Source organism: Mustela lutreola, chromosome 18, assembly GCF_030435805.1.
Source record: "Mustela lutreola isolate mMusLut2 chromosome 18, mMusLut2.pri, whole genome shotgun sequence".
NCBI classification, from domain to species: Eukaryota; Metazoa; Chordata; class Mammalia; order Carnivora; family Mustelidae; genus Mustela; species Mustela lutreola.
Genome location: NC_081307.1, coordinates 8,815,847 through 8,887,346, shown reverse-complemented (window position 1 = coordinate 8,887,346; position 71,500 = coordinate 8,815,847). Strand labels below are relative to the sequence as shown.

The following is a 71,500-nucleotide window of genomic DNA, read 5'->3' as shown; positions in this document are numbered from 1 at the left end:
TTTTTTTATAGATATAACAATGATAAAGTCTGTCGGTTTTTATCTTCTCAAAAATATGAATTTGGGGTATAAGAACCATCGTCATAAAGTTTAACAAACTTGGGTGCCTGGGTAGCTCAGTGGGTTAAAGCCTCTGCTTTCAGCTCAGGTCATGATCCCAGGGTCCTGGGATCGAGCCCCGTATCAGGCTCTCTGCTCAGTGGGGAGCCTGCTCGCCCCCCCCACCCTGCCTGCCTCTCTGTCTACTTGTGAGCTTTCTCTCTCAAATAAATAAATAAAATCTTTAAAAAAAAAAAAAAAGGTTTAACAAACTTTATTCATGCAAAAGTAGACAAATAAAAGACCCAGTAATAAATGATGAATAAGTCAAGCCAATGGGAACCCCCGAGTCTTACAGACAATGACTGGTGGCTTTAGCAGAAGTCCTTCTTAGTTCTGACTTGAGCTTTGCATCATTCATGATGGTTTGGGCTCCAGAATTCTCAGAGAGACTGGGCTGCAGAGTTGTGGTCTGCAATATTTCTTGGAAACAGCAGGTAGAATGTAGTAAATAAGAATAAAAGATGTGGAGTTAGACAGCCTTAGGTTCAAGACTCGCATCCACAGACTAGGTCACCCAAGGCAAGTTACTTAACTTTTTCTGAGTCTCAGTTTCCTCTTCTGGGAACAATCAAACTTCTTTATAGGATTATTTGAAGGACCGCATCAAACAGTACATATACAGTCATAGGGAAGTACCCAGGGCAAACAGATGCACAATATCTAGTATTTGTTAATTTGACTATAACAGTCAGGAAATCATAGAACCAGAAATTTCAAGACCGTCTGTCTTCTTGGTCAACATGAACTGGCTTTCCTCTCTCTCAATTCTTCTCAAACCCAAGTCCAAATGATACAGATGCTTGATAATTCAGATACATCCTGAAGACATATCTCCATAAGGCATGACTCAAGCTCATCCAAATGACCAATCCCTCTGGAAATTGAGACCGTATTTCCACTTTCCAAACGACTGCAGTCGCTCAGTACCTGGAGTAAATGTGGAACATGAAGCATCTCAGCCATGGCACATGGATATGATGTGTTTTGCCAACCATCCAATGACACAGACAAGGGCAAAAACTTTACCATTTGAGTCTCCAGCTTCAAAACACAGTTTTGTGAGCTGGGCTTGTGGATACCGCAGAATTACTGATGGTTCTGTGGACATGCTGACTTCTAAGCTCCAAGACCAGAAATTCTGATTTTCTCTAAAATGAGGCCCAGGAATCAGCATTTTTTTTAAAAAGCAAGAGATTCGGATATACATCCAGGTTGCGAATCACTGATCTAATACAATCGTTCTTTTACTGTGTGTACTTTATTACACTTTCTTACATATGTTCTGTCTCTTTGAACTTCATAGTCGCAGGGAGACTGGGAAAAAGGACTGAATACTTTTATCCTCATCTCCTGAACTCATTAGCTATTTCCTTTTGTATTTTGAGACTCTCACTGCACTAGATGTTTTAAAAATGTCTCCCTGCTTTCAGACCGTCTTTGGGTTTCATAAAACTGCACTTAGTATTTAAGACAGCAGTGAAGTATTCCTACTTTAAAACAGGAAATGGCAAGTAGGGTTGCCTGGGTGGCTCAGTCGGTTAAGCGTCTGTCTTCAGCTCGGGTCATGATCCCAGAGTGCTGGAATCAAGTCCCACATTGGGCTCCTTACTCAGCAGGGTGCCTGCTTCTGCTTCTGCCTGCTGTTCTCCATGTTTGTGGGATCACTCTCTCTCACTCTCTCTCTCTGACAAATAAATAAATAAAATCTTTAAAAAAAAAAAAAAAAAGAAAGAAAGAAAAGAAAATAGCAAATAGGATTCGTCTAGTATAATACCCCCAGCTGATTGGCAGGGGCTGTCTGGAGCACCAGGGCACTCTGAGAGCAAGCCCAGCTCAGGGAGAAGGCGAGCTGGTTCAGCGAGTGATGCCTGGCCTGAGTCCAGTCTAAGAACAGTCAGAAAGATGTCATCCCTTTCCAGCTCCACTTCAATGTATATTACCTCCAAGGGAGAAAGAATATTCAGAATGGATTGACAAGTGGTAATTACGTTTAAGGTTTTCATTCATACTTCAAGTGAGAGCTTGTTTTCCATTTTTGTTCTTTTCTTCACTAAACTGAAGGGGCGTTCAAGAATCTGTGTGCTCCTGGTCAAGATAAAATAGAAAACGATCTGAAATAAGATCAGAAAATGCTGAGGCTCTGGACCCTACAGAAGGGTGGGCACCAAGCAGCACTTCCCTTCTCCCACCCTGGAATGGAAGAAGCTGGTTTGTATGGTTTCTTCCTGTTCAGGCATCCTCAAGGACAGACTGCACATTGAATAAAGGAATCACTCTTGGCATTCCCTTTCTCAGCCTGCCTGCCTTCCCTGGAACTATCCCTTCTATCCTAAATGACCTTCCCCACCCTCCGCTGTGTTTTTACTGCAACCCATCCAATTATTTAAGATCCAAATCAAGAACTACCTCCTAACAGAAGCCTTGACAAAGAACTTGACATTCCCAGTTGGAATTATTCTTCCACAATATTTAGTGACTTTATAAAAGGACTCCTGACTGTCTGCCTTGTTATCTTAGTTAATTGTGTGTTTGTCTACCTCTCCCCCTAGTTGTGAGCCCTTGGAGAATAGAGAAGAATCATATTCCCCATCAGAGTCTCACAACCCAGCATACGGAGTTGCCCTCGTAAGGACTCAATTGAATTAAACTAGAAATGTGGCTAGCCTTTGTTCTATAAAAGAAAGAAAATAAGGTATGGGGTGAATCCTGCAAAGGAAAGTCTTCTCTGTGTTTTATGCTCTTCTTGATGCATTTGCATGCCGGGAAGCCTATGTGAGAAAATGCCCTCACCATTCATCCTCCAAGACTCTCCCCCTGCTTCTTCAAATGATGCAGCAGGAGCACTAGAGTCAGGGGGCCCCAAACTGAGGCATGCTCAAGGAGATTTGGTTTCTGGGAAGACTCTTACCACCCTGTGGAGCATGCGGGCTCTGCTGAGAAGCCTAACCAGCACTTGCAAAGATAGCGCCTGCTAGGAGATGCCAGGGACGCAGGACCCAGATGCAAGGGACCCAGCATCCAGCCCTTCACCTGCCTTCCATAGCCCCAAGAGATCAGAGCAGCTGGGCTCCTGTGCCAGATACCCATGCTGCCATCGGGCTAGACCCAGGACTCTTGGAGCAGGTGAGGGAGGCAGGAGGGAGGAGGCAGGCTGGGATTGAACAATGAATAGATGCCAAGTCTGAGACATCAGCAGCCACTGTAGACTGGGTTTGCTGCCTGGCCTTCATTTACTCCTGGGCAATGGGCCCACAACATGGTACTGCCCCCAAATCAGTGGGGGGTTCCTTGATAATGATCCCAAGACCAACTAGTGGGGTTTCTTCCCTATGGCACAGATAACCGAGGAAATGGAAGGAATGAAGGTCACACACATCATTTGGCTTTCTCCCTAAAAACCAGTTCTTATAAAATTATAGAATCGTAAAGCTCATGTGTAACTATATGATCATATATTCCAAGCTCTTCACTTTACAGATCAGGAAACTGAGACCCAAATGTGCCAAGTGATTTGCTCAAGGGCTTCCATCTGGTTTGTGGTGGAGAGGGGGGATGTAGCACAGGCTGTCTACTCTCTAGTCCAGCATTATTTCTAACACAAGCTAAAATATACTAATTATTGATTACTAGCTTTTTACTCCACATAGGAAAGAAAATACATGAATTTTGATAAGGCACTGATTAAAATGATAAACCTACCCAAATGTTGTTCTCTAGGTTCCCTTTTAGCTCTCAAAATCATACTGGACAGACAGTTTAAGTTTTTGAGGTTAAAGGAGGTTAAAGGAAGAATGGAACCAACGTTTACTGCATGCTATGTCCCATTCACCATTCTAGGCACGTCTAGATAGTTTACCATATTAAATCCTCACACAAATCCAGAAAGAAGGCATTAATACCTCTTCTTTTATAAATGAGGAAATGAAGGCTCAAAAGGTTAAGGGGTGTCCTCCTGGGTGGCTCAGTTGGTTGGACCTCTGTCTTCGGCTGAGGTCATGATCCCAGGATCCAGGGATCGAGTCCAGCACTGGGCTCCCTGCTCAGCAGGGAGCCTGCTTTTCCCTCTACTCTTGTTCTTTCTCATTCTCACTCTCTCCCTCAAATAAATAAGAAAAATCTTTTTTTAAAAAAATGTTAAGGGATTGGTCCAAGAAATAAAGCTACTCAACGGCAGAATCAGGATTCAAACTCAGATCTGGCTCCTAGACCAGTGACTTCCCACTGTTCCATGGCACTGTGCTCTGGGGCTTTGGGGACCCTATGATAGACACTACCCCACATATCAAATGAGGGTCAAGGCTAGGCAAGAGGGCAAGTCAAGGCCAGATGGTCACTGTGATTCCCAATGGTTTTGCCCCCATTCCACAGCCCATCAAGGTAAGTACCCGCCATCCCACACTGAGCCAAGTCTTCTAAGGTACCCAGCCTCTGGAAGGCTGTAAATTATCCTAGAGCATTCTCCCTTTGCTTGAGATTGGGGTTAAGAACTATACCTGCAAAGGGTTTCTCCTTGCCACACTCCAAAGGGGGGTTTCCTCACAGAAACACAGAGAGGAGAGGTCTGTACTCAGTGCTTAGTTCTAATGGGTCCCCTCCCTTCCTTACAAATATGCTATGAGGACAAATGAAGCAATATACCTGAAGTGTTTGAGAGCTTTCTAAGTGCGACATAAATATAACAATGGAGCTGCTGATGCTGATAACAATAATAACAATGGTGATGACGGGACTATATCCATGGCCATAATTTAAGGGAATATTTAAAATGAGAAAACCCAACCAAAATCAATCCACTGAACTTTATTTAGAAGAGAGGCTGCTAATAAAAATATTATGGGAATGTGGACTCCTGGGAAATAATGATGATTTCCTTCTATTAAAAGGCTCATCAGATCCATTTCCAATGTACACCTCAGTTATTTGTGGGCTCTTTGCCACTCAGTACAACAAATTTGAGAGAGAAAAAGAAAGAGAGAAGAAGAAAGAGGGTGGAGGTAGAGGAGGGGAAGAAGAAGAGGAATAAGAAGGGGAAGAAGAAGCCCACCATCCCTGCTGTGCCTTGAAACCCTGGGTTCCGGAGATACAAATGGCCTCCATTCCAGACCTATTGCCAGTTATTTCCATTTACTGAAGGGTCTGGCACTGGTGAAGCATCTGTCGGATGTTATTCCTTATCTCATCCCCCACCCCCATCAGCAGCTGCTGTACAGCTTGAATTTAGAGTCAATAATGGTCAATAATAATATAAATAGTCAATAATAATGGACTAATGCTGTCTTTCTCTGAGTGGGTAAGGTCACATTCTAAAGATGAATCTACCCAAGTGTAAGAACCCAACACGGAATGGACATGGAGTACCCCCTGCAGCAGCTAACAGCTGTTCAGATTACCATGTTTAGGGAGGAGGTGGGGGTAGTGAGATTAAAACCTAGGGGAAAGAGCAGGAAGAGACATAGTAAGTAAAAACCAAACTCCAAAGAGAATGGGACAATGAGGAACTGGGCAAAAAGGTAGGGCAGAATCCTATCCCATACTCAAGCAGTAAATGGACCCCTATCATATCATTCTTCAGTTCTGTCCGAGAAATGGTAGGAGAAAAATGGCTACTCCAATGTTGTTTCTAGGCTGGAATGTTGGAAGCCCCCTAACCAAGTGCATTATCAGAAGACACACAATCATCAACAGCATTTTAGAACTTGCTGAAGCATCTTAATTCTTGGAAACATCTCTAAAAACAGCATGATGAAACAGACTGCAAGGGCAGTCAAGGACTGAGACTGGTTGCAGAATGAAATTGATCACCATGATTTTCCTTAAGAGATGGGGTGTGCCACTGAAAAAGGCTGGACAAGGAGCCCCTGGGGAATAATGCTGGACTCTTCGGATGGGTGCCCATGCTCTCACATTTAAGCAGCTGTGGTCTGGTCACCCTGGTTGGCCCTGCGGTGAACACAGGGCAGTTCCCTGTCACAGAGGAGGCCAAACCATGACAGCCAACCTGAGGATTCCCATCCAGGTAGTGGTACACCATGAAAGTGCCATCTCCAGATATTCTCAGTGAGAAGAGAGTTTTCAGGACATCTCAACTTAGCTACCACTCTGATTAACCTTGAAAATTCATGAGAAACTGCACCATTTTTATCAGCTCTCAGAAAGCAAAAATGATCTGTCCACTGGCAACCATAGGCTACTCCCTGTCCTTCTAATTCAGAGCTCCAAATACTGGATTCAAAAGTGTTTCTACCTTTAACTGAAATAACTAAGAAACATGCATGTTCCTTTGTGTTTTTCCTAAAGGTAATTTAAAGTATTGTTTTTATATTAAACCACAAGTGTATTGTGACTGAACACACATGTTAATGATTTCTTTAACATTAAACACTACCATTCAAACATGTAACATTTGTTGGGAGATGTTTCAGGCCATGACATCCCTGGGGGCCTTGTCCAGTTCCCTCCACCTTTACTTGGGCTAAAAGTTTGAAGAAACTCCATTCTGAGCTGGGTCCCTTCCTGGATGGTCCACTCTCTAGCCAGGGGATTCCATTTAGCCATCTGCAGTGTGAAGTTTAAAAAGCTTTTGATCTGGACACAGTCTATAGACATGTGGTTCAAGAAATTTTTCCCCAGAAGTCTTAAGGACAGAAGAGTCTTTCAACATTTAGGGTGATGGAACCCAAATCTCCATGTTGCAGAAGAATAAAACCCATGACTTCTGAAGGCTGATGCAATTCCTAGGATTTCTCTGGTCTTATGCCATACTTCCTCTACCTAACAGTACACAATGATTAGTAGCTCCTTTCTCATCCCTTTTTACTGTTCCCTTCACCTAAGTAATGCTTCACTTTCATTCTTGCCTCATCCCAACAAGATATTGGAACTTCCATACAAAGAAAATGAGGCCATTCCCTCTCCAGCTTCTCCTCACAGGAACCAAACTCTTTTCATAGGCATCCATTATGCAGACTCCACCACCCTTCTTCTTGCCAGTGGGGATCCTGCCACCTTATTCTAAACCCCACCTCTGCCTACTGGTAAATCCAGTGTGTCTGGGCATGTCATGGTGCAAGAGAGACAGGGAATCACTGGCCATACCAGCTTCTCATTTCCACCAAAATAATAGCTTTTGGACGTAATCACCCCAGAGATCTCTTCTACCCTTCAATTAGGCAGAGTGAAAGATGCTACATTTTGCAAATGCTGCTCACACTCACAATAATTTGGCATGATAGTGGGTGATGCCCTGTGTTTCCTTAGCACTTGGCACTGTCCTCAATGCCGTCTCTGGTCTAAAAACATGTCAACAAAATCCAAGGCCACTTCATCTCCATTTAGTCGGGCCTCTACCAGAGTGACACTTCATTCCTTGGCTAAACAACAGACTCCCAGGCAGCGTGAGTCTGCAGATTAGAACATGACCCAAGAACCATCCTTGGCTGATATTCAGGCCTTTCTGAGCTTCACTGGGATTCAGACCTCATTCTGAGCTGTCCAGCCCATCCTTGAGATAAACGGGGACTGTTGAGTCAAATAGTCTTGCAGTCAGAAACATTTTTTAATAAGAGAAGGAAGCGTTTAAAATAGTGGTCAATAATGTTTAGATTTACCACAAATTGCCGTGTAGATGGCTTGTGCAAAGACAATCTGATCTCATTTCCAATCCTCAGATAAACATGGCTGTAATTTCTTCCTAAGAAGTGCCAGATGCTAAAGCATTCCTGTTGGGTGTCACATCTTGTCTCCAGAGAGCTTTAATTATTTTCAATATAGTTCTTGAACCACAGGTACCACCATTCAGTCACATCCACAAACTATTTAACTATATAATTCCATCATCCATGATATGGAGTGACAGCATGACTACAAGAATTTTTAAAGTACTTCTAACCATTCATTTATACAAAAAAAAAAAAAAAAATTCTCAATGAGCTTGTATTACCTGTATACACTTTGGTCTAAGACGCTCCAGCCTAGCTTGACTGGGAAAACAGAGTGAGTAGTAAAATACACGTTTGGTAATGTCAGCAAGATATATACCCTATTTACTCTATTCAAACTAGACCTTCTACCCAGTTCCAGGAGAAAGATGACCAGTAGGAAGGAGGAGGAAGAAAGATATCAAAGGGAAGAGGAAGAGGAAGGAGAAGAGGAGGAAGAGGAAGAAGGAGGAAGAGGGGGAGGAGGAGGGGGAGGAGGAGGGGGAGGAGGAGGGGGAGGAGGAGGGGGAGGAGGAGGGGAAGTGGAAGAGGAAGAGGAAGGAGAAGAAGGAGGAAAGAGGAAGAGGAAGGAGAAGTAGGAGGAAAGAGGAAGAGGAAGGAGAAGGAGGAGGAAGAGGAAGAAGGAGGAAGAGGGGGAGGAGGAGGGGAAGTGGAAGAGGAAGAGGAAGGAGAAGAAGGAGGAAAGAGGAAGAGGAAGGAGAAGGAGGAGGAAGAGGAAGAAGGAGGAAGAGGGGGAGGAGGAGGGGGAGGAGGAGGGGGAGGAGGAGGGGGAGGAGGAGGGGGAGGAGGAGGGGGAGGAGGAAGGAGAAGAAGGAGGAAAGAGGAAGAGGAAGGAGAAGGAGGAGGAAGAGGAAGAAGGAGGAGGAGGGGGAGGAGGAGGGGAAGTGGAAGAGGAAGAGGAAGGAGAAGAAGGAGGAAAGAGGAAGAGGAAGGAGAAGGAGGAGGAAGAGGAAGAAGGAGGAAGAGGGGGAGGAGGAGGGGGAGGAGGAGGGGAAGTGGAAGAGGAAGAGGAAGGAGAAGGAGGAGGAGAGAAAGGAGGGGAAGAAGAAAAAGAAGATGAGGAGGAGGAGGGGGAAGAGAAAGGAAGGGGAGGAAGGAGGGGGAGGGGAGGAGGAGGAACGAGAAGGAGGAGGAGAGGAAGAGGAGGAGGAAAGGAAAAGGAGAAGAAGTGTCCACTTTTGAGTTCTCAGGAGAAATCCCCATAATGTAAGGACTTTCAGAAATCATTTGTCTTTACTGGACTCACCATCCCCCGCCCACTTGCAGAATGCCACGCCCGCCCAAGCTGCGCCCCCTCTATCTCTAGAATTCATCACTCACCATAGACCACCTCAGACCGAACACCTAAGTCCAGCACTCCCACTGCAGACCCTGGCTCAGTGCTCTTCCCCTCCCAGATGTAGCTAGGAAGATCACGTGGGAGCCTCTCAAGTCAGCTCCCTACACATAAAGAGAAGAAATCATCTTAAAAATTTAGTACCTAATACTAGGCCAATCTGTAGTCAGGATACTTACTGCCTTTAGATACAGGTAAGTCTCTATGCAAAGCAGCTTTCTACCATTTCTGTTTGGCCCCTTTCTGGTAGAAAGAATCTTTCACCCTTTCTTCCTGAAGTGGCCCAAATCCATGCCTTTTAACCCCCTTCCCAAACGCCATTATCCATAAATCTAAGAAATACTTTAGTGCCCAAGAAGCTCCTATTTCTAGATGGCAGATGTATCAGTTTTCAGCGGAAAGTCACGTGATTCCCATATCCTCCAGTACCTTCTGTTAGGATATCCTATACCTCGGTCTTCCCCGCTACCAAATGGGTCACACAGCACGAACAGCATCTATAAGGAGACCCAGGGACAAGAATCATAGCACCAGGGAAATGATGAGACATCAAGAGCAAAGATGTACCTTAGTGATCATTAAATACAGCGGAACAGTGAGATCCAGAGATGGGGAAGAACTCACCGATGCCACAGAGCTGTCAGGGCAGAGCTGGGAGTCCCCACCCTGCATCTCCTGTTTCCAGAGCAATGTTCTTTCTGCCACACAGGAGATAAATGCCTCCTAGCGCCGCCCTTACCTGGGGCTGCTTCCGGGGGCAGGCAAAGCCGCATCCCTCCTGGGGAGAGGGGTGGCATTTCTGACCCACGGCCAGGGGATGTCCAGCCACCTGGCATCCTGGCTCTAGCACTCTCCTCTCAGTCCCCATGTCTAGGTAAGGGCTTCCACTCAGCATGTGTGTAACGGAGAGCCACATGACACTGAAATGCTAAGTGAAGAGCAATTAACTTTTGCTTCTGAAAACCCACTTTAGCTTTCCATAACTCTTTGGGGGCCATTTCAACTAAGCCAAACCTCCTGCACATTCTCCCTCAGCAATAAATTACCTTCCTGGCTTTAATTAGCTGCCGGAGTGCAAAACGGGGCTGGGTGCTGACGTGGCTGCTTTCCCCACAGGTCCCATTCTGTCACACAGACTCCAGGAGAATGGCAGCTGCGTGGAGGGACGTGGCGGCAGTGGACTCCTTACCGCCCACGGGGTGGGAGGGGGCCAATGCAGAAGTGGAAGCCAGGATGGAGCCAAATTCTGAAGGAGGTGAAATTGGGGGGGTGCTCAGACACCCCCTTCAGCTCTCCTGGCCCCCAGGTGATGTGTCCCCAGACCCATTTTCCCTCTTGCCAGTCTCTCCCCCTCCAAACAGCCCCCAGACGCGCACACACACTAGCTCCAGGTGGCCAGTACCTCATCTCCCGTATCATTTTCTTCTAAGGGAGAAATTACTGACAGAGCTTAATGTATTAGTCCTACCAAGAGAATTTGCTGTATAATTGTGAGCTTAGCTTGAATCCAAATGAAGAAGTCCCTAAGTATGTGATTTTAGTGACATCCGTGGGCTGAAATGACACTGTCTGGGAAAGAAAGTAAAAAGGCACTCTTAGCATCCCCACCGTCATTCTAAGCCCAAGATTAAGATCTGAGGTCCAGTTAACCCTACCTCTAACTACAGGTATGACCCTCGACAGGTCCCCTCACCCTCCAGCCCAGTTGCCCGGGAGAGAGCTGTGATAGATGAGCCAGAGTCCCCTTAAGACCTAAAGTCCTAAGTGTGTGTGTGTGTGTGTGTGTGTGTGTGTGCGCGCGCGCACGCGCACACACACGCATAGGGGTGAGTGAGGAAGACACATCCAACCCAGTCTCAGCGCACAGTGTCTCCTCTCATCCCGCCTGCTTTCTTCTAGAATCTTCCATCTGGACAGGGGAGCATCCACAGGAGCCTGAATGGCCCCACCTTGCTAGAGGAGGCAGTCCCCACCCCCCTACCCCCAGCGGGGACTGCACCCACATACCCCATTCCAGGAGCTGTCCTCCTGGCCAGGGAGGACCCTGGGGAAGGACCGAAGCCCCCTTCCTCCCCCTGTGCAACACACTTATGCTAATGGATGCTTCTCAAGGTTTACACCTCCTCTGACAAGCGAGAACCTTCCAAAGCCCAATTACAGCCTACTTTCTTCTGCCTTTCCTTTTAGGGGAGGGGGGATTAAAGGAAGAAATGCCACCACGAAGCCCCCAGCGTGGCCCCACTGTCGGAGGCTGGTGACAGGCCCTCCCCCTGGCTGCGTGTGCACCACACACCCCGGAGCTTGAGCCCCAGCCCTGCTACTGCCCTCCACGCCTCCCCAATTAGCAGCAGCAGGGCGGGTGGGCAGGTAGCCAGCCTGTCATAGCCGCCAGACAGGTCCTGCGCCCTGCCGTCCTGCCCCCACTGGCAGCTTCCTCCCTAGCCTGTCACACACCCCACACAGGGAGAACGGAGCGTGCCCGAGGAGAATGCAAGGACTGAGTGGGATCAGCCACTGCCGCCCTCCTCCTGGTCTCTGAGGAGTGCTGGGTAGCAGAAGGACCTCCCTTCCCCAGAGGCCAGGGAGATGCCAAGGGAGAGCAGGTCCCCCAGGAGTCCTAGGAAATGGATGACAGAGGACTGCTCTGATGGAGAAATTTGAGCAGCCTGAGCCAAAACACCATTAAATCCCCTGGCCCAACTAACCACGCCCTTGCTCGCCACCTCCTCGGCCTTGCCACTTTTGCAAGGGCACTAGGCTGAGACCTAGGAGCGCCTCCGTGCCCTGGCATGGTGATCCCCTGTAATGAGTTGTCTGGCTCCAGGTCCCACAGACCTCTCCAGGTCCCCCTTGACCTCTTCCTGCAGGTTTGGCCTCCCTCCGGACACAGGCACCAAGCTGGCTTGGCCAGACTACCTGCTACAGCCCCAGGTCCTGAGGGGACCTTCCTAATGGCTACCTAGTCAGTGCTCTGAATTAGAAGTCCTTACTCTGGCCAGTCTTCCCAGGGAACGCCCCACCCCTCTGAGGCAGACTCCAGGCCTGCCTGAAGCGCTGAGGGGACTGGCTTTGCAGAAAACCCGCCCATTCCTGCTCTTCCTAAAGCGAGGCTGCCCTCTGCACAGACAGCAACAGTGACAGGAATTGTGCCCCTAGAATGGAGTACTGTGGTAGTCTGGGCTCTCCTGCGCCCCTTGAAATCAACCCTCAGACGCAGGCACTATTGACTGGCCCCCCTCAGGATCCATATCTGCCCTTTATCTTCTCCTTACATTTGTGGCTTTGTCCTTTTCAGGCTGCTACAACAGAGCACTGTCCACTGGGTAGTTTTGAACAACAGAAACATATCTCATGATTTTGGAGGCTGGAAAGTCCAAAACCGAGGATCTGGCAGATTCAGTATGTGGTAAGGGCTTGCTTCCTGGTTCATGGACAGACGCCTACTTCTCTCTATGTCCTTACAGGGTAGAAAGGGTCCCTTTTATAAGAGCTCCAATCTCCATCATGAGGGCTCTGATCTCATGTCCCGATCACCTCCTAATCATCTTGGTTGTTAGGATTTCAACATATGAATTTTGAGGGGATATAAACATTCATTCCATAGCAATCTGTCTAGAAAGAAATCTACTCTCCCTGGCACAGATTCACGGCTTGGGCTATAGTCAAAGAAGGCAGGGTGGGAGCCTGTGTGACCATGCTGGAAATGAGCAAATCATTTGGGATGCCTCAAAGTCAGCACAAGGTGGAAAGAAGAAAAGGTGGTTCACACCGGCAAAGGATGGGGTTCGGATAAAGAATACGTGAGGGGCAGAAACTCCCAAAGGACAGGGACTGTATCTTATTGGTCTTCATATTCCCCATGCCAAGAGTATGCCTGGCCTCAGTGAACACTGAGTCAGCATATGTTTGCTGAATGAAGAAGGGATAGAGTCAAGCTAAGGGGCCAATGGTGCTCCTGGCCCCTTCAGCACTGGGAAGATTTCGTGTACATTCACAGTGATGGCTTTTAGCATCAGTTCAATGACCACCACTGCAATGGACGGCCCCACAAGGAAAGGAGACAATAAAGGCACTGAAAGGAGAGATCATGGTAAAAGCACACTTGGACCAAGCCAAGCTGTGTATTCCTCCCCTCCACCCTGTACAAGGACCTCTGTCATTTAGAGCAATTTAAGCAGCTCTAGGAAGTCAGTGTATGGTTCAGAATTTCTAAAATGGTACTAGAAGTGAGGAGGGAGGAAGGAAGGAAGAGAAAGAGAGAGAGAGAGAGAGCTGAACTGCTCCACACTGGTCGCTAAGCTACAGAAGTACTTACAAATATATAACCTTTCATTTGCATGTGGCAACATCCCCCCTTTGTAGAGGGGGAATATAAAGTTATGGAGATACAGATAAATAGAAACTAAACTCTGGCTCCCATCCATGGCAAGGAAGAATATATATCAAAATCATTAATTCTGATCCAATTTGTGCTTGCACTGTGAAGGATAATCATTTGTTATCAAAGAGATGCCCTTCCCTTATTAAAGCCATTGAGACTCTCAGAAAGTGCTCAAGGGTTTGAAATTCTGTATTTGAATTTCACACATGCTTCTTACTACTGGGACCAAAACTCAATCAACACTTGATAGCGCTGACACCAACATTCAAGCCACAGGGGTCTTTACTCCTTCACGACAGAGCGACACATAGAACCCGGGTAGCAAACTTGCTCATTTGTTTTTCTCTGAATTCCTCTGTGTGTGCATGAGTGTGTGTGTAACAAGTGAAATAAGTTTAGATCTTTTTTTGTAATGGAGCTGTTGTGGGAATAAGAGGACCCAGGCCAAGTTGAAGAAGGGAACAATTAACCTCATCTCTCTCAAATGTCCAGGGCCCAGCTGCCATTCCTCACTTTCATGTCAAAGCCAAACCAACATGAACAGGTTGCTTGGAGACCAGGCTTCTCTTTCAACTCTGGACCCATGCCTTTGGCCCATGCCCAGGCAAGGGCTAAGTTAGAAGCCAGAGCTCAGAGGTCATTACCCTTTTCTTCAGAAGCTCTACAGCAGAGCCTTGATTCTGATTTGCCTTTTTTGTCCCCATTTCTGGCTCTGGGATTCAGGCTGAGTGAATGAAAGTCATCAGAATTCCCAACTTAGTTCACTGTGTCTCAGCAAGACTGTATTGAGTGGCATCGATGCCACAGAATGGAATGCAGTGGACTAGAATACAGTTGGGAAGAACCCTACTGCCATCTAAAGAGACTTTCCTTTCCTGAAGCTTCCCCACTGGAAGCAATAAGTCAACAGCATACTATAGCCGACGGCATAGTCTATAGCCTACTTGACTGAAGGCCAAGTATTACCTATCTGCCTGGAAATGGGACTTGTGTATGTGGCCAAAGATAACAATAATATTGAATCTTGTCACAACCAAATGAGGTGCTAATGTCCATTTTATATATGAAGCAACTCCGACCCAGAGAGGCTAAGTAACTTGTTCCAGATCATACAGGTAGTCAGGGCAGAGAAGGAACTTAGACTTAGCCCTCCGTGCCTAAACTAGGCACAGGCAGGTGGGAGACTCCAATCTCTGCATGGAATATTATTAGTCTGGCACATTTCCATCCCGAGGGACTCATGAGACATGAACGCAGCACCACCTTCTTGAATTACTGACAGAGAAATTTCCTCTGTGATTTCTCCTGCTTTGGTATCAGGCATCTGAGCTGTCCTTGGAGCTGGCTCATGATGAGCCAAGGGCAGGTATAACTGCATTTAGCAGAAGGGAAGTCTGGGGCACAGAGAGATGTGATACAGTGAGAAGTCGGCGGTCAAACCCAGATTCTAACCCCCCAGTCACCTGGCGCGTGTCCTGAACTTCCTGCCATGCCCCAGGGCATGGCCCTACTTCCTCCCTGCCCCCCAAGTGTGCCCCTGGCCAGTGCTGAGCTGTGACTGACAGACATAGACCTGGGGATCGAGCCTTTCAGATAGAGTTCTTGACACCAGATGCCTCTGGAGCAGGCAGACGGTGTGGGAGGGTGACTGATGGGGCAAAGAAGGACAAGGCCCTTTCCAAAAATAGAGTGAGAAGAGACCAGAAGAGTAGGTGGAAAGTCCCCGGGAGAGTAAGGCAGCAGGCAGCAGAGCACCAGCCTGGTGGGAAACAAGAGCCTCCAGATAACCCATCCAGAGTGGCCAGGATGCCACTGGGATCAACAAGCCCCCCACTGCGCCCCACCTGTAAATTACCTGCATGGTTTCCCAGACACCATCAAACCCTGCGTCCCAATTCACAACCAAGCTCCAGAGGCAGTTTCTCAAAGGGGATTTGTGGGCCTTGGCTGGTTTGAGGTTTTGTCCCATTCCCCAACTTCCACTGAGGATTCTTTCTGAAATTCTCTAAACAGGAAAAAGTGAGAAGCATATGTTATGTCTCCTAGTGGATGTGGATTCTAAAAGGGACACTCTGCCTCCACTGGGACCCTGATATTCATGGTCCCTGGCTAAAACCTTGGCTCACCTTTCACTCAAGATAGCCAACTGCGCCTGCCATGTCCCAGATACCAGCTCAGGGCTCTGACACTACAAAGTAGAAAATGAAGTCGCTGCCCTACAAGGGCTCACCATCTTCTAAGTTAGGAGTTTTCACTCAGCCGCTACAAATTTAGAGAGACCATTAACAACCAGTGCCCCAGTCACCCCTCCTTTGGCAAACCATGCGATCCTCTCTCCTTAGGGCCAGATGGCAGGAGCTGGCCGCACTGTAGGGAATAAAGATTCGATGTACTGATTGAGCCCCTACTCTGTGTCAGGCCCTGGGGCAAGAGGCTTGACAGATATTCACAAGGTCCCTCACTCTGTTCTTCAAGAGAGGTATTGTTATCTCCATGAAGAAATTGCGGCTCAGAAAAGTCCAGCAAGCTTCCCACAATCCTCCAGCCAGTCAGGGCAGAGATAGGATTTAAATCGCACACCCAGAATGTGATGGAATCGCCCCTGAGTAGAGTGGATAGCTGAATCACAACAGTAATTGAATAAACTGCCAGGACCAATTTTCACAGCATTTACTGAACACATGCAAAAAACAATGTTTAGATTGATGTTGTAAATGGGGACAACCTCTTTGGAGAGCAATGTGGCAATATCGATCAAAATCTTAAATGCACAAATCCTGCATGCCAGAAATTTCATTTATATGAATTTATCCAACTGTGTGAGGATGCTCAGTGAAGCACTGTTTGTAATGGAAGAAAGCTGGAATCAACCTGAGTGTCCATCAATAGATAATAGGTTAAATAAACTGGTTCATCCATAAAATGAAATATTAATACGATGCATGCATTAAAAAGTGTGAGGTGAGAATGTGGTACGAACATGAATACAAGTCCATAGAACATTCTTCAGTGAAAAAGCCAGTTGCCATATTATATGCCAAGTAGGAGCCTGCCTACGCTTAAAAGCATTTTATACAGAACACAGACATGCATATACAGCATATCCATGCTTAAAATATCTGGAGGCCACATATGGAACTACTAACAATAGCTACCACCAAGATGGGACAGGAAATGGGGACCTTCTAAATTATTTGGTCTGCTTTGATAGACCAAAGGTTTTATTAATAGATTAAAGGTTTTATTAGTAGGCAGATCACTGTGTTAATACCTGTTGGAAAGCAATCCTCCAGAGGAAGAAACTGGGAATGGGAAACCAAAAGCTTCAACAGAGACCTGTCCGCCAGGAGGCAAGAGTCTCCGAATTTGAATTGGAGGTCCTCTTTAGGAGCCCATGGCAATCCATGACTGCTTGGGTAACTCGTATTCACTCTTACCCAGTCCTTACTTAAGAGCTGAGGCACCAGAAGGAACGTAGAAAGATCATGGTGGGCTCTGACAACAAAGATCTAGATTCAAACCTGGCTTGATGACGTTGTTGGGGGGGTTGCTCTTAAAACTCAACTTTCATCACTATAAAACAAGGGTAGTGCTGGAACGCACCACCTGGGATCACTGGGAGGGTTCACTGTCATCATAGTTTTTAAAGACCGGGTTAGAAACTAACAAAAGGAAGTAAAATCCCCCTTGACTGGTACCTCCCACTGGGGAGGCTGAGTCACGAGAGAGGATGGTCTCATCCCCACACTGACACCACCCTCTCCCCTCTGCAGGGCCATGACACGCAATGAAAACCATCAAGTGCCCACAAACTCTACAAAGAACATCACCCTTTTCAGTTCTGAACTCTGGAGTTGGTGATCTGGGATTGTGTGGCCATGGAAAATGACCCCAGTGCAAAGTGCCCTCCAACGAGGAGTCTTCTGTGTCGGCCTCTAAATCCCCAAGTAAATATCGGTTCATTGGTTTGTTGATTAAAATCACTGATGGTGTGTCTGATGGCTGCCAAGGGACCTGAGGAGCTGAAACAGCAGAGAAGCGACTCAGGAATCCCTCCACGACCAGCCTCACATGATTCCTAAACTTAGCTCTGCACTCATACCCTCTCCCTTCCTTTCTTCTCACTCATTTTCCTACATCTGCCTCCCAGGCCTGCCATGAGCCAACCCTCCCCACATTAACAGAAATACACTCCCTTAAGAACCTCCCTGGGCTGGAGAAAATAATAATTAACTTAATAGGCTGATAGAATTACATTAAATAATGATGATAATAACAGTAATATAAACTTTGGAAAAAGAAAACCGAGTTAGATCCTAATTCCACCACTTATTAGCTAAGTAATCTGGGACAACCAAACCTCAGTTCCTCACTAAATTGAAGTTGGTCATAAAACCATTCATGCAGTTGTTAAAAGATGGGTAAATGCACGTTACCAATGTAGTTATTACTAAACCACCACATAGTGAAAGTTTCCACGTGTTTGTCACCATGATCATCTCAATAAGCACCAGGAGGTGTCAAATGAGGAGAAATGAAGTTCTACAAGGCTAAACCATTCCCCAAAGTCACTCATCTGGGGAAGAGGACTTCTGAAACCAGGTTTTCAGCCAGTGACCCCAGGGTTCTCCCCACACTCTGGGGCTCTCCAGTGTTGGGCTCAGGGGACAGGAAAGGCCAGGTCTGTGGGTCTTGTCAGACCTTCCACCCTCCCAGTCAGCATCTCTCAGGAAAAAGCAACAGGATATAAGTCCCAGAAGTACCTGAGGCTGGAAAGCAAGGCTGTCAGCAGAGAAATGTGACGAGACAAGGAAAGCCAAGAAAGAAAGAGGGTTCCAAGAGCTTGCTTGGGGAACAATCAAATGCCAGCCCCACCAAGAGGCCTTTTAAAACCAGCAGTGCTGAGTTTATGTTCAGCTTTCCAGAAAATTCCCAAGTGCTTCTGAGATCCTCCACCAATTCTTCAATTTAGAAACTCTTACTGAATGCCTTCTCTGGAAAAGACACAGGGCTGGGCCTCAGAGTGGCTCAGAAATGGGCTCAGTGAGCTCTACTACCTTTTTTATGTGTTATTTTGTACCCTAGGCATGTGTTTTCTCTGCAAGGAATATGTGCTATATTAGGGAGAGAAGATGCAAATGCCAAAAATATCATTAAACCCTTGTTAGGAGGGGTTGAGATCCCAGGGCAGGTCCCAGCAGGATGAACTTTAGGCATCCAAAGAATGAGAGGGTTCCATTAGGCTCACAGAGCTGAAGACATACCCTCCTTCCACAGAGGCTCTGAGTGCAAGAATTCTTCTGGTCTGGTGGCTATGGCAGAGAGGACTTGCAGCAGTTTTCTACATTCAGGGTAGGCCTCAATTTGGAGTGTCACTATCTGACTTTTTAATTATATAATACAGTATAACAAAAAACATCAGACTGCATCAGATGTCCGCTTACTTAACTTTATGGGTAAGTAAACACATAAACACAAGCATGCGCGTGCACGCGCACACACACACACGTGTGTGTGTGTACTGGGCCACTCCAGAAAATACATTTTTTGTTATAGACTATGATCCAGAGAGTTTGAAAAACACTTTCAAACTGGACTAGAATCAGGAAAGAGATGGCTATGGGGAACAGGTATCTTATTTAGGAGGAAAAGAGTGAGCAAAGGTAAACACTAAGGAGGACAAATCATCTGGGAGAGAGCCCCACTTCTCACACCCCCTCCTGAGCAAGCCAGACCCACCCCACTGACTGCAGAGTGCCCCCTTCCAGGCTCCCTCCCCACTCTTCCCACCCCTGCCCCCAAGCCCTTCCTCCTCCATGTCAGCAAGGACCAGTCCATGACCCTGACCTGTGACCCCTGCTTCTCTGATCTCCTGTGGCTCCTAGCACCCCACACAAGGACACCATTCTTTAAGCATTTTGTGGTCAAGTCTATGTACAGAGTACCCAAGTCCTGGAGTAGCTGTGTGACTTTGAGCAAACCATCTGAGCCTCTACTTCTTCACCTGACAGTGATATATGGGCACTGAATGTATCTCTTTGTCTCATTTATAATTTTGTAAATATCTTTCCAGGGAGAACCCTATCCCCTACTGATTTTGTAAAAATCCACACACACACACCCCCAGGGTGTTTTAAATAGTGCTGGACACAGGCTAGACACTTAATATTATTACCTAACTTGAAAGCTGTGCCCAGGGAAAAGAACACGGCGACACCATCACGATCTTTGCCCACATGACAGTAGCAACAGCCAAGACGCACCCAGCAGAGCAGAGCCAGCTTCATAAGCACGAAGTCCCTGCAGAGCCCCAACCTCTGCCCCTGAACCCACTCCCGCACTCGACAACCTTGGTTTGGACTCATGCTCTGCTTGTCACTATCTTGAAGGTCTTCATAATTTTCGAACAAGGGGTCCCCATGTTCAACACGCACTTGTCCTGTCAAATTACACAGCAGGCTGTGACCACATCTCCAAAGACCCACTAACACTTGCCTTTTCAGAATGTGTTGACTTTTAAAATTCCCTCTTCCAGGGGTTACCATAGATGATATAGGCCAGGAAAGCATGTATATAAAGATATCTCATCTGGTCAAGGGCAAGATCCCATGTGAAGCGGCCCACCTCCCCGACCTGGGAGCTTCTCACTAATGGGAGTTTGCAAGGCTTTGGGGTGCTAGCGAATGTTCTTTGTGGGCAGTAAGCACTGAACCCCTTCTATTCACTCATGGTGCTTTCCTAGACCCAGAGTCAAGCCAATCTTGGCGATCAACACTAACCAAACTCCTCACAAAAGGAATCTAGAAAGAAAGGCTAAGGGAATCTAAATCATTCCTCTCTCCTGCAAATAGGGCCTATGCACTCCTATGAGCCAAGTCTGAAGTGCAAAACTTGAGGGCATTAAAAAGGAGGGGGGCCTAAGTCCTAGTGCATCCCTTGTCCTCCAGAAAAGCCAGAAGCAGATGGCCAAGCAACACTATTTCATGGAGATGAAGGTCCTGAGAATTCACAGAAGGAAGAACAGGGATGGGGGAGTGAGGATAAGCCAGTATTTCAGGAAAGGGAACAGCATCAGCAAAGGCTCTCCAACGTGACCACAGCACCTTGTCTGCAGGGAAAGCCAAGGAGAGTGGCCACTGAAGCAGAAAGAGGTGCTCAGTTGAGGGAGCAGGAAATATAACTAAACCATAGTGTGGGACCTACTGGGGAGGGCTTACATGCCAGCAACAGTGGCTGGACTTGGTCTGACAGATGACAAAACAGCAGATCAACCCACACCTGGTTCTACCTGGGGAGAGAAGCAGGATGACACTACCTGCAAGGCTGGGCTCCCACGTGCAAGGCCACCTGCCCCAGTGTGTGTGCTGTGCCTGGTCTGCACCTGCGGCCTGGAGCCAAGCCAAGACATATGCACATCCCACAAGAGAAAGGAGCCTTGGGGCAGAGACACCCCAGCTCTGCCTTCAAGAAATTCTCTCCCCCACCACCTCCCTGTGTCTCGGTCTCTTCTGCCCTCTCTGAGATTCCAGCTGTCCTGTGTGGGCGGCTCAGCCAACTCTGGCCAGATTAATCCCATCTGCCCCAACTCCATACCATAACGTGTATGGTACATCACAGTTTGCAAAGTACTTGTCACAGATTGTCTCATTTAATCCTCAAGAGCCTTGGCTGGCTGGCTGGGGGATCCAGGGCTTGAACTTGCAAGCAAATGATTCCAAATGCTGACCACTTCCACAAGCCCCAAACAAAGGATCCTGGCCATTTAACTCTCTGTGCGCCTATGTCCTCATCTGTAAAATGGGCATGATGATGGTACCTACCACATAGGATTAAATAGGTTAACAAATACACAGCTTTTAGGGTAATGTCTGATACACACTCAGTAGATGCTAGCTCCGCTCACCCTCAGCATCCTCATCAGTATCCTAACAGTATTAGCGTTGTTACTATGGTTACATTATGGGAGGACCCATGGAAGCAAACAAGCTGTGTTTTATAGGAAGCAAACCAGCTTTGGCTTCCAATCCCACAACACGGGGTCCTTTGTAAAGGAAGCACCTTGGCCCTGGGGCATGGAAAATGCAGGAAAGAAAGTATTTTTGATGGTAGGAAATGTCCAAATATCCCAGAGCTTAACTGTGAGAAGGGGATCCACCCGTGGCCCTTCTTCGGCTTAAGTAATACTCAGTCCCCTTACCTACTTCTTCTCTGGGCTGAGAATCCAGGGAAGAATGACGGTGTTTTCCCATGCTGCTACCAAAAATAAAAATTAAAACATAAATGTTACAGATCAGAGCTGGAAAGGACTTTGAGACCACTTGGCTTGATGCTCATGTTCTCAGAATGCAGACTCTGAAGCCTGGACAGGAAAGTGACTCGAGTCAAGAAAGAGGAGCAACGAGGAGCACTTGGGGCCTGACCCAGCCCCCCCACTCCTGGTCCACACCTTTTTGTTTGGATTCGTAGTTGTTATTGGGTTTGTTTTATTTTTGTTCTTCTTCTGCTTAGCTAATATTTCTCTATTTTCCAATTTTAAGAAGATATTTCAATGAATTTTTTAAGATTTTATTTATTTATTTGACAGACATAGATCACAAGTAGGCACAGAGGCAGGTGGGGGGGGTGGGTAGTGGGGGAAGCAGGCTCCACGCTGAGCAGAGAGCCAGATGCAAGGCTCCATCCCAGGACCCTGAGACCAGGACCCACGCTGAAAGCAGAGGCTTAACCCATTGAGCCACCCAGGTGCACCAATGAATTTCCTTTTTTAATCTGGAGATTGGAAAGACAAACTTAGAAGAAGGTTGTAGAGAATGTTAAGAGGAGCAAGGAACGCACAGGTGCCTTTTATTTCCTTTCCTCTTAGAGCTGGTGCCGTTGTTCGGTGGGGCTGCTCCCGGATCAGCTGCTCCTTCACAATCTATTGGCTTAAATCCATAGCAGCAAAGGCTCGAGATGTGGTCCACTGCCTGTGGCGGTGAGGGGAGAGGGCAGGGTGACCATCAGAGCTCAGGGAGCTACTCTGTCAGACACCCCACCAAGGAGGTCTCCCCCAGAGCAGTGGGGTTCCCTGTGAGGGGGTGTGGTGGGTGTTCTGTCTCCAAGCCAAGCTGGCCCATCAGACCTAACACTTCTCTTCTTGAGACTATGAACAGCTCTCAGTGGGGAAGTTCAAAAAAACAGAAGCATTGTAATCAGAAAGACCGTGGATCTGCTGATCCCCACCCATCCCTCCTACACACACACACACACACACACACACACACACACAATACCTAAATTTTAGAGTGGTTTCCCTTTATTTCAAATTCATCCTCCTTGGGGCAGCCCACAAGGCTCTCCTTTGAACTCACTCCCTGTCCCCACTCCTCTCCTCTCCTAATGCTCTAGTGAGGCTGAACTATTGGTAGTTTCCCAAGTACACCACACTGTAGAATCCTCCTGTGCTTCACCCCTACCCGCAACTCCCTCTCCATGACTCTCAGTCATCCCTCAGTCCTTCCCAGCCATCACCTCTACTGACTGGAAAGATTCTCCTCTGCTAGAAAAATTTCCACTGCCCTCAAATATGCGGCTGACATGCCTGTCGTCTGTGAGTATGACCCTCCTCCAGCTAGGGCACTTGTCATGTTCTTCTATTACCCCTCGGGGGATCACGTCCGCCAAACCAAAGCTGGGAATACAATGTTCCATGCACACAGATGTTTTTATGGAAAGAGAATGTTTTAAAGTGGTGTGATCCCTGAAAACCCAAGACCTAACATCACTGTAGTGAGAGTACTGCTCATATCCCATCGAATGACTCCCCCATGTCTACCTTCTCCACTAGTGAGCTTTCCTGGGATATTGAGCTCAGGATGCCCGGCACCTACCATAAAGCCCCATGTGTTTGACTGACAGATGGATCCATGGGTTGGTTCTCTACCTTACCGCCATTGCCAGTGGAGGCAGAGCAGTACTGAGAAGCAAAGGAGAAAGGAACAAAAAGGGCACTCTACCTTCTCCTTCATTCTCCCTTTACCCATCCCAGGAGAAGTGGTCCTTCCGACCATCATGTACGCTCTGAAGGCCACAATACCTGTCCTACATAGGATTATGGGGAGAAAGATGCAAGAAAGACCAGTACCATAAAACCTTGGGCCACATAAAGATGCATGCAAATGAAGACAGTCTGTTAGCACGTGACAGCCTCCATGGCCCACGTTACTTTAGTATTGAGAACTGAAAGGATGAAGGGAGTGTGAAGAGAAGGCAAACCTCCCAGAAAGCCACTGGACCTTCTCCTGGCTTAAGGTGACCCCATAAAACCCAGAGACCTTCCCCAATACCACATCCCCCGTCCCACCACCTCCAATTCCCCCAATACAAGTGCAAAATTAAAAGTACTAGAAAAGCCCCTGCTTAGGTTCCTTTTAATTACACGTGCACACATACACACACACACACACACACACACACACAGAACTACCCCTGGGTTTTGTCTGTTGTACTTTTGTTCCCGGGTCTGTTTGTACTTATTCCGAAATTACATAATTAAAAAAAGTAATATTAGGTAAATGCGCACATCAGCCTGTCAAGCCTGCCTGGGCCAACCTTCACTTGGGAGCCCCAGTGACAGCCCCTTTATTTCTCTTACTTGTTTTTAAGCGCAAAATATGTCACACCTGGAAGTAATTAGCATAATTTTTACTAATTTATAGCTAATTACACAATTACTTTTCTATGAAAGGTTCTGGAAAGACACTTGAAGTAAGTTTCACCAAATCTAGTGGCAAGAAATTGCTTGAAAACATTTTGTTAGCTTCAAACATTGAGGAGGAGGTGGGGGGGAACACCCAATGAAGTAAATCTTTCCTATTTCAGAGTGTTCAAATATGACAGGGATATAATTTCTCCAGTAATGCGCAAAGCAGAACGCCTAAGTGTCCCTGTGAATCCAACTCAACCAGAGACTGCTCTAAAAAAAGGGGGGGGTCCCAAAAGAAGCGTGGTTGAGAGCACCCAGGACAGAATCTAGATCGTGACCCTACTTGGTTCCACAGCCACGTGACAGCTCTCCTGCCCAGAGTAAACTCACCTTGTGGCAGGATGTGACCCCTGGCAGGTGTCTTGCTCAGCTCCTGAGAAACTGGGGGATCAAGCCCTGGGAAGTCACCTGCTTTCCAAGTCATCCAGGAGGCCAGGACATGAGAACATCCCACTGTCTACATGGTGCAAACACTCTCCAAGCCACTTCATTCAATGAATATTTACTTTTTTTTTCTTTTTTTTTCTTTTTTCTTTTTTTGAGAGAGAGAGAGAGAGCATGAGAGGGGAGAAGGTCAGAGGGAGAAGCAGACTCCCCATGGAGCTGGGAGCCTGATGTGGGACTTGATCCTAGGACTCCAGGATCATGACCTGAGCTGAAGACCGTCGCTTAACCAACTGAGCCACCCAGGCGCCCCTCAATGAATATTTTCTTAAGTCCCATCATCAGCAGGAAGATCTCTAAGAACGATTCCTATAATCACTTCTGTAATCCTGCCAAGAAGGGAGCCATTAGGCCTCTCCACCAAGAAGAGTCTACTGAACACTGCTTTGGGCAGAGGGAGGAACAAAAACGAAGCAGCCAAGGCTACTCTGCCCTTAGGAGGCTGACCATCGAGAGAGGCCAGAGCCACAAGGAGGAAGCACATGGCCTCGTGTGGCAGTCCAGGTCTGGCCAGCTCCCCCGTGGGCAGCACGGGCTGCAAGTGTCTGCAGAAATGGAAACAAGAGCCAAGGAAGAGATGAGGGGAGTCCCCACTGTATATGACGGACAGGCTGGGGGGGGGGGGGGAGGTGAGTAAATCTCCCAAAATTCCCTAGCAAGAAAGGATGGGAGGGAGCCAGGAGGACCCTTAAAACCTAGAGATAGCCACCAAGGTGCCTGGAAGAGCCCCTGAGACTGAATTTTGGCCTGTGCCTGTCCTGGGGCAGCCTACATGGTGACGGTCAATAGAAGGGATGGACACGGAGCCATCAGGACCAGTAGGAGGCAGGTTCACAGACAGGGGTAATAGCACCCCAAGGAGGCAAACAAAGATTCCTCAGGAAGGCAGAATCTAGGAGCATGCAGGGGTCTCTTGCCCTCCAAAGAGCCACAGGACATAAACAGACACACTGTATGTCTGTGGTATTAACACTTCACGTTGAGGGTTATGGGGAAAGACTGGCTGAGATGTCAGGGGGAGGGGAGAGGCAGTGCGTGCTCAAGCAAGCATGAAAAACCTAGCCACAGAAGGCACTTCTCCACCGGAGTGGAAGTTCCTAGAAAATGGGACCTCACCCTCCAAGTGGCTCTGCTGTCATCCCCATCTCCTAAGGGCTCATCGCTCCTTCCAGCACCATGAGTATCTAAACTTGCCCGTGGAAGTACAGAAATTTACTGGTTTACAAGGCAGCTCTGGGCCCTCAATGGGGAGTTTCCGGCAGGCAGAGGCCGAATGATATTCTCCCATAGCTCTGCCCCCTAGCACCCAGAGCAGCAAAGCCACAGGCCCGCAGTGAGTGGGAGTAAATCTGAGTCCAGTTGTTCTATGATCCGAGGTCTTGCCTGAAGAAACTCTGTCAAGGTGGGAGCAAGGCATATGGAAGATGTCCGGTTCCTGCCAGGCTCCCCTCAAGGCTACTGAGAGATTCAGGCAAAAGAATGTCCTCTGCCTCCCCACTGCCTGGGAGAGTAATGTTAATAGCTTACACTTAGCATATTTCTCTTTGTTTCTTCAAATTATTTTCAGAGCTACTGTCATTTGACCCTTCCAAAAACCCTAGGAGGCAGGTCGTGGAAGTCCTTAATGGCTGCTCTTTGCAGGTCCCTCATTCGGTCATTAGGCAGGCGCACCAGTGGCCTTGACAGTGTGGTGTTCTAGCACAAGAACAAGATGGCCGAGGCCCTGCCATCTTCTCACATGCCCTCCCCAGAGAGGACATGAATAACAGGATAGGCACCATCCTGATCTGTGCTTTAAGAGAAAATGAAGGACAGAGTAAAGGACAGAGGTATGTCAGACCCTGCGCTCTGCAAACCCTCCCCACAAACACTCTGAAGGAGCACAAGCTGGCCATGCAAAGAGCTACAGACAGACATCAAGACGCGCAGAGGTTAAAAAAGTGGCCCTGTCTCCTACAGCCAGGGGATGGCAGGTCTCCAGGCCCGACCTGCACCAGACCTCCCCCCTCTTTTCAGACTTCCTGCTGTGAATCCCCTCGCCTCCCCTTTCCCAAGAGGAAAACTGAATCACAGGAAGGACAAATAACACACACACCCACACAATCTGCTACCTCCAGAGGAAGCAGCAGACAGACAGGCAGAAAGGCGGTCAGAACACACAGCCAGAGCGCCCGCCAATCCCAGCCCCGGCCCTGCTCTTTGGTGGGCTCCTCTCCGAGGAGCGCGCCGAACCCCACTCCTATGGCCAAGTGGACGGCCTGGGAACAGTGTTTATTATTCATCAGACATGATGAGCCCGTTCAGAGATTTCAAAGTCAGCTGGGGGGTCCATTAGAAGCCATCAAGGAAGCTTTGGACAATTCCCAGGAAGGTTTTGACAGAATGTGGAGAAGCCTGGTGGCTTTCCCCAACTCCCAAGTCAGAGCTGAAACTTCTTCATCCCTCGCTCCACACTCCCACCCCAGGGCAGGAACCTGAATATGCATTCTTTCCCCTAAACATCAACACCCCTGGTGACTCAGGGGTCAGTCCATTCTCCTCCTGCACCCCACAGATGCTTTACTCAGGCTCCAAATCCCTCTGCCTTGGAACCTCTCCTCGACCCTGGAAATGGAACACCTCCTCCAGTGGGCTGGTGCCCTTTCATGGACACGTCCAGAACTCCATGCTTGGTCCTCGCCCTGAACTGTGAACTTGACAGCAGCTGGGAATGAATTCAAAAGATGGTCAAGGCACCATGTGGACCATACTGTGAGGAAGATGCAGACTTTCCATGGGCCTTGGGGCCTTCTGGGTCTTTGCGGACATTTTCTCTACTCCCCACAACAAACCTATGAGCAAACTGTTAGAAGTTTGAGAAGTAGAGAAACTAACGGAGACTGACAGTGGCTGTGTCTAGGAAGGTCACCAGGCCACCAAGTAGCAGAGCTAAGATGGCCACTCCAGTCTGTCCGACTGGAAATCTGATGTCTGCACAGCGGGGTGGTGCTTCTGGCTTTTCTTGGCCTCTACCCTTCAAGGCAGCAGCTGTGGAACTGTGTGGAACTGTATGGAACTGAACGGCTTCCCGCAGGAGTGAATTCTGGCCACCCCAGCAAAGGCACAAGGGCAAGGTGAAGGTCTCTCAGAGCTGCAGCCGAGGACTAGGGCCCAGAGGTGGACAGGAGCCTCTCACCTGGCGGAGGAAAGACTATTTATGGCCAGAGCTTCTGTCCTGGACAGCTGGTGACCAAGCCTGGGGCTGGAAGCTGCGTCCAGGACTCACCAAAGAAAGCAGCCCCTTTCCTAATTCCAGAGCAGGGACCCCGAGCCTGAGACATCACAGCTGGCAGGATGACTCACCTCGGCCAACCGCCTGGTTTGGGGCCTCAGCCTCATGATGCTGGGATAGGCCCCATGAAGCTGGTAAAGGCGACTCTCTCCTCCCTGTGACCTTATTAACTTCCCTGGGATGACTTTTCCCACATGCAGGAAAGCTGGTTTCTGGGACTGACTGATTTCTTCACATGACACCATTCATCCTGTAGTAAAAGGTTCCGTGGATTTGAAATCACGCGATCAGAGCCCGAGGCCTAACCTTGCGAGGACACTAATAAACGGGCTGCAACCTTGGGCAAGGCCTTGCTGCAGTCCATGCCTCAGTTCTCCATGACCCGTGAGAGGGTGGGAGCAATGGCGGTGTGGGGCTTCCGGCTCTGGAACTCTCTCATGGTGGGTGGCGCAGGGCAGGGTTTCCCTCCCACACCAACACTGTCCCAAGTTACCAGAGCAGGGTAGGTGGCAGAGATGGAAAGATAGGACAGGACAAACAAAGGCCCAGCAAGATGGGCAAAGACAGACCGCAGCTGGGGAAGCTTCCCAGCCAGAGAAAGGAGGCACAGTCTGGCGGTGTGGAGAGAGAATTAGAGCCCCTCATGTAAGCAGACTCTTGCCAGTATTGCTGGAAACAAACAGTGACAGATTGCTAACATGTTACAGTGAAAATTACCAACATGATGAGACTTTTGCACCATAACCAGCACCTCTTGTTATCCCATTAACAAAACTGATGAGACCAAATTGCTAATTGGAGAAAACGTTCATGTTGGATTATGTCGCTCCTGTCCTGCCTGGGGAATGCAACCAAAGGGCAAACCAGAAGGCATGCTGATATTTCCCAAGGCCCATTTTACCTTGGACAGGGGTAGAGGAAGCCCTGGAACACACCCCCCGCCCCTGCCGCCTTCTTCCATTACATCTAGAAACACTCCCAGACGCCACCAGCACCTCTCTGTCCCACCGTCACTCTGGTGTCTGTTCCCATTGCCGAGCCGGGCTGGGAAGGGTTATCTGTCACGATAAAGAACGAGAACCAGTGACCTTTACAAAGTACACAGGGTACACTGGTGGGGCCGGGGGGGGCTGGGGGGGGGGTGGACAAGTGGAGGTGGCAAGTCTGCGTTCTTACAGTGCTGGATTCCCGCTCTCTCCATCTGCTCTAAGAACAAACCAACACACCCGCGCTCACGATTCTTTACATTTCTACCACCCCCGTCTGGCCACTGGCCACTCTAGCTATGCCAGAGAGAGCCCCACTCCTTAATTCCATTTGTCACAGGGTGCAAGCTGTCACCTAAGCCCTGGGAGGTGCAAAGAACAGGACACATCTGGTTCTTGGAAGGATGATGCCCAGGCATCTGAAGAGGCTCTTTCCTCTTTAGGCTGGGGAAGGATTTCCTGCTCAAACTGGAGTCATCCAGAGACAGCCAGATTATGAACTCACATTATGCGTGCTCCTCTCTCAGAAAAACCCTCCAGTTACCCAAACCTCTTAGCGTCTGAGTTCTTGTTGTTGTTGTTGTGGTTGTGGTTGTGGTTGTTTCCACTGGGATAATCACTGACCACACCAAGCTCCCTGCTGCCGCTCCAGAGAGCAGGGCCCGGCTACAGGCCTTCCTCCTCAGTAGTCACTCGGAAAAGTAATTGGCCGAAGATTATTCTGAGTAATTTAATGGCAAGGGTTTTTTGTATACCAAACAGGGACTTGTCTTTGTCAAAAAGTCTTTACAAAGTACCCAAGTGCTAGGTGTCAGACAGGACAAGTTTTTTAATCATGTTAAAATGATTTATTTAAACGTCAAGCCATGTCACCTCACTTCCTTTCATTTTTCAAACTGTTTGTGTTTTTTCTGGATGATAAATTTATCTTCAGACAGCCTCAATATGACTAATTAACTTTGAAATATAAGAACCAGATGTGTGAGTTGGAGAGCTTTCTGAACTGATGCCAGACGGGCTGGTGGGGTTTTTTTTCTTCTTCTCCTTCTTCTTCCTTGCTTTCCTCCTCTCGCCTACCCCCTCCCCACAACCCCGCACTCTCTCTCTCTCTCTCTCTCTCTCTCTCTCTCTCTCTCCCTGCTGGCTGCCCTGAAATTACTAAGCAGAGACACACGGAGTAAATGGAATCACGGGACTCCAGCTAGCAGTGAGCACCCACGGCTTGTTCTCTGCTTTCTACTGCTTAGCCTCTCAGGACCCCATGCTCTCCCTTTGAAAATGACCCCAGGACGCCTCCCAGTGACTGGCAGAGCTGTCCTCTGAGGAGGGGCTGGGAAAATTCCCCGGGCCCACCCCTTCTTTAATGATCTATGGCGTGCGGAGCAGGGAGCTGCCAGAATGCATTTGCCACATGAAAGTAAGTCACCCTGCACTATGACACAGAGTGATTTCTTCTAAAGAGTCTTCCCCTGTGAAGTGCTCCTCAGATCTGCCTCCTCCCTGCTTCCTTTTGATGAGCAACCCCCTGCATAGCACAGGAGGAATGAGCAGGGGTGGAGGCTGGCGATTATGTCTCTCAACTCCCTAAGCCACAGTGCTTTTCAGTAATGGCCATTTGGGGGCTGGAAGCCACAGATGTGTGTCTACGTGTGTGTGTGTGTGTGTGTGTGTGCACGCACACGCATGCCGCACGCATGCACGTGCGCACACAGGTCTGCGTCTGTGTGTTCCGCTCTCAGGGACAGGATGGGTGACAGCAAAAATGAAAATTCCTTTTTGCAGGATCTGTGCAGCTGAGTAAGAGACCAAACCGGAAGGCATGGGCTGGGTGCCTCAGTTTCCCCATGCACCTATGATGGCCTGCTCCTCCTAGTCTCTCTACCAGAAGTAGGTTAAGGTTATAGGAGATCACAAATGGGAGAGTGCTCTGAGTACTTGGAAAGACATGCACACGTCCTAAGGGATTATTAGGATAATTACCGCTATTATTACATCATCATGACCAGTATCATTAACATGCCTCTTAATGTCTGAGATTTTTCACCTGGGATAATCTCACTTACTCAAAAGGTCAGTAGAGTTCCTCATGGTGTCAGGCTCTAAACAGAAAGGCTCCAAACAACGGACTTGGTTCTCTTCCTTCTCAGGAAGAGTGCCGACAGAGCGCCTTCCCAGGTGTTCTGGGAAAGGAAGATGCCCCGCCTCCCCCTCAGACTCCCTGCTGCCAGCAGAAGAGGAATCAGCCATGAACAAACACCAGCACTTGTGCTGCAAGGGGACACAGGGGCCAAGTGGCAGTCCCTTCCCTTCCTCAGAGAGTAAGGCAAATGAGAGGACTGGGGACAGTGCCTGCTGCCCCTCCCTCTACCAGCCCTCCTGGATCTCTCTAAAAGGCCTTGCTCCCCACTCTGGGGCTGAGAGCAAAATGCATCAAGCAGGTTGGACTCTCAAAAATGTAACAAGGTAATAAGGCAGGTCCTTTCAGATCCCCGTGCTTCTCCTCCCCTGACCCTGGCCCCTTCCTTCCTTTCAGCAGTGCCACCTAATCTCCAGTGAGGGGAGAGTGTCGCCCCTCAAGGAGGGGTTTGCATCTTAGCAGGAGTTTCTGGAAACTTATGAAGGAAAAGGCCTTCAACTATTCCACACAGAAAGCCCTGGAAAGGAGGGGAAGGAACGGATGGGGCAGAGAGAGCATGCTTCACACCTCCCAAAGCAAATCGTGCCTGCGGCTGATGCCCAGGAGACATCTCACAGGCAGACAGATGGACGGGAGTGGGTGGGGGTAGCTGGGAAGGCGACACTGAGGAGGCCAGCCTCCCAACCCCGACCTGAGGCAGCAGGAGGGAAGACCCTGTTACAGGGCAGTGAGTCTTAGCACTCACCCAGCGAAGCCTGGTCCCACCTCCTAGAGCCCTTGCCTCCTCTCAGAGACACCGCCATTCAGCCTGCCGGAGCTCCTTGGGGAGTGGGAGAGGAAAGTGGCAGGAATACAGAGAACTACAGCTTTGTTTGGTATCTTCCAACTTCCCAGAACAGACAGACAAACAGATGAGCAACAATCCAGTGAGAGAGACATAGAGCATGTGTGCTCGCGCACACACACACACACACACACACACACACCAGTGCAGCAGCACCAGCCCCACCAGTCCCCAAGAGGGCACCTTATAGAGCCCTGAATGTCCCACCCACCACAACCCCCACCAGGACACTCCCACCCACCAACCCCCACCCCACCCCACCCCCCAGTAGGCCTTTGGAGAAAGCTCCAACCAGGGCTCTTTCTATAGCACTGCCCCCCTTTTCCCCAGGGGAAAAAAATTTTCAGATAATTTTTGGACTATGAATAACACTTCCCGCTATGTCAAACTAAGATAATAATGGAGCTTACCAAATCGCAGGATCCCTGATTAACTGACCCTGGACAGAGAAGACTGGAAAGGTTGGGAACCCAGCAGACTGGAAAAGTGAGCCCTGGGCTCCTGGGAACTTGTGTGGGACCACTGCCTCCTGCCACTCTACTCTGCCAGGATAGACCAGACCTGTTTTCAAGGGCCCCGCACCTGAGAGCTTCCCTCTCCCTTGGGCTTCCTTCTCTCCCCAGGGGAACTAGAATTTGCATTGGGGAGCCAGAAGACGCCCCAGACTTCTGGCCAAGGGAGCCCACCCTAGAACGCCCATCCAACTGCACAGCTCCACCCAAGTGAGTTTTGAAACCAAAAGACCTGGATTTGCTCTCCCCCCACTCAGCCCCCCATGCAAGCGTCCCATGCCTTCTCCCACTAAGTGCACATAACAAGCCAGAAACTTGACGCTGTAACGGGCAGGAGCCATCGTTTGGGAGCTGTCAGACAGGCTGTCTCGGAGACCTGGGATCCGAGGGCCCTTCCCCCGTACAGCCTGAGATATTTAATAAAGTAAAGCCCTCAGGATCAAGAGGCTGCAAGCCCTCCCATTCCTTCCTACGGCTCGCGCTGGAGTTCTTTAAAGCCTGCCTCACGTCTGTCTCTCTCTCCAGAAAGCCTTTCATGCTGCCTTGCCAGACTGACATTTTGACAAGTTGCCACGAGTGACATCTGATTTGTACAAATTTCAAGACTAATAAATCTACCTGTCAAAGCGGAAACTTTAAAAGGAGCTAAGCCCAGCGGGTATAGTTTAACAGAACTCAAGTTGATGAAACTGTAGGATGGAGAAATTATATCTGTCACAATCCACCCACATTAGTTCTGCAGAAATGTTGGCATGAAACAAACGTCTTTCACGGGCGTTACCGAAAAAAAATTTTTTTTTAATAAAAATCTTTTTAATTGAAATAGGAGATTAATACCATGAGTAACAAGTAACAGTTCTATTTGTAAACTAACAAATTTTATTTATTTAATTTTTAATTTTGTTGCAGATGTGAGAAGTGTCTCTCCTCCTACCTCTTAAGCTGTCTCCCTGGGATCTGGACTTTCCATTCAAGCTGGGGCCCATCAATCATGCTGCAGCTCCCCAGCTCACTGGTTCTCGGGGTGAATGAGGGTTGAGCACGGTGTGCAGGGCTGAGGCTGAGGCAGGCCCCGCCACCCACAGCCCTGTGTCCTGGCCAGGCCTCCTGGCACCCTCCATCTGGGCGGGCACAGGGCACTGATTCACTTCCCCCACTGCTCTCCAGCCTTGACCTGGAGCCTGAAGTCTGACCCACCATTCTGGGCTTTGCTGTTGGACTTTTGTTTTAAGGATGTGAATGTTTGGGGTGGGAGAGGAGCGGTGGGGGAGAAGTTATGTCTAGCTAACTTTTTATTTTATTTTATTTTTATCTGATCTTCCCTTCCTGTTTCTGACAAGTCCACTTTTGCCCTGAATCATCACGTCACAAATGGAGAAGCCAGGATTCACACATCAGAGGAAGAAACCCAGGGGGCGTGGGGAGGCCTTCTCAGGATTCCCATGCACCTAGAGAAGCCAAGAACATGAATGCCTCTGAAGCAGTACGGCTGGTGGTCTCTGTCCTTCCCTCGCCCTCCCGCACCCGGGGAGCCTGGAGCCTGGAGCCGGGAGCCTGGGAGGAGACTTCTCTGGCTCCTAGAAGTGGCCTCCAGTTGCCCTGAGGGGTGAGCTGTTTTCTGTGTGACGGCAGCTGTAACCTCCAGATAATTGTTACTATTACTGCTGTCTTTTCTCCTGGGAGTTCCAAATGGGATCTCATTTGCCCTCTCACTCATATGGTTAAGAAGCAAGTAGGCGGGACAGAGAGGATCTTTGTTCTCCAGTTCAGCCAGGGGCAGCGCTCAGAGGTCACCCAGCCAGGCAGGATGGAACCCAGCACTCTGGGCGGGGCCAGGCCCCAGCTGGCAGACCACGTGGTCCTTCCACTTCCTTCCCACTCAGGCTGCCTCCTCCCTCCAATACCCAAGTTCTGCTTGGTATATATTTGGCTGGGACAATCTAGAAGCAAACACCTTCTTTCACATTTCTTGACCCATGCTAGGAACTCGGCTTGGGACCATGGTGACAGGATAATGGCACCTGCAGAGAAACTCAAACTGAGACGAGTCCAAACTGCAGGCTGGTCGGGGGGGGGGGGGGGGGGTGTCAGGTGGCCACTGGGGATGATCCCCAAGACCCAGAGCAGCAATACCCATCTGTCTTCCCTGAACTGGGGTTGGGTTGCCCCCAGTTCTACCCAATTCCATCTTTTTTCTTGTCCATTAGATACTGGTTAAGCAGATTCCACATCCAAGATACTCTGTTGTGCACCACGGGAGTTTCAGAGAAGTGCAAACATGATCCTTGTCCCAAAGGCATTTGCTGTCCATATGGGGTGATGTAACAGGCGACAGAACAAAATAGATCCTGATCAGGAACAAAGGGATTTGGGGTACAAAGAGGAAGCACAGTGGTGAGCAAAGGCCCTGGACCCAGGCCGGCCACCCACTGACCGTGTGACTGTAGTAAGAACTTCTCTCTAAAATAAGGGTGACAGGATGACATGATGGCCCTGGTTCTCCATGGGTTTTTGAGGAGAGGTATTGCGGGATCCTATATGTGAAAGCTCTTTATAAACAGTGAACAGTTCGGGGCCGGGGCAACCAAAGGATCAGGTTAGGATCCAGCACGAACACAGCCCATGCAGGAGTAAAGGAACAAGCACATGAAGAAACAGGCTAGATCTCATGGAGGGACGGGCTTCAGCCATGCTCTGTCCCACTCTGCCTGTGGCGCCTACAGCCTATGAATCCCATACCTTAGAATTCATTTTCTAACACGAATAAGCCTGACTTCTTTCATTCATAGAATTCATTTTCTAACAAGAATGAGTCTGACTTCTTTGATTCATATATTTGCCTTTGAGAAGAGAAAACCTTCAGAGGTGGTTATTAGGAAGCCAAAGCACAGAGAGGTCTGGTTCTTGTGTACCACACACAGCCAGTCAGCAGCAAATTTAGGAACTGCTAGGTTGAGTTTTCTGCTGAAACATTTGCTTTCTCCCTTTCCCTCAGCAAGATGATCTCTCCAGGGAAAGGTTGGATGATGCCAAATGTGACTAATAAAAAAAAAAAAAAAATGTCTAAAGGGTTTTTTCTAGAATAAACACTTCACTTTCTATTTTATTGGATTAGTGTTTGCTAACCTCCAAAGTTTCTCGCCTAGCAAATTGGAGACCATTTCCCTTATATAATGAGCTTCCTCATGTTTAGATGAGGTGAGGCAAGTCTTATGAAAGGCCAGAGGCTCACCGCAAGGAAGAGGTAGCAGCCCTAGGCAGGCCCAGGGGACTGAGGCCCAGTCTGGGAGCTGCGGGCCCCAGGGGCTGCCTACCCCTGCAAAGGGAGGCAGAGTGTTCTGCGCCTGGACACAACAGTTCTATAGCCCATTGCCTCCTGTCTGGGGTCCATTACCCACACGGCAGGAGGAACTTCCCTTTGACAGGAGAATAAGGCCCATCTCTTCTGCTGCCTCCAGGCAGCATTTAGGGTTTTACAACCAAAGAGAAAAGGAAAAGAAGAAAAAGAAAAAGAAAAAAAATCCTGAACTGTTTTTCAAATGTTCTGGGTCTTGGCAAACCCCAAAATGCCTTTTGCCAAATGCTTTTTCCCTTAATTTTCAAACCTCGGGTGTATTTCCAGAACAATCCAATCCATCTGCTTCTGATTCATTTACACTTAACTCATTAGGAGGCTGTTGCGTAAGGAGCAGTTTGACGTCCCCAAGATCCCCGGGTGAGGGATTCTTCTTCCCCTTTGAATCAGAGGGAGGCATCCTGCCAACAGGGCATGGAACACAAACCCCAAAAGAATGGAAAGCCTGGCTTGAAACCCCAAGTCCCCAGGATGAGAATCAGGTTCTCTTTTGTCCCAACCATCATTCACTCTGCCCTGTTCTCCCCATCAGATTATCACCATGATTGCTGTTATTGTCATTAAGGATACAACAAACGGCCACATATTATTGTTAAAGGCTTGGCATTGTATTCTGCTGTGTGCTGTTCTTCATTCAAACACTCTTGACTCATCTGTTGAGACATTAAATAAACCCTCCCACCCAGTGGTGAACTACCAGCAGGGCCAAGGCTGGGGTATCAGCAACAAGACATCCACCTAAGCACCAATCCCAGCTCAGTCTACCTTCTATGAGGGCTGCGAGCTCCACCAGGAAGCCCAAGAACGGCTTCTGAGGGCAGAAAGCAAGGCTGGAGAAGGTAGGGATGGCCCAGAGGGAAGCACGGGAGAGAGGCTGCTGGTTTCCGGCAACGTGAATGACTGGCCAAGCTGAGCCACAAGCTTCTGCGGCAGGACCCGAATCACCCTCTCAGTACTGGGAAGAAGGCTCTTCTCTCCCACCTTCCATTCTTCATTATCATGGTTCTCACTCGCCACCTTTATTCAGCAAACTTAATCTTTTTAAAAAAATGCATTGAGTGGGGCTCCTGAGTGGCTCAGTGGGTTAAAGCCTCTGCCCTCAGCTCAGGTCACGATCCCAGGGTCCTGGGATCGAGCCCCGCATCAGGCTCTCTGCTCAGTAGGGAGTCTGCTTTCCCCTCTCTCTCTGCCTGCCTCTCTGCTACTTGTGATCTCTGTCTGTCAAATAAATAAATAAAATCTTTTAAAAAAAAATGCATTGAGTGCCTTCTGTATGTTCAGTCCTGGTCTATGCTGGGAATCACGGGGGACAGCAGAGGTGGGTAAAGTGGCCTTCTGTGGAGAATTTGCAGCCCACCCGGGGGGATTTTTTTGTTGTTCTTGACAGTACATCCTTAGCAAGACCACACTTGGCCAGAAATGAGTATGGCTCAGGGAGAGTGCAACAGCTGTCCACTGAGGAGAAAGCTCTCATGAGCTGGACCAGTCAGAACATCTGCACAGAGGAGGTGGGTTTCGGATGAGCCAGCCTGGGAGATTAGTGTCTGGCCAGATGGAGAGGAAGAGTGGGTTCCTGGAGGAGGAAATCAAGCTGAAGGCTCATTGATGGCAAAGAACATAGCATGTTGGTAATGTTCGTAGAGCAGTAAGAGCAACCATGTTGAGAAACAGAGGCAGATGAGAAAGTAGGATGTAGGTGATTCAGCTAAAGAGCCTGGCTTTCATCTCAAAGGCAAGAGTGAGTCACTGGAAGGTTCTGAGCAAGGAAGTAAGATGGAGAGAGCAGTGTTTGGTGGGGGGATAATCCAGTGTTAACGTACGAGGTAGAATGATGTGGAGAAAGAGTGTGGGCGGCAGATAGTAGGAGTCTGTTGCAATAATTCGGGCACGTCATGACAGGACTCTAGAACAGTGTGGTGGCAATGAACAAGGACAAGAAAGAACAAAGAATACGAAGACAAAATCAATTGGACTTGATGACTCAGTGGCTGGAGGACCCTGAAGAAGGGGGAAGAGTTAAGAGAACACGAAGACCCAGGAGTTTATCAAGTGAGAAGATAACTATCTCCACTCAGATGCCATGCATGTGGCATGTGCCAGACACCGTGCAAAGCCCCTCCCATGAACCACCTCACGGTACTCACCACAGAATGGTAGGGCAGGTACTATCATTATCCATGTTGTACTGATGAGGAGCTGGGCCTTGGGAGGGTTTATTAGTTTGCCCAAATTCACACAGAGTGACTGGGGATTCTAACATTTAACCATGCTAATCTGCTGTCTTCTTCCCTAAACCAAGCCTCCATCTTATCTTACCTTCTCACTGACCCTCACACACCTCAGGCTCACTCTTGTACATAAATCCATTCTGAAATGCCTTCTGTACACCTTTTTACTTACCTAAATCCCGCTCAAGCTTCAAATCCTTCCAGAAACTTCTGTCACCACCTGAGCTTCCAGAGACCATCTCTCTTCACCACCTCCCCTAAGATTTATTGGTCAGAACCACAGCCCTGAGCATCTAATCTCACACCTTTTCTTTTGATTTAGTCTGTTCGTATGTTCACCTATGTTCTGGTTTGCGGGTGTGGCACTGGAGCTGAGCCTGAATCCTAGCCTTGCTTCCTAACTAGTTATGTAGCCATAAGCAAGTTACTCAACCTCTTTAAATATATTTCCTTAGTAAAAGGGTTATTGTCGGGATCATATGGCAGAATGCCTGGCACTCAGTGGATGATATATGTCAATATGATGACTGTTGTTTTCATGCACAGTCTTGTGATGGGAAACATGATGTCCAAAGCTATGGAGGTGATAGGTGCTCTACAGATATTCTTCCACTGGATTCCTCCATCATTTCAACAGCTATGTACAGCATGTCAGTATTCACTCTTATGGTCTTAAAATTACTACATGTGTCTCACCACATTTAGAACAAATGCACAGGATGAATGATCCTGTCATGACATGCTTCTGATGAAGCATCTCCAAACCAGGGTCAGGAATTCCAGAAGCAAGACAGGCAGCCACAGGCTAGAGTAAAACCTGCTAAGCCTCCTCTTCTCCCAATGTGGGGATATGGTACTCTGCCTGCTGACAGCTCAGCTAGTCCCAATGGAATTGGGGCCCTGTCCCAAACACCGCCCACTGACCCCCATCACCCTTGCCCAAGGCCACTGCATGAAAGGAGGGTCTGTTCCTCCTAAGTCCTGCTGTGTTCTGCCTTCCTTCTTGTCACCTAGAAGGCCAGTGTTGCCCCTTCGGCCATTCAGAGAACCTCTCCAGGAAGATTCCCTAGGTTCTCCTCTCCCCTCCCACAACTGCCCCATCAAGCTGTGCTTTCCCCAGCTGCCCCTGAGAATGACAATCCACAGTGAGAGCTAATGCCTGACAGCATATAAGCACTCAGAGCAAAAGAGGGTACAGCCCTAATTCCCCCTAAAATGACCAATGTGAAAAGAGGTGAAGAGATGAATTTGAGGGATCTCTGGTACTTCAGTGGTAGGTACCTAAAGGAAACAGCCTACCCTTGCTTTTTATTCTCACACACACACACACACACACACACACACACACACTGACAAATTGTAACAAGGGACTCCTGCTCAGAGATGGACATTTAAGAACTGAAGAGCCCAGGCAGGCACTGAGAAGTAACAAGGAACACATGCAGGACACATGCTGAGGGTCTGGAACATTCCTGCCGCTGGTGCCATGCTTCTCACCCTCGGGAGCAAATACCATGCTCAGACTGGACTGAGTAGCTGTTCACTGTCCTGGCCCCCCAGAGACCCAAGGGCACCTGGATGCTGGGAGAGGGGAAGGTACAAGAAGAGGAAGACGGGCTAATGGGATGGCATTTAGGACACAATTCCCAAGACCCTCTGGGGAGATGCCACCCAGAGGACAGGGAGAGGTGGCCGGGTGCCCTGTCTTTCCCTAAGTGGAAGGATGGGTGGGAGAAGCCTGCCCCAGCCCCACAGCTCCCTAACTTCTCAGAGGGACGACCAACTTGCTGGTGGGTCTCCCTCCGACAAAGTGTTGGCTGCAGTGGGGACAGGAGGGTGGTTTCTTAGGCTCCACGAATTACCTCTCGATCCTCAGCCCTGGCAGTTTTCTCTCTTTTTCTCTTTAATGGGGATTTGAGGCCAAAAATACACACTCTCACATACACACACGCATGCACACACTCAAAGGGAGGGTGGCAGGAGGAGTCAAACCCCAACACTCATCTCAGGCTTTAAACATGCACAGGCTGTGCTTGGGGAAAATGTCACCGCTTGGCTGAGAGCATGGGTGGCACTGGCAGGCAGGGAGAGGCAGAGAACGAACGGGAACCGAATTTAGGAGTGACTGGAAGGTCGACAAGAAAGAAAAGCCAACATGCAGTATATATACATAGAAGCGAGAAGCGCTTCTGAGCACAGCTCTGGCACTTTCGAGGCAGCCGCGGTGGCCTCTGGGCAGAAAGAACGAGCCTGCGGTCTCCTCACTGGACATGACACGCAGCTCCCAACTCCCGAGCCCCATGTTCTGCTGAGCTGGTGCCAATTCTTGGAATGTTACTCTCCCACCCCTGCCCCTGCCCCTGCCGCCACCACCTGCCCACGCAGGGCCCATCCAGCCTCCCAGGCTCACTCCAGTCTCCATGTGAGTTCGGCACCTTTTGGTCAAATAGTGATCTCCTGTCCTCTCACCATTCCCCACGCCCTGGAATTCTTGATCACTGGAACCAAGTCTGATTGTAGCCTTTGGCCTTAATCTGCCCTTGTGATGCTTTCTAGACTGCAAGTACATCAGATCTCTCCAACGAGAAATGACACGTCTCCAAGTTAAGGCACGGTGCCATTCGTTTCTCCCGTCTTCCGGTCACTGTGCCCAGCATGTGGTTAAGGGACAACGCTGAAAGACATGAACGTGGGGGTTGACTGTTTGGACCTCATGTTACTGACTGGCCACCAAAGGCTGGCATGACTAGTGAGAGTCCCCAAGCCCTCCAAAATACCTGCATATCCCCCTTCTTGCCTCTTGTCAGCAAATGTGCTTTTCCACAGACTTTTTTCTGCCCAGAGCTGTTTCGTAGAGGGTCCCTTCTTTTCCAGTTCAGTCACATTGAAATCTCTTTGCCTGGTGCCTAATCAAATCCAGTGGCCCAGAGTTGCCATATTATATCAAAAGATGTCGAAAGCTTTATACTCAAAAAAATAATAATAATAATAATAAAAAATAAAAAACCACAGCACATGGGGGATTAAACCAGGAGAATTTAACTTGCTTAACTGTGATAAAGTCTGGTTAGGGCGATTACAGCTGTTTACCTGAGAAGTAAATATCTCTGAGGTCTGACTAGGCCAGGAGGAAGGGAGGGCTTGTCTGGTAATTTTATCATCTTGCAGGAAGAAAAAGGAAGGGAGAAAAGATGAGAGGTGATAATCTCTGAAGTTGAGATCACTCTCGTGCTATAGCACACGGCAGAAATAAAAGATAACCACGCTGGCAATCTTGCTGAGAGATGGTCTGCTTGCTCAGAAGGCCTGCCTGCCTGCTACTTCAGAGCCTGGGAGAGGCGCAGAAGGAGAACTGGTCCGGGCAGAGAGGAATGGGGGGAGAGGGTCCCCAGGAAGAGAGATGTACAACAAGAAAGGCTGCCTCGTCTCCTCTCTTCCAGAATACGTATACCCTTGGACCCCAATGATCTTATATCTGGAACAAATTACAAACCATCAAACGGAGGATTCTCAACTGTGTGCAACAGGCAGGACAGAGGGAGGAGTGCTTTGCCCAGAAACCCAGAAATAGGGTAGAGGGAAAGAGGAATGTGTGATTTGAAAAACGTGATTTATGATTTACCTCAAAATTTAAAAACATGATAATAGACTGCTTTCGTCATATAAATGGCAACAAGGAATGCTTAACATAATCTCCCTAGCTGAGGTGGCATGAATTAAAAAAACAAATGGTTAGAAAACACTGATTTTAGTCCATCCTCCCCATTTCACAGACCAAGAGAGAAGTAAAGAGACTCACCCACAATCACACAACTATTCCCCAGGAGAGCCAGGAAAAGAAACAAAATCACAGGTATTTGTGTTCTAGAAGAATTATTCTTGTTTCACCAGTGGGCTCCTACTATACCAAAGAGCTTTATCCCAAGAGCATCATTTCTGGACTCAGCCTGTTGTTGTGCCCACCTGGCTAGTATCCTCAACATAATGCAGGGTCAGAGTCCTTCTAGGAAGGAAGGGAGGGAGGAGGAAGGGGAGGGAGGAAGGGAAAGAAGGAAGGAAGGGAAGGGAGGGGAGACAGAAGGGGTGAGGGGAAGGAGGAAGGGGAGGAGGAGATTTTATGGGTTTCCTTTTGTAGCTATAACAAAATGCCATTGTTTCTGGAGGCCACAAGTCCAAAATGGTTCTCACAGTCAAGGTGTCAGCAGAACTTTGTTCCTTTCTGGAGCCTGCAGGACAGAATCCTTTCCCATGCCTTTTCTAGTTCCTAGAGGCTGCCTGCATCTGTGGGCCTGTGGTCTCTTGCATCTTCAAAACCAGTGATATCCACTTGCCTTTTTCACATCACATCACTGACTCTGACTTCCCATCTCCTCCTTTCACTTATAAGGACCCTCGGATGACTTTGGACTCACCTGGACCCTCAATCAGGATAATCTTCATATCTCAGGGTCAGCCTGTCTGCAACCTTCACTCCTCTCAGCCATGTAACATAACCTGTCCGCAGGCGGCAGAGTGAGCACGTGGACCTAATCTCGAGGGGACAGTTACTCTGCCTCCCACAACACTGGAACCTCCTCCCCACCAGGGTGACAGAAGACATGGTGGCCAGCTAATCCCAACACCTGCCTCAAAATCCTTCTCAACAATGCTTCTGTGAATCAACTGCACTTGGCCTAGAAGCAAAATCCACTTGCTAACCCTGACTACAGATGTAAACTCTAGAGGAAGAGCAAGATGATAGATGAAGTATTGACATTTGCAGGCCATCTCGGGGCTTGGGTGCAGTCCCCACCAAAGACAGACATTTGCAGAGGCTACTTCTGACCTCCCAGCAAGTCCACGCGCTTTCGTGGGCTCCTCTCTGGCCACCATCAGGGGCCTCAGCAGATGGCAGGACATTTTCCAGGGCAGGTTTTCTTGGGGGTTTTCTGAGGACTATTATTAGGTTGTCCATTTGTCCCATGTTTTAAGGTCACAGGTCCAATTTCCACATCTGTCTGGAGCTGCCTACAGGGCCCTTACTCTTTACAGTGTGGCCCACACTCTTTCCACAAGGGAGTCCTCACCACTGGCTTTGAGAAGTGTACTGGGACTGCTTGCTGAGGTCGCCCCCGTCAACCCAGTCTACACAGAGAAAAACTGTACGTGTTTCCCTTCCTCCTAGATGGTTAGGACCAGAAGTGGATCATAGCTGAAGGACAACTCCCCGGCAAGAGAAGGTACATTTGTGCCCACATTCTCAGTCCCCAGCTCAGACCACCCCCAAACCGGTGGGGGAAGTCCTTGTTGAAAGAGAGAGGAAAGTATAGTTATGTGACTCAGGGCCATCATTTCTCTTTTACAGGCTGGGAACACAGAGTTTCGCTAGTCATGCCACGTCTGCATGAGCTTTCATTTGAGTCAAAAAAAAAAAAAAAAAAGCCTAGGCCATATTAATTCTAGGATTTCTGAAAACTCTTATGGCAAACAGTTTTGGCTCTTACAGCCTGAAGTGGTTCCAGAAAAGTGTAACGAGAGCCGTGGGGGCCTTAGAACTATGGGTCAGAAAAGTGGCAGAGGACATTGGGATGCTCAGTCAGGATGAGACGCTGGTCCCCGGCCCCAGCCTCCTGGGCCTACTTGGCTACAATGGCTTCGCGTATACTGGCTCACTTAGGTGTTAGCCCTTCCATAATTACCACCCCCCCCCCATATGTCTAGGTCCTTAGGAATTGCCTCATATATGTGCAAGACACACACAGTTTTCTGACCACACACCACTTTGTTCCAGGGCCCCACGTTCCACCACCGCTCACTGGGCCCTGTTGTCACTGACACCACTGAAGTACCAGAGGCCCTGTGAGGCACCCCTGAGGCCAAGTACTGCTGGGTTCCACGAGGTGATGAAGGAGAGAGCCCCTTCACCCTCCTCCCCCATCCCTGCCCCGTTTTACTCTGAGAGCAAGTCCCAAAGCTGGCTCCCCAGGTACTAGCACACCATGCTTCCCATTTGTATGTGTAGACTCTGCTCTTCAGGAGTTTTGTAAAGAAGCCCAGCAGGGGCTGAGTTGTGAGCCAAACCCAGTTGTGAGCCATTCAACAGACCAGGCTCAGATTTATTCCCGCCCTGCTGCAATCAAAGCTCGGTTCCCAGGTCAGCTGTTTGTGCTATTTCCTTCTTCCGGCCACCTCCGTCCCAGAAGACTGCATGGCCTCTCATGCAAATAGGCTTTGAGCGGGGGGGGCCCACCCCAGCTGTTCACCAGTGCCTGCTCAGCTGTGCCTGACCAGGATGGGCTCAAGCTGGGACTCTCTGCACACTTCGTGTACGGAGTGTAAGAGAGGGAGAGGCACGCGGGAGAGGCACTGCCCTTCTGCTTCCCAGCCCACAAGAAGAACTTCATTGGAAGCTACAAAGAGCCAGTTTTTTTTTTTTGGTTTTTTTTGCCGTACATATTGAGCCAAAAATCGAATAGATCTGTAGGGGGTGTAATGACATTCCTCAGCTAGTCATGAGGATCCCATAACATGACTGGTTAAGTCGTACCCTAGCAGGGAAGTCAGGAAAAAGATGTTCCAGGGGTCAGACACTGCTCTGGAAATCTGTACATCCACCATCTCTCACTACACGATTCTTGCTGGCAAAGCACCTTATGAGTTGCCCTAGGCTTCACAACTGGCTTCGTTGCCTGGGAGCAGGGGATCACCACCCGGAGTTCCCCTTCAGAATCTAGCTTTCAAGGTTGAGACCCTCTTATTTACAGATGGAAGAGTGCTGTACAGTAGTAGCCATGACTTGCAAATTTGCAAGGGCATCGCCATGTGATTAAGGCCAAGGAAGGCCAGTTTGGGGGTGGGGGGGATCAAGCTGATCCAGGGAAAGAGAAAATTCAGGGAGTATATTAGCTACCCTCAAATGTCTGAGGGGCAGCACGAAGCAAAAGTGCACTCATATTTCCAACCTAGGGTAGTAAAAGGGACTGTGGGGCTGGAGTCAAAGGACAAGCTGGAGCTGTGGCTCCCTCCTGCGCAGACTGTTGGGTTTTCAGGCAAGTCGTGCTCAAAGCCTCCATTTCTTCAGTATGCACCTCACAGGACTGTTGTGACCAACTAAGATAATGATGTGGCAGCACATGGCGGACCCCAGTGCTGCTCCAGCTTAACTTCCCACCTGTCGGACGCAGCCCTCCACAGGCGGCACCTGGGTCCCTCCCTGGCACGGCGCACCAGTGTTCAATAAACGTCCACTGAATTCTCCTCCAGAGAAGCATCTCAGAAGGCAATCGATAAAGGTTCTAAGGAAGCTAAATCCATCTTTAACTGAGGCAAAATCTATGGAACAGCCGGAGGGGTCTACCGGGCTGATTCAAAGGCAGACAGCTCTGCCCCATGGAAGCGTTCAGTTCCAGGATGTTTAACGACCATCAGAGGAGCTCTAGAATGATCTCTTCCCCATAAAATGTGGGTCACAGAGGGCAGCAGAGCCTCGCCAAGATATAGATACTTCGCCGGAAATCCACCTTGCTCACCAGACCTCTGCAAACCCTTCCGCGCCAGCATGTTCGTGCACACAGGTCACATTGTGACCTCACACAATGTGAGGCACATTGTGGCACCTCTGGGGCTGGACCAGGGTCGTGACAGCAGAGCACGCCGAAGCTTTGTCGGAAACCACCCTGTCTCCCCAGACCTCCCAGTATATTATAACACAGTGATGTTTCCCTGACGCATTTGCCCCAGCTGAGCGCTGGGCTCACTCACTCGTTCAACAAGCAGAGACTGAGCTCCAGGACAGGTGCGGTCACAGGGCGGGGAGGTGGGGGTGGCAGCTGAGTTGGGGATGACAGCAGCCTGCACCCCGCAGGTACAGCGTGCACCACAAGAGATCTGCTCTGCCTCGAGGAGTTTTCACAGCCATCCAGGAGACAGACATCACATAATAAACGAGCGAATACGCAGACAACTGCCAAGCATGGTCCACTTGGTCAAGGCAAAGTACAGGGGGATGTTGAGGGACTGTAAGTGCGCCGCAGTGAGAAAAGGCTTCTCTGAAAAAAGAGACATGGAACTCAGTCTGGATGTTGAGTCCAGAAAAGCCACCAGAAGAGGCGAGAGGACAGCGTGAAGGCTTAAGGTGGGAGGGCCACTGAGAGGGTCCACGAGCAGAAAGGAGGGGTATCACAGCTAGAAACGGGGAGAAAGCGGGCTGGAGGGACATGGTAAAGGCACTGTCTGCCTTACCTTTTGCAAAGGATGACCAGTAAAGAATGTTCAGTGAAGAAAGAGGAGATCAGATTTGTGGTTGTAAAAAAAAAAAAAAAAAAAAAAAAAATTCCTCCCCCGCCCCCCCAAAAAAGGGCTTGAAAGGGACCATTGAAACGCTGGTGGGGGGTTGGGAGGGGCACTACCATGCGCAAAAGTGGGTGCAACACAGGGGTACTAGCAAGCATTGGTTCTATTTGAGCTGCCCCCTGCAGGGAAGGGGGAAAGAGCAGGGGAAAAACTACAGGACACGCTCCAGGAAAGCTATGGGAATAAACATAAAACAATCCTAAAGTCTTAGAGAGTCTGACGACACATAATTAAAGTCAAAAGATAGATCTTAAGCTCCAATCATTCACATGGCCTCAGGCTACTACTTAAAGAAAAAAGGATAGAAGGAAATACACCAATATGTTAACAGCCCTTAACTTGGATCATGGGTGCTTTTTATTCCATCTTCGTGTGTTTCTGTTTTCCAAGTTTCCTACAGTCATTTACGTGTTTCTTTGTAATTAGAAAAGAAATCCAGACATTAAGAAATAATAATGTCATCTTCTCACTTCCTGGGTGTGTCTCCGGGAAAGAATTAAAGGTGTCTTCTGGGTTTCCATCCTCCCACTGGGATGGTTCTCCTTCCTACAGAAGAAAGAAATCACAGTATCAGGGGATATAGCTCAAGGGCAGAGCATTTGACTGCAGAAATCACAGTATCAAATTCTCCCACAAAGTCCCGGATCCTTAGGACAAAAGCACACACCTGTAATTGCTGTCTTCAACTGCCCCGGTAACAAACATGGCTCCTTTCTGGGGCCGACCCCCTAATGCGTCCTCCCTGCCCACCTCTATACGGGCTCCCTGGAACCACACACCCCTGGCCCTGGCTCCCAAGTGGCTGCCAAATGGACCAGACAGAGATATCTGACTCAAGTCACACCAACTGGATTCATTCTCTCAGGAATTTGGAATTGATACAAGGAGACTAAGTGGAGAAAGATGATGGTATTTGAACAAAAATGTGGTCATGTAGCATTGGGCACGGCTGACACAAGCCAAGGCCATGAAGAAGTAAAAATGAAGAATCTCCCTTCCCCCTTCTCAGGGGTTTCCCTGGGAACAGAAGGAGGAGAGAGGAGGCTCCCAGGCCGCCTGGCTCCATGGAAGGGAGAGGAAGAGGCTCCAGTCCTGGCCCCACCTTGTTCCCCAGATAGCCTTGTCTCTTCTTACATGTCTGAAAGAAGGACTGGTGAGTCCTTTCAGTAATCCTGGTCATCTGAATCTGTTCAAGGGGTTTCTCTTCCTTATAACCAACAACTTCCCACTAAGAAATGTCTTCATTTTGAGTTAAGATCCCAGTTTCTCACCATTTTCTGTAGATCATCTACCCTGCTGATCATCAGCTTCTGTCTAGGTTACTTGCAGAAGGCCATGGGGCCAAGGGTCTCTTCTCTTCCACGGGGGTTTCTCTAGCCAAAGGCCCCACCACCCAGCCAAGCCAGGCCATGCTCCAGCTCCAAGCTGGCTGTGGCATCTATGCTCCCCACAAGCTGAACAAACCCGGAGCCAGCCGCAGCCCCTCAAGGCCATCCCGCACCTCCATCAAGGTGCGCTCGGTGCCCTGTGGCCTCATGAACTTCCCCAAGGCAGATGTTTGCCCCTTGGTGAAGCCCCCGCAGGAGGGGCCAAGGACCCAAGCAGCCACCGCCTCAAGCCCCAGGGAAAGAGGGCGTTTGACAGCGCCAAGGTAAGCCTCTTTTTATTAAGACAACACAGCAAACTCTTTTTAACCACAGCTGACATCACTCTAATAAATCACCATCATGTCTTGTGGGATAGAAAAAGCCAAAACACTGTCACATTTGATTTTGCCGGCTACTCGAGCCTCGAGAACAAACCATGTGTTTTTAATCAACAACACTTTGTTTTGCATTTCTCAGACCCCAATACTCTTTAAATAGTTGCTTGTACCAGAGGGCTATTTTAAACCCAGGGCCAGCTTCTTTGCAGAGGACATTAAGAAAGAGAACACCACGTTACCGGTTCACTAGGCTTATCCCGGGCACTTTCTCTGCTGGGGTGATTATGTCCTGTGGGGTTCTATCTGTGTGTTTCACAGGGGGCTTTCCTCTTCCCTCTTTGGGAATTTAATTAGATGTCTTCCCAGAAAGTTGGAGTTTTTTGGTTTCTCTAACAGGCAACCCGTCTGGGTTATGGGAAAACGGCAAATTCCCAGCCAAAGGAAACAGAGAAGTCACATCTGGGACTAGGATTCCAGAGGAGTGAACGAGGAGGTGACAAAGGAGGGGGACTGTTGGCAGGGAAAGGAGCAGTAAAATAAGATTTCCGGAACGGTACATGTCGATTTCTGCATGCAAGTGGGCCCCAGACGTCTTGGAGGCAGGAAGCCCGCTAAAGCTTGCCTGGGGCTCAGCCTCTGGATTTCTGGGAATGAGTGTCACCTCAAGACAAGAGTAAACCATGTGCAGGAGACTTCCCCTAAAAGGGGCTCCTTACCTGACTACCCGATGCACCAGGATCTCACCAGGGATTGGCAGCTGGATTCATCTTGTCCTGACACAGGTCTCCAACAACACCTGGCCTTAGAAAGACAGTGAAAGGGACTTTAAGAAGATCCTGACATATATCACAGCAACACTCTATGCTATTTGCTTGACAGTGAACTTAAACCATTTGAAGGCTCCAACCAAAAATATAGGGGTGGCCACCATGTGGTTCTGGCCTCAACTACCATCCCTCAGCCATGGGGCAAAGTTCCTTTCCTTGGTGACCAGTGAGATCTCCCAACCCAGGTCAGGTTAGGGCTTCCTGCTTCCAAGCGGTCCTAATCGCTCAACCTCTGCCGATCAGATCATGCCTGCCACACCGGCTGGTGCCAGGCTAACAGGCCCAGACCCATACCACTGCAGGAATGTCAGACGCCTCACTTCCTGGGACTGAGCTGCACATCTAACTGGAGAGGACTCCCAGTTTCTCAAAGAGCATTCTTTCATGAGGGCTCTGCATCAACCATATAACTCCAGTTATTCCTATCTCTATTATTCCATAAACTCATGAAATATGGCATAAGCATTAATACCCCCCTGGAAAACCCATTTTGTCAGTGTCCTTTGCAAAAGTGCCAATTCCCACATGCCCCAATTGTCTGCCTCTGTGTTGGGAGAAGGTGGTAATTTATACACATGCCTGTCGTTGTGGGGTGGGAAGAAATCTTCCAGGCCGAGTGCTATCAGGAAGACTCTTTCCTACAACTCAGAAGCCCTTTGTTCTAGTTGGTTCTGTTTCTCTCAAAAGGGCATCCCGTTTCACGGGCCAGTATTAGTAGTGGTTTACACGAAGCCTCCCTGGGATCTGCTCTGTGATTACACTCCCCTGCGGGGATTTTGTTCGGCCACGTAAGCACCTTGGGCTGACTATTTACAAGTCCCAGTTAGGGACTGCTCTTCTAATTGAGTATCACAAATGGGCATTTAAACTCATAACCTGGGCCCTTCATATTCCACAGCCAGTGTTTCCACTCATTTGGTTGTCTTCACAAAATAAACTAGGAAACCTGAAAAAAACAGCATCTGGTTGCTACTTATATGGGTGTTTGAGACTAGATTCAGAAGGAGGTGTGCACGTGTGTGTGTGTGTGTACTGAGGAGGACTGTGGATTCCAGGTCAGTACCTGGTGGGAACACCCTTCAGCAAGCCTCTGGAGCTGCCTCTCAGACTTCTTCCTGTGTTCACTTGCACCTGCTTCCCAGGTCTCCCATCCATGGCCATGGCCATGTCGTACACTGAGCTATGAGGATCAGGGAAGGACAGAGCCTTGCCACCCAAAATGTGGTCCCCGCATAGGCATTTGCATGCCTGTCAACAATGCACAGGTTCTGCTGCCCCACACATATTGACCCAGAAGCTTCATTTTAAGGTGCCTGGTGGCTCAGTCAGTTAAGAGTCTGCCTTCAGCTCAGGTCATGGTCCTGGCATCAGGACGTCGGGCTCCCTGCTCCATAGGGATTCTGCTTCTCCCTCTGACTGCCACTCCCAACGTGTGCTCTCTCTCTCTCAAATAAATAAAATCCTTTGTAAAGGAATCATTTTAATAAGATTACCCAGGTGATTTGTAGGAACATTACATTTGAGAAGCGCTATTTCTGAACCCTGGCTACACATTAGAATCACCTGGGTTTTAATGCTAAGGCTTAACCTGACACTAGTTAGAATTTCTAGAGGTGGGGCCCAGGCTTTGGAACTATCCCTCACCATTTCAGTGTACAGCCAGGGCTGAGACCAGGGGTCTACAAAAATAATCCTTTACTGAGCATCAGCTAGATGCCAGATGTTGATTTACATAGGCAGTCTCTATCCTCACTGCAACCATCGAAGGCTAAGCACGGTCCTCCCCATCTTGTCCCATGTCCCATAGGTCTCACATCAGAAGCCACATTCCAACCAGAGCCTGAGCTCCAGGCACCATGCACCGAGCTGTCAATGGAAGCAATAGCCCCACGGAGAAACAGCCATGAAGCTCCAGGAAGCCCAGGCTCAAGGACTACCACGTTCCTCTCACAAACAGGCAAAACAGGCTGAAGTGGGAACAGCAAGATTTGACAGAAGACCTCTGGGTCAAATCGGCAAGGCCTTCCGCAGAAAAGCCGAGTACGACAACTCACAGACCCAAGAGCCCCACCACCCGGAAGGTGCTGCTAGCGTGTTCCTGCCTAGCCCTACCCAGAAAAGCCAGGCCAGCCGGGGAAAGGATTTCAGCTGAATTTTATGGGACATTTATGAACAAAACGTACTTATTAGTAAATAATAATTATAGAAGAGCAGGTGCCCCAGGGAGAGCAGGTAACATGGGATCTCATTTTCTAATGCCCTCCATGAACAAACCCTGTTTGAAATTAAAACATCCTTGCTGTCAACACAAGTGTTTAAAGAGACCCGGGCTTCTGTAACGTAAGCAGTAATTCTAAGGCCTGCTGTTAATTGAAGGCTTCATCATTTACAGGCCGCTTTCACATATACTAATGTGCTTAATCCTCACAACAAGCCTGTGAGGCAAGTATTTTTTCTTACCCCGTGTTATAGATGAGGAAGCTGAAGCCCCAGGGAGATGCAGTGGCAAGGCCGAGGCCCAGAGCTGGTGACTGAGTACAGAGCTGGGCATTCATTCATAGGCGAGGTCAGTGCCTTCCCAAACACACTGATGTCATCCAGTCCAAACTCTAACACCGCCAGAAAAACTGTCCTCCTTTGCTCCCGGAATTCCCTTTGCACCTGGTCATCAGAGACTTTGGAGTCCTGTCTATGCTCCATGTGCAGGCTGAACCCTAGGGGGCCATTCTTGTTGTCCCATTCTTGTGTCTCTCCAAGACTTAAGGCAGCTATGGGCAGGAGTTTGTGCACCCAAGAGGAGAGCAGGACCATATAAAGCTTAAATAGCTTACACAGAGGCACACATTCAGACACACACACACACACACACACACACACACACACACACACAGTGTTTCAATAGCAGGACATTTCAGGGTAACATTCTTAAGTCACCCAAAAATTGTGCGTGGAAGTTGTAAGCAAAAGAAATCATGAACCCTTCCAATATGGCTACCAAGTCATAAACGTCATCACCAACTTGCAAAAGATTAAGGAATCTGGGAACAAATTAGCCTGGTATAGACAGTGACTTACGGAGAAGTCTGAGCGAGGAGTCAGAAAAGCCAACAACTTTAAATCCTGTAAAGTTTCTTAATCAAGTTACACTATTATCTGAAGTTGGCAGAACACCAATGGATTTAGTCCAAAGACATAATATATGACTTTTTTTTTTCGGTTTTCTTTTTTAAGGGCATTAGGGTTTTAGTTCCTTTTTTCCTTCTTCTTGAGGGTTCTTTTTTTTTTTTTTTTTGGCAATATGTCGCTTTCTTTTCTCAAATCTGTTTCCATCCAACATGCATAAAATGAGCCAGTTCCAGGGAGCCCTATACTTCCCTTCTCCTTGTGCCCCTCGTAGAACTCACTCCTTGATTAAACTAGTTAGCCCCATAGCCAGAAGCAACATAACACAATTTTGTGCAAATAGCTCTCTTCTGCCTGGTCCTCCCCTCACAGTTCAGCTATCTCTACACAACAGTGTAAGACAGAGGGTGAAGGAACCCTCACCACAGAATCACCCTGAGATTATGGGTGAAACTTCCCCTTCAAAGGCTGCCTCCATTCCACATTCTCTCAGCTGACCTTCCTCTCGGGGGCTTTGTTCACAGCTCCAGACCTGCCCGCCCTTTGTACTGTCTGCCTTCCTGCCTTCCCATCTCCCCCACCCCATGTTCTCACCCCTATCCCCACCCCCACTGCCCTAACTCTCCCAGCCTCTCCAGGGCTGCCTGGCTTCCTTCTCAGGCAGCCCCCAGCCAGGCGAGCACCTCCCCTCCCACAGGCCCTGAGAAACCCGGAGATCAAAGAGCTCAGCAGCAGGGCCAGGTGTCCATCCTCCTCCACAGGCCACAATTAATCAAGCGGCCTGACTCACAAGGAGATCAAACCCGGCCCCCCGCCAGCTGTTGGTTAAAGCTGGCCTTCAAGTTGCCCTCATTAAATTTGCTCTCCCTCTCTCCCTGCTGACTCCTGTCCCGTGATCATCTATCTCCTGGATCTCTCTCTCAGCGCTTTTCCTGTCCCTTCCTCTCTCCTTCCACCGCCTATCCGTTTGTGTTTTCCTCCATTTCCTGGCTTCACCAGCCCCAAGTCCGACCCCTCCATCGCCTGCCAGGCCATCCTGCCCCACGCTCTCTGTTCCACTCACTCAGAAGTCCACAGTCTCCAAACTCCTTCGCCAGGACACCCTCTCCTGGACTCTCTACTCAGCCCCTGAAGTTCCAAAAGAAGTCTGGGCCAGGCCACGAGGCTGTCAGAGAACAGTTTCCCCGGTCCTCAAGGCCAAGGATGGGTCCACCAACACAGAACTTAATCCACCTGCAATTCACTTCGCAGCGGAAGCAGGCATCTCCCGCACGCACACGTGCACACACAGACACAGGCACGCACGCATGCGCCAACACCTCTAAGCTCTCGGCGGGAGCATCCCAAGGCCACCTTCCCCCCCGCCGGCTGGTCAGTCTCCTACTGAGCAGTTTGCAAGCCTCCTCCCCAAGAACCATTCCACCCATGAACACGAGACGGAGAACACCACCTAGAAGCTAGAAAACGGGCAGAGATCCTTTCTTTCCCTTCCAGCTCTGCCCAGAATGAGGAAGGATGGAAACATTGGATCCTGACTTCTCCTCGGCTGATGTGTTGAGAATATTTACTCCAGTTGTCTAGGGTTTGTTTTTATACACTTTTTCCTACAACAAACACTGGCAAAAAAAAAAAAAAAAAAGGAAAGAAAGAAAGGGAAAAAAAAAGCTAGTACAGGCTGTAGAGTACTGCCCTCTCTTTCTCCGTCTCACTATATATACATCTATGTATTTTTTAACTTGTTTTCCATTTCAGTGGTTCTTAAAGCGCACAGGCGTGAGAAAACACAGATGGAGTGGAACAGGCAATGTTGTAGCTGTACGCAGAAGACATCACACCACGCTGGAGATTTTTAGAAGTCTTGGAAGACCTCAGGATACAAAGAGGTTTTTTGGTTTGGTTCCCCCCGCCCCCTTCCTTATATAGTTGGAATTTTCTCTTGCTTCCTCTCTCAGCTCTATTTCTCTATCCCTGGCATCACCTGCTGCCTCTGGGAACAGAGAGTCCCTTGGCCTGGGTGACTGGGTCACTGTGGCTGCCCTGGGTTTGACCTCAGTTACCTGCCCATGCTCCCCCAGCTGTGGCGAGGCGATCCCCGGGGGAGGAGAAGCCATCCATCACCAAGGCAGCATCATAGGCCTGAATGAGGGCAGGGAGGGTCAGCGCTGGTGCGCACTTGGGCAGGTCGGAGGGGGCAGGGGCATTACAAATTGCAGAGATACTGGTGCCGGGCTTGATTGATGACGCGGAATGAGGGGCAAGATGCTGGCACCGGGACGAGCCTGCGCTCCAGTCCTCCACTGGCTTCCTCCCGGCCCACCCCCATCAGCCCTTTCTCCCCGGTTCCTTTTTCTTGCCTACTCACAGCCCATCCGTCAAGCCGTGCCCTGAAGCTGACCTTTTGCAGAGAACAGCCAGCCTAAGAGAACCATTTCTTTCTGAAAAACCTCACCAAGGGATTTTATTAATGCTGGCAGGCCCACAGTCAACAGTGTGCCACCCCTGCTTCCCGTCCCTGCACTGCCTCCTCCCTTTGTGAATTCCATGAGCTCTGAGCAAGGAGGGAAAGGGGACTGTGTGAACACATTTCTTTGGCAGCACCCCGATTTCTCTCCTGACCCCAAACTCACTCCCACCACCGCCGGTCAGCCCCACAGGTCTGACAGTCACCTGTGGAGCCGTGGGGTACTCGTCTTAGTGTGCCCAGTCTGGCATCTTGAAAGCAGTCACGGGTGGTTCAGGAACAGCACATGGCCACCTCTGGGAGAAAAGCAAGAATGGCCTGAAGAGTCCAGCTGGCATGAGAGGAGATGGGCTCTGAGGTTGGGCAGGGAACGGATGCCTGGTTGGGCAGTTTCTTGCGGGCAGGGGGACCTGTCCATCTCTTTGAAGACCACACAGGTTGCCAGTCACACCACTGCAGCAGCACAATAGAACAGAGTGGGGACGTGTTGGGGCAAACGGTGATGGGAGATGTTTAATAGAATTACTATTAGGCTTTGAGTTAATGAATCACAACTGCAAGAAATCATGATAATCCAGCAGGCATTAATGACAGATTAGCTTCAAAGCTGCCATAAAAGTGCCATAATGCTTACCTAATGGCATGATTAATTCTCCCAGTACATAATGGCTTTATGGGGGAACCAGGCACCAACAGAGGCTTGACAGAAAGCCACGACAAGATCCCCAGGGCGCCTGGAGCACCCCTACCCTGCCTGGACCATGTGGCTTCCGCTCTGCCTGGAGGCATCTACCCTCACTGGATTGTGGGTAGACAAGGGCAGCTGTTCAGGCTTACCCCAGAGCTGTCTCAGGAGGGAGGAAAGGAGCAGTCCCCTAGAAGCCCTGCCAGGCTTTGTCCCTTACCAAGTAGCAGCTGTCTAGGGGAACCCGGAAGTCCTATCACCCCAAACTCTAAGATAGGCAGCTCCTGTGACAGCCCTGGTGCTCAGAGAGCCGCACCCCAGTGCCCAGACCAAAGGATCTAGCTTGGAGAAGTCTGGAAAGAGTACCTCAGTTTATTGCACTTCTCAGATACAGCATTTTTCACAAACTGCATGTTTGTGACTACCCTGCATCAAAAAAGTTTTTCAGCACCATTTGTCCAACGACATTTGCTCACTTGTGTTTTTTGTCACATTTTGGTGACTCTCGCCATATCTCAAATGTTTGCATCACTATTATATTTGTTACGGTGATCTGGGATCACTGATCACAGCTCACTGAAAGCTCAGGTGATGATTAGCATTTTATAGCAATAAACTCTACTTGTTTTAGACACAGTGCTATTGCACACTTAATAGACCACAGTAGAGTGTAAACATAACTTTTATATGCATTGGGAGACAAAAAAATTCATCTGACTTGCTTTGTTGTAATACTTGCTTTATTGTCATGGTCTGGAAACACACCCAGAACAGAACTAGGGAGCTCACTATGACTGTGCTCCTCACCAGCTGTGTGACCTGGCAGGGCCCTTAACCTCTCTGTGCTCAGGTCGTTGGACCCTGAGTTGCATCTTCAACCACTAAACCACCTCCCTATCATGGCATCAGATAGTAAGTTCCCACTTGTATTCCCGGCATGATGCAAATCTCATTGTATGTATTATTTCATTTACTATCTGCCCCAATAATCTTGTGAGATAGTTACCACTATTATCTTCTCTTTTACAAACAGGGAAACTGACGCCACACAGAAGCTGCTAGTAAAAGTGGAAGCAGGCAATACTCCCTAGTTTCTCACTTCTCTATCAGCCATCCCCACCCCGAATACTGCCAGTTTAACTCAGGAGAAAAGCAGCTTGCAAGACACTTAATGCCATGTCTTATGAGACTCAGCAGTGCTGGATTGCCTCCTTCCCCCCACCCATGGCAGGAGAACATCTGTGAACTGGTAGGTGACAGATCTGGATGGACTCTACCTCTGCTGTTTACCTTGACTCTGAGACCCCTGTTCTGACAGTGTTACCTTGGGCTCTTAACTACTCCTGGTTTCTGTTTCAGTTTCACTTTGGTGCCAAGGGAATAGTGACCATCATCAAAGGAACTTACCCACCTGACAGCAGGAATGTCCTAACCTCATCGGGCTCAAATCTACCTCTTCCCAACCCCGCCAGAGCAAGGCCACTCTCCTAAGCACAACCCCAGCCTCCACTCCAGAGGTTCCCACCGTGGGCTGCCCATCTTCCTATAAATATGGAGGCAATTAGCACAAAGCCCAGGTCTGAAGGGAATTCTCAGAGCCATGTTCATCTTCATAATGTTGAAGAAAACCCCCCAGGAGGCCTGAGTCATGGCTGCGGCAGGCAGACTGCTTCTGATCTGATTAACTGAGCTCCACAAGAGGCACGCACCCTCCCTCCAGACCTGCTCTGAGCCGACACCACTTTGGAGTTCTCTCCAATGGAGACTTTCCCCGGGCTGCCACTAACACCCCACAAAACAGGAGAAAACTGGTCCTTTCCTGCCAAGGCATCAGTAGTGTCCAACGTCCCCAAGTCTGTGCTTCTTGTAAATTCCAAAATCAAATGGCAAGCCATCACTCCATCAGCAAATATTTACTTTCATAGGGCATCATGGGAAAGGCCAAAAAGATTCACTCTATCCCTTTGCAGCTGAATCCCCAAAAGGACATAAGGCTTCCAGATGTGTGCACCCATACCACACATGGGTGGGATTTCTGGAGGGGACTGCCTTCTGGTAGCCCCACTCTCTCGTCTGAGCTGGCTGCCCTACCCAATGGGTGTCAAGTGGATCCCACTGCTTTAGTTATAAAGTCATAAACTCTCAAGGTTGAAAGAAACCTCAATGATTATTTCTCCCACCCCTCCCCGAATCTATCCCATCTGCTATTGACTCCTCTTGAGTCAAATATATAGTTCTTATTTCAACATGCTGTGCTCAGTGAAAGCTCAATAAATATTTATTAATGGTGGTGCCCATGATGAATTAACAGCCAAAGCTATAAAATTAAAGTTTCACACAAGCAGAGATCCTGGTGAGAAAGAAACTGCTACATAAAGTTTGAAATTTTTCAAAATGACAAGCATTCACGCATGCACACACATACACACTCATATACACTCACAATCATCCACACACATACACTCTCACATGGGCACACACCTTCACACACACATACACACAAACACACTCTCACACACACACTCATACATACATATACTGTCTGGCAGAAGACCTCGGTTCTCTTTCTTGCCTACCCAGAGAATCACACTGGAAATCAGCAAGTGTCCTTAGAGAATATTCATGCCTTAGTAGTGGGCATGTTCAGCTTCTCAGAGGCCAATCAGCCCAGCCCATTGGGATGTGTCCAGTCCTGGACCCAGAGTCTCTCCCTGTCTCCTTGCTGGAATCAAGGGGCAGCGTGATTCCTGAGAAACTAAGTGGTGCCACTGAGGGTTTTATCAGGGGTGCCCGCTGAGCTAAGGTAAATGCGGAAACACATGTAATCCTAAGAGTGTTAAAACTTCAATAGAAAGATCCAGGTCAGTACAGGCAGTATCAATGAGAATTTATCACATGATGGTATATACCAAGAAGGAAATGCCAGGGAGTATTGCCATAAAGTCAGGAACTTTGAGGCCTAGTGGGTCTCCAGTCCTAAAACCACAGGTAGAGACCAACCATCACCAGTCGATCAAATTGTGCAGCTCCTGACCACCCCCAAAGAGTCTATGTGCATGAACACACAAGCCTCCCATGGTTTCGTCTGAGATCCAACTGACAGAGCTAACTCTTCCCCTCACTGGGAGTGCTGGGACCCCTAGATCTGTGGCACCAGGGCTCATTGTTGCCCCTCTCAGTCTCCATCCCATTCGACCTTGAGAGCAAGTCCAGGGACTTGCTAAATCTGGGAATGAGGGATTTACAAAGCCCCAGAGTTACTGGAGGTCAGGCAGAAAGGAGCCCTTTCACTCCTGACACCAAACAAGAGAACCCCAGGTAGAGGCCAGTAAAGTACGTGAGCTCAAGAAAATCTCAGCGAGCTTGAAGGAAAAAATCAGAGATGACCTTGAAGAAATGAAGTGGAGTCTGTGCTAAACTCACACTGAGATCATATGTGGGACTCCCTCCCTCTGAACCTGTCTGTACCCCGAGGTGCCCTCCTGCTGGAGGAAGCTGGTTCTAATGCAGGATGGGGCAGGGCCTGGGGACAGGACAGAGCAGAACAAGTAGGAAAAGAAAGGCCATAAAAACTGAAGACAATTCTTAGGAGGACCATTTCACATTTTCCTCACTTCAGCCCTCGCGGGCAGTGTTGCAAAGATGCTCCAGGAGAGCTGTGAGGTTAAGTGGTGCTTCTTCTGGTTTTCCCTGGGACTTCATGCAGTTCTCCCTCTTGCTTCTTCCCTGTCTAGTCCCCAAGAGTCCCCTGCAGAAACTATGCTGGTGACTCTCCAGGCAACCTGGGAGAAGACAGAGTGGGAACCCATCAATGACCACCAGCGTTTAGTGACATCACCCTATGCCAGTCCCTCCGCTGGGTCAAGTCCTCCAGCGGGAACATCACAGTACGTCCGTGGACAGAAAGAACACCCACGGGCCAGCTGGCAATGCTCACTGGCCCCCACCCAGCAGAGGCCTGTCTTCCCTGGCTGCTGAATCCTGTCTCATGATTCTGCTCTTGATTTTGGTGTTTGTTCCTGCCCAGATGGGGTGTCTGATCTTGCCATGGCCAGTGTTCTCTGAAGAAGGGGACCTGGTACACTTTTATAGGACCCTGTGGTTCCCTGGGGCCAGACTCTAATGCTGTCCAGATGCCGAAAAACAGAAGGGCCATTCAAAAACAACCGAAATATCAACACACTTTGAAAGCGGTCTGTTAGCACTTGTCATAAGCACAATAAACAAAACAATGAAACCATCAGAAAGTACCGTGAGACAGTCAGGCTTTAGGAACTTGGCTTTGATGATTTAGAAAAGCAAAGAGAGGGGGCAGAACCAGTTCCCACTTGGGCTGAGGCTTGTTTGTTCTGCTTATCTGAAGTCAGAGCTAGCAATCCCCATCATGATGAAAGGATCTACAAGTTTCCCCTTTGCATTGGGCCCCTTTGCAGAGAGGTTGGGGGGGGTTGCCTTGCAGCTTTGGGCAAGCGGTCAGTTCCTGCACGTGGCCCAGGAAACACCCATTTGTAGAATGCAGCTCCCATCTGCTGAAACACCCTTGTTCCGAGTTCATTCAACAAATAAGTGAGTTCACCAAACAAGATCATTTGCTTAAGTTCTTACCAGGAGATGAGACGTGAACTTTAGGGACACAGTGGCACTCACTCCCTCCTGGACACTAAGTTAGAGACCCTAACGCCAGGTGAGTCAGCAAGGACCCAGGGCCTGTTGGTCCTGCATTTTGGAGGAAGAGGCCTAGAGAGATATGGCAACTATCCACATGGCACACACAAGCCTTCCAACTTGAGCTGTGGGACTGAGGCTGGGGCTGTCCCTGGGTGAAATGAGGCCACCCGCTTACCAGTCGCTCAAGCTTGTTTCCCACTGTCTCCACAGCTCAGGCTTTGCTTAATTCCCACAGTGGGTGCTGGCCAATTCATCTATCAAATTACCTGCCAGTGATTTAAGTGAGCTTAGTTCTTTTGGGTGCAGTCCTGCATTTTGACTCTCAGTCAAGCAAAATAGGGCAATCATCGAAGAGAGGCTGAGGGGACCTGAGACTGCTATCTGCTGTGGGGGACAGGACTCTGGAAAGGAACGAGGTTGGTGGCATGAGTGAGAGGGTAGGAGGCCTTGAGTGCACACTCTGGGCCCCTGTTCAGCTGGGCGACCGTGAGTCGATCCCTTGCACCCCCTATCTCCAGACATACCCAGTCGGCCACTCTGCAAAACCCTATCATGTGGGCAGGTAAGTCAGAAGATTTGACTCTGGTCTCCTAATTGGAAAAGCAAAAAGAGAAAAAAGAACAAAAACAAGAAACAGATGTCAGAAGAAAGGAACCAAACATAGAGCAGGAATACTCCCATGTCTGTTCCAGGTAGGAATCGTGTTGGAACCAAAGGCTCAACTTCACCAGATGCCTTTCAACCAGACGTGGAGGCAGCCCCTAGCACTGCAGACCCACCCATCTTCACGTCCCCAAGGCCTCCTAGCCGGGTGGGCACCAAAACAGCAAAGGCCAGGAGACTCAGGCTCCATGTCTTCAGACTGGCCACCCTTCCTTCGATCGGCCTCCCATGGCACGGAGGAAAGGGTCCCATCTCCTGCATGTCCTGGCTGCCAGCCTCAGGATAGTGACAGCTAAGGTAGTGACTCTTTTTTTTTTTTTTTTAAGAACTCATTTATTTGAGACACAGAGAGAGAGAGAGAGAGAGAGAGAGAGGGAGGGCAGGAGCACAAGCAGGAGGGGCAGGACAGAGGGAGAGGAAGAAGGAGACTTCCCACTGAGCAGGGAGCTGAGTGCAGAGCACAGTCCCATGACCTTGAGATCGTGACCGGAGCTGAAGGCAGATGCTTAACCGACTGAGCCACCCAGGTGCCCCTCGTTCACATGACTCTTATAAGGACTAGAAGAGATCATGCTTAGCAAGGACCAATGCACAGCCCAGCACAGTGTATGTGCAATAAATATTAGCTGCTTTATTCTCATCTCCACCCACACACAGCTGTCAATCAATAGACAAGTATTTGCTGGAAGCCAATTAAGTACCCAACACAATAGGAGTTCAAAAGAGCGATAAATAAGCCAAGGTCACTGCCTTGGGGTAGCTCCCAGGATAATGGAGACGATGAGCAGATCACTTAAACAGGGAAAGAAGCTGCTTCACTACAGAAACAGAGTACTCTTATCATGGGGAGGCAATATAATCCTTTCCAGGCTTCGAGCTCTCCTTCCTGGCCCCTGTTTACCGGTTAGATGACCTTGGACCAATTGCTTAACCTTCTGTCTCAGTTTCCTCATCTGTAAAATGAGAAAAATAATATCTATGTCATAGGGTTGCTGTAAGGATTAAATTAAATTAAATTTGCTCCTCACCACCTATGTATTCTCATATGTAAAACGTAACTAATAATTGACCTAATCATAGGGACGGTCTGAGGATTGAATTTGTTAACCCATGTAAAGCACTTAAACTAGGGTTATACATGGGCACCTGGGTGGCTCAGTGGGTTAAAGCCTCTGCCTTTGTCTCAGGTCATGATCCCAGGGTCCTGGGATGGAGCCCTGCATTGGGCTCTCTGAGCCTGCTTCCTTCCTCTCTCTCTCTGCCTGCCTGTCTACCTGTGATCTTTTTCTCTCAAATAAATAAATAAAATATTCTTTTTTTTAAAAGGGTTATACAATGGTTCACTGTCTTTACCATCTAAAATATAAGTTCCCTGAGGGAAGATTTCGGTCTGTTTTAATGCACTGGTGCATTATCAATAGAACAGAGCCTGGCACATACCACATAAATAGTAGTTGATCAAGTCATTGAATACTACAGGAGAACAGAGCAGTGGCGCAGATTCCATTCTCAGAAGGCTTCCTGGAGAAGATGATCCAGAAGGGGGAATAGAAGTTAACCAGGCTCAGAAGGTGGGGAAGGACATGGCCTCAAGAAACTAGCACAGGAGGGGCACCAGGCCTAAAAGAACCTGATTTGAACAGGAAACCGCAAGCAATCTAGTATTTGTAGAATGAAAGGTACAAATCAGGGAAAGGCAGGAGATGGAAGCTCTTCTTCCAGTGACTGACCTTAATGGGACTAAATATGCCCTAAGCATACTGAAATGAGAGCATTCAGAAAAGACAGCTTCTGTCAGCCCCTTCCAAGACCTCCAGATCAGTAGGCCTCATGCAGGAGAGCCCCAGAAATAGCATTTCCCATGAGCCCTCCACCCCTGGGGAAAGTTCTATCGCATGGGACCCTAACCCATCTGTCTGCAAGATTTCCAGCCCACTTGGAGAAGCAGGCGACCATGCCTGTGAACTCTGACCCTATCAATCCCAACAGGGCCTGGGGAAGCATTTACATCTTCAAAGGTCCTGGTAAATGTTAACCAACGGCCTCCTTCGAGGCCCCATCCTCACCTCCTCCCACTCTAGGCCACCAGGGGTCAGGGAGCTGGGTCACACCTGGCCAGGCTTAGCCCATCCCCAGTTCAGCCCAGTACCTCATTCTCAGAGCTGTCCTGATCTCTCCCCACTGCATCACTTTCCCTCCCCACAGGCACTGGGTCCCAGGCCAACAGATAAGGGGCCTTAAGGGAAGCCCAGACACCTTCTAAAGGGCCTTTAGACAAAGGAAGGGTCAAGTCAGTCACTCTGGAAGGAGCCCTGGGTACTGGATCAGGGGAGGGGACAGGACAGGCCCACAGACCAGGGGCAGCTCCCTGACAACCCAATCAAGCAAGTTTCAGTGACCTCTCCCTGACCCCGGCAAGCTCCAGTTGTCCCTCTGATCTCCTGGAGGCAGGGAGGCCTGTTAACTTTTACCAGACTCCTTTGACATGGAGCAGCTCTAATAAGAACCTAGGAGGGAGGTTCATGCAAGTGTCAGAGGCTCAGACAGCCCTCCACAGCCTCACCTGCACCCAGCCCTGCAGCTCCAAGCCAGAACACCTGCCCCTTCACCCCACCACAGGACGTTCAAGGCACAGAGCCCTGGAAGGAGAGACGCAAGAAAGTACCGCAGGGCCTCAGCCTTCTGCTGCCACACTGCCTGTGCCTTTGGCCACACCACAGGCTTCAGTTTCCATTCAGTTTCAGGCTTCCATCCCCACTGGTGGCTCCTGTGACATTATGGCCTCAGCTCACAGCCCAGAGCAGGATCAGTCCCAGCCATTTTCCAGATAAGTGTATACAGGGTATACCCAAAGTCCATGGCAGGGCCAGGACTGGAGCCAAAGATCAGGAGCTCCATTGAGCTCCGCTCCCTTGGGGACTGTCACCCAGCCAGTCTGATAAAACCAGCTAAGAATGAAGGTGGATAGTACACAGGCTGAGTCTCCCTCCTACCTCCTTCCTTCGTTGATCCAAGCCAAGTTTCCCCACAACTCTTACCTGAAGGGGAACAGGCACAGGCATGTTCGAAGACTAAGGATCAGAAGCTGGACTGTCACCTCAGCTCTGCAATAACCTTCTATGTGGCTTAAGGAAACCATCTACCCTTCCTGTGCCTCTGTTTCCCCACTTGTAAAATGTGAGTGGAGGGGCGCTTAGATCCCTTCTAGTTCCACACTCTCTGGTTCCAAGTTTTCACTGCCTCCAGTTTCTTCCACCACCCCCCGAGATCCTCCTCAAAAACCCTCCTAGAGTCTTTGGGGTTTGCTGCCAACTTTGTAGCCAGAAGGATTCATCTTGCCTAATCCTTGTATTTAAAATATGAGAAAGCTGGAATCCAGAGATGACTTAGCTGTGTGACCTTGAGCTGAGCAAGACACCTAAAGGCAGAGTCAGGCCTAGATTTCAGGTCTCCTAGTACTTTGTCCTTTATGCTGTGCCAGCTCAAGGCTCCAAACCTCCCAGGGATCCCCACGTCCTCAGAGGAAACGGACCAAGTTCTTTGCCTGGCATTCAAAACCTACCTGCCCACAGCCTGCCCGCCAGTCTGCGCACTCCCCACCCCAGAAACACCCTACTCTGTAGTCAGACTCCCTATCTCTCCCCAGCAGAGCCCAGAACCAGTCTCACCCTAGCCTTGGCTCACAAAGATCCCCATCCTACAATGGACCCAAGCTCCCCCCCCTACCGCACCCCCACCTGCAGCGCTGCCCACTCACACAGCTCTGCTCTCCCTCCCTGACCTCTCACAGGCTAGGTGTCTGAGCCATGCCTCACCCCATTCTTGAAGGTACCACCACCTCTCTGCCTTCTCCACACAGCCTGGTGTTAAATGCTCCTCAGCCGCATGGGCAAGTTACTTTGCCTTCTTGTGCCTCAGTTTCTTCATATGAAAAGTCGGGATAACAGGAGCTCCCACCTACGCCAGTCTCGTTAGACTTCCCTCTAATGCATGCATATACTTAAAACAGTGCCTGGCACCTATGTTTTATATATATATATATTATATATATAATATGTATATCATATGATACATATATAATATACAATAATGTATTATATATTTATTATATATATTATATATATTATGTATTTTCCCCAATGGTAATTGACTCTGAATACATCATAATGTATTTCTTGATAACTTCCAGCTCTGTGGTGATGTGGGTCAAGGAAGCAAACTGGATGAGCAAACTGGATGAACAGACACATTAAAAAATCAAGTCTTCTTTAGAGGTGACTCAACCTCAGGATGCGCTAGCTTGTTATGGGAATGCCGGTTCTGGGACCTAGAGATAGCATATTCTCTCCCACCAGGGTATTCCCCAAACCATGGAGATTTGCATAAGAATTGTGAATGCCCCTTCCCATCTCCTGCCACCAGCAGAGTCCCTTCAATTCTGTTGGTTCACCCTCTCTGCTTGGTGCCCAACCCAGGCCCTTCCCACTCACCCCGACAAAGGGATTGTGGTGATTGATGGTGACAGTGACCCGCCACTGACCCTTCCAATCTGGGCTTGCTTGTTGTCCGTGAGGCACTCAGCAGCCTCCACAACTTTTGAAATGCAGGCTCCCCACCTGATGAGACTTCTGGTTTTCTTCCCCTTATGAAGTGGGGTTTTTGATTTGGACCCTACTGGGTTCTCTCCAAATGTCTGGGCCCTGGGATGACTGCCTGCCAGAACCTGCCCACCAGACTGCCTTTGTGGGTTCAAGGCAGGAAACTAGACAAGACCTGAGTTCAGATCCTGACTCTGTCACTGTCAAGCTTTGGGTTCTTCTGGAAGCTGAATTTCAGATACCTATTGCGAAGGCGGCAAATAAGGCATGTTCTAAGGAGCTGTTAGAAGGACTACATCAGATAACACAGAAAGCTGCCAGCACCATGCGGGCACGTCACCATGACTCAATAAATAATAGCCATGATGAAGAGGAGGAGGATTAAAATAATGTGAAGAAAGAGGGTTGTACCTGAAAACCAGCTTTGACTCACTTATAAGGTCCTCCTTGACCACCGCCCCCAGAATGGCGGCAGCCGAAGCAGCTCCCTCTTCTGCGCACGCGCACGTACAGACACGCACATGCGCACACGCCTGCGTACAGACGCGCTACAACCTCTCCACGGCGTTTATTTACGTTCCTGCCCAGAGCCCATCTAGCTGCTATTTGGGGCAACGTAGCCCCGTGGAGCGGTCTCTTCCTGACCCCTTCGTCGCTCATTATTCAGGGCATCCACTGACTGGGCCGGTGGCCTCTGCAGCCGAGCTGCCTGAGACTTGCTCTCCTTAAGAAAGAGTCTGTTTCCACTAAACCACTGAGCATTTCACATGTCATCATTTTCAAGCTATTTATTTACTCATTTTCTCTAGTTTATTTGCCTAGTCCTCAAAAAATATTTGGTCGGAGTGGCTTCCTATAACCAAATTTGGGTGCCCAACCGAAAGGTATCAAGCCGCCCACACTGTGTGATCAAGCTGCGGCTCAGGCCAACCACCATTTTGCAAGGAACGACAGACCAAAAGAATGCTCAGCAGGGCCTACCCCCTGCAATTGTAAACAGATTTCGGTGCAGTGGGCCCCATGAATCACGGTCATCGGGAGAGGGGAAGCCAGGGAAACCCATCCTTCCAGGGAAGACCCTGGTTCCCTCCCCGAGAAAGGCGCACAGGGAAGAGAATCAGAAATGCACCCGCATCCCCGCTCCCCTGAGGCTGCTCACAGGGTGTAAAACTTGAAGCAGAAAAATAGAAGAGGTGTTTGCATTTGACAGGAAAGGAGGTTCCGCTTACCTCAGAGTTCCAGCTGCGCGCCAGCTCTCTCCTCCTCATTCTCTGCCTCAGAGTCTCACTCCTAGCGCCTTTCATGACCTTCAAAACCCAGGCTCCCTATCCTCTTAATTGTATGGGAATGCAGCAGGCCAGAGGAGAGCTCAGGAAAAAAGAAAACTGCAAGCCTGGAATAAGATAACCCAGTTTAAAGAATGTCAGTAAACACCTCGGAAACCCATGAAGGAAGAGATTTTTCCAGGCCTCCATTCCAGGAAGTTCATGGGACAAAGAGAGATCCCTGGAAGAACCCCACAGATGTGACCGCGGCCCCTCTTTCGCTTCTCCTGTCCCGGGGGTGTTCAGAGAAGCGGGGCAATGGGGACCTGTCCCGGGAGAGGGATGTCTTGCGGGTGAGGAGTCTTCACAACTGAAACACGGAGATAAGCATCAGAAGGACTCATCTATTCCCCCCTGAGCAAAAATCAACTGAGGGAGAAGGAAGAAAGGGGATGGGGGGAGCCTTCCAAGTGGAATGAGTCGCTGAGTTAAATTACAGGGGCCTGGGAGGGATGATTAACAGCCCTCATGGTTTTCTGCCTCACAGCCATTACTCACCCCAAACCTGGGGCTTCTCGGTTACATAGCCCAGCGCAGGCCGACCATTTTTTCCATTGACTGAAAACACATTCTGACTGAAAACAAACTTTGGATCCCCGAGGCTTGGCAGGCCCTGGGTCCTTCTCCATATTTAATCAACGGGAAGCTAAACACTTTCAATCTGTGATGGCTCATTTGGACGGGGTCTCGGGGCTTTTGCTTGGTGCCAGATATAATAACTCTCCTCTCTCTTTTCTAAGGCCTATTTTATAATTTTGCTGTTTTTCAATGTCAAGCCCATCTTTTGAAGAATTTTTATTGGATTTCCTGCTAGACTTCAATGAGGATTTTTCTTGCTTTGGCAGAACTATCAAGCAGAACAGGGGAAAAACTCAATCATCATCTTGGAAAGTCATGATGGTGCTTGGTTTGGTGGGGGGGGGGGGGGTTGTCTGTTAACACACAAACAGCTTTCTAGAAGGTTAGAGGCCCAGTGGCCAACTTTGGGAAGTTCTCTGACTTTGATTCATGGGGTGACAATTGACAGGCAAGGCAAATGGGTGTGAGAAGAGGGAGGTGGGGACAGGATAAGGGAAAGAGAGGCACGAGTGTGTGAGAGTCCAAGGGTGGGTGGGTATGTTCCAGTCGACGTCAGTGGGACAAGGCCTGGCACCATTCACGAGAGCTGCTGGGATACTGAGAAATAGGGACATGGCACCCATTCAGGCAGACTCTTAACCAATAGCATGACCCCCTCAGAGCTTCTGATACCCCAAAAATGGGCAGAAAAGGCTCCATCCCAGAGGCTCCTGTTTTACCAGCCATGGCCACAGTCTCTGCGCCTGCTCCCAGGCAACAACATTCAGATCTTGAGTTTTTCCTCACAGAGATTATTCCCCAGAGGAAGCAGCTTGCCAGTGAGTGACAGCTTTTGTTTGCTCATGTTTTCCTCTCTTCTCAGAGTCAACTTTCAGAATATACCAGGATGTTCCTTCTCACTCCTGGACTTTTTTTTTCCTTTTGATTTCTTTCTTCTTTTTTATTTTTTATTTTTGGCAGGGCAGGGGGTACGGAGTCTCTACAGACTATTATCCAGAGAAGAGAAGTGGTTCTTTGTCCATCAGTGAAGGAAGGAAAAGAGAGAGCCCTTTGACTCTCTTTTTATGTTTCATTTTCATGTTTTACTTTTTTGACTTTTTATGTTGAGACGTTAAGTAACCACACTTCACACCTACCCCTCTTAGCTTCATCATTTACAGAGCATTTCCCCGTGGCTTATCTTTTTATTCCCACAACAACCCTTCGAGAGACACAGGCAGGTATCACAAATGCCATCTCAGAGGTAAGCCAACGCAGCTCACACAGGCCATGTGTCTTGTCCCAGTCCCGTGGGTTTTAAGGAGCCAAACAAAAACATGAACCAAGCTGAGCACTATTTTTTACTTCACCACCAAATGTATGTGCTGGGGAGGGGGTGTCCTTGGCCCCCTTTCTTAAGACAGCTTCCTATGCTGGGCAGAGCTCCCCAGTGTCCACTCCCTGCAACAGAATACATTGAGAGTTGAGATGTCATGGCAATGTTTGCCACATCCATAGACTGCAGAACAATTTCCCTTCAGGGCGGACTACAAGACCAGACTTCCAGTTCCAGTAGGAAAAAGTATACAAAGAGGTTAAGTAAACAAAAGTTCCTATGGAACACCCACTCGGGGCCCAGCAGTGGGCTAGTCAATGCGAGGAAAAGACTGTGTCCCTCCATTTAAGGAGCTTACAGTCCAGATGAGGGTATGAGACAAACAGGCATAGCATCTAGGATGCCATACCTGCAAAGTATGCTTTGCAGCTGAATCCTTCATTTACCAGCAAGGAGACAGGACACTCCAGAGAAACACTGGATCAATATGGGCAATTCAGAACAGTATTTTGGTTCATGCTAAAGAGAGCGGTGGGGATCGGAAGCCAGAGAGAGGAAGCCACGTGGCCTGGGACATGTTCCAGGAGAAAACTTGATCTCAGCCTCAGAGCGTGGGTAGAACTGGATAGATGGGCAGGAAGAGAAGGGACACAAAAGCAAAAGGGACACGGCGAATCTGAGTTCCATGTGTTCAGGGAAACCACGGGGGCCAGACTTTAGTGATGCAGGGACAGGCAGAAATCAAAGCCGAAACCTGGCCTATGCCAGCTGGTGGGGGACTCTCAGCAGTCAGGAAGAGTGTGCACATGACACCGATGGGAAGTCTCATGAAGGTCAGGGCTGAGGCTCCTGCTGAGCAGCAAAACCTGCACCTGTAATCCTCTAAACCCCACACCACACCTAATAACCCATCTGAATTTACTCCACCAATAGAGATCCCAATCCGTGCTCTGCTTGGAGTCTGGAGAGAGTGGGGACTCACCTGGTATTCAGGTCATCCTGCCTCCCCACCGACCTTCCTCGTGCCAGCAGCCACCTCCTGCCTGGTCCCTGGGAGCTCCCTGGCTCTCGGCACCTGGTCCATGTGTTAGGAGTTAGTTGGACATTTAGGTGGTCAGGGCCAGGGTCCCCGGCAAGAAAATACAGAGTCAGGACAGCTACAATAAAACAGTCCTGGCATTCTGCTTTGCAGCTGAGACAGGACTGCACTGACATTTTGCTTTGCCGCCTTTGCAGAAATGACTTCTGCAAAACGTCCTGAAATAAAACAATGAAGCACAAGAGCACTTGTCAATATCACAGGAAGGCGCAGTGAAGACCTAAGCCCCCAGACTTCAGAAAGAAAAATAAAGACCATGAGCACGTGGACATTAACCTAATAGGTAGGCAGATACCTGACCAAAGCCCTGATTGGCATGACTCCACACATTCTGATTGCTTAAGAAAGTTCCACAAAGGAGTTCATGAAACCACCTAAACTTAGAAACTCTAAGGACAAAGCCACTCAGGTCACCCTCCCTCTCTGGGATCTTAATACTCTTGTTTAATAAACTTTGCTTTGCTGCCCACCACTTTTCGTCTGGTCTCCCTCTTCATTCTTTGAAGCAGCATGACAAAGAACCTGGGCAGTAAGGGGTTACAAATCCTGTAACACATGGAGACCCAGTAGGTCCCAGGCAAGGACAGATGTGCTTAGGCTGAAAAAAGCAAAGAATTCAGAAGAAAAGGAGTGGGAGGGGCACCCGGGTGGCTCAGTGGGTTAATAAAGCCTCTGCCTTCAGCTCAGGTCATGATCCCAGTGTTCTGGGATCGAGCCCCTGCTTGGCTAGGAGCCTTCTTCCCCACCTCTCTCTCTCTGCCTGCCTCTCTGCCTACTTGTGATCTCTGTCAAATGAATAAAATAAAATCTTAAAAAAAAAAAAAAAAAGAGGAAAAGAAAAGGAAGGGGAGACTATCTCAGAACAGTAAGAGTTCATACCAGATGATGGGAAATTAGAGAATAAAACCTCTCCAAGACATCCAAAAAACTCCAAGAAAATTGGCCACCGATGCAGAATTCTCTGTGGCCCCTGAGGATCCTAAAGGTGTGAAGGCTAGAAAGACAGTGCCTTTCCCCCTGCTGCACCCCTGTTGCCTGAGCACCTCCATCAACCTTTGTTCCTTTTTGCATTCCAACGTTGTGCCTCCCTTTACCCACATTAGCTTAAAACCCAGAACTCCAGCCCTTTTCCTTCTTACCAGAGACGGAGCTGAAGACGAGTCCGAAGGTAAAGAAGCAACACGCTTCTGGGGAGGGTGTGGTTGCTGTTGCAGTAAATACAATAATGTCATTGTTACTCTGCCTCTAAGCACAAAGCCTGTCAGCCCTCATGAACAGATCTTTGTTCTTCCAGAAGCTCCCATCCAAAGGGGAAGCACATCTTCCCAAAGGTTCGTTACATCCCCAGCTGGCCTTCCATCTTCCGGTCCTAAAGAATCACTGCTACCACTCGGAACACCAGGGCCCCAGGCTCCTAAAGCTTTAAAACATCTCCAACTGACTTCCCTCAGAGAGGAAGAGCCAGCTCCATGTACCCTCATCTCCTACTCCAGGGCACCGGCACTGAAATTGCCCACCCAACCGGGTGGCAGACCACCTTGCCCCTGGGGACGTACCCATCAGTTCTGATCTGTTCTAGAAAATTCAGATTCCACATCCAAGTCCTCACCCCTTGATTATGAACAATCAGCTCCTTTCAGTTTTCCTCAGGCCAAGCCATTCCCACGCATGGCCCCCACCGCCCCGGGAGCACACACCCTCGCACCCCAGGGACACGCCGCTCCAGCGGGCAGGTACTGAGCCCCGGGAGGTGAGGCTGCATGCCCAGCCAGGCTCCGCATATCCTTCGGTCCCTCCTGCTCCTGACTGCTCTTCTGTGTTCCTCAAGCTGGTCACCGAGTTGCCTTCCCTGATCTTCAAGTTCACTGTCTTTCTTTGTTCCTTCCCCGGGCCCGTCTTCACCTCCCTCTGCTGCTGGAGGCCAAGAAGCATGCTATGGTATTCCATAAATTACTCGGCAAGAGTGGATGACAAAAACAAAATGTAATTCAGATTAAAGTCACCCTCCAGCTGAAATGATAGTTTATTAAATAAACGGTGATGCCGCCAATCAACCTTGCTGC

General features: G+C 49.0%; 3 long non-coding RNA genes across 6 annotated transcripts in view; 1 reads left to right on the top strand and 2 right to left on the bottom strand.

Moving 5' to 3' along the window:
- The window catches only part of LOC131820485 (uncharacterized), a 114,425-nt gene extending 80,848 nt beyond the window's left edge, over positions 1–33,577 (bottom strand). The window contains exon 1 of the long non-coding RNA XR_009349660.1: positions 33,410–33,577. This is a non-coding gene — a long non-coding RNA (uncharacterized LOC131820485). The remainder of the gene's footprint in view (positions 1–33,409) is intronic.
- Positions 33,578–45,679: 12,102 nt separating this feature from the next.
- LOC131820614 (uncharacterized) lies at positions 45,680–53,953 on the top strand. Its single transcript, XR_009349719.1, has 3 exons — positions 45,680–45,832; positions 50,729–51,002; positions 53,797–53,953. It is a non-coding gene; the product is annotated as an uncharacterized LOC131820614 (long non-coding RNA).
- Positions 46,712–70,645, bottom strand: LOC131820612 (uncharacterized). 4 transcript variants are annotated; one of them, XR_009349717.1, is made up of 6 exons: positions 70,577–70,644; positions 69,321–69,595; positions 68,373–68,463; positions 66,349–66,512; positions 48,811–48,895; positions 46,712–46,935 (listed from the first exon to the last, which is right to left on the bottom strand). It is a non-coding gene; the product is annotated as an uncharacterized LOC131820612 (long non-coding RNA). The 4 variants fall into 4 exon arrangements; XR_009349716.1 differs by lacking the exon at positions 68,373–68,463; XR_009349718.1 differs by lacking the exons at positions 68,373–68,463; positions 69,321–69,595 and having other exon boundaries at positions 70,577–70,645.
- Positions 70,646–71,500: the final 855 nt, after the last annotated feature.